This window comes from Symphalangus syndactylus, chromosome X (assembly GCF_028878055.3).
Source record: "Symphalangus syndactylus isolate Jambi chromosome X, NHGRI_mSymSyn1-v2.1_pri, whole genome shotgun sequence".
NCBI lineage: Eukaryota > Metazoa > Chordata > Mammalia > Primates > Hylobatidae > Symphalangus > Symphalangus syndactylus.
This window is the reverse complement of record NC_072447.2, coordinates 18968762-19040850: the sequence shown is the minus strand read 5'-3', so window position 1 is coordinate 19040850 and position 72089 is coordinate 18968762.

The following is a 72089-nucleotide window of genomic DNA, read 5'->3' as shown; positions in this document are numbered from 1 at the left end:
TTAGAGAGTTTCTCTTTATTTCCATTATATTGAAATTCTAAAACATTTAACAATAAGGTGTGTCATGTTAGTTACATGCACAACCATTGGCAGATGTTCTGTATGGAAGTATCCAAGGATACATTCAAAATCTCTTTAAAAAAATTTTATTTTAGGTTTGGGGGTATACGTGAAGGTTTGTTACATAGATATACACATGTCATGGGGGTTTGTTGTACAGATTATTACATCACCTGGGTATTAAGCTCAGTACCCAATAGTTATCTTTTCTGCTCCTCTCCCTCCTCCTACCTGCCCCCTTCAGGTAGATCCCAGTGTCTGTTGTTTCTTCCAGGGTTTTTATAGTTTTGGGTTTTACATATAAGTGTTTAATCCATCTTGAGTTGATTTTTGTGTATGGTGTAACGAAGGGGTCCAGCTTCAATCTTCTGCATACGGCTAGCCAGTTATGCCAGCACCACTTATTGAATAAGGAGTGTTTTCCCTATTGCTCGTTTTTGTAAGCAAAGATTTCAAAAGTAATGCAACATCTATTGCTGTGTAATAAATTTATCTCTTTCGATCACATACCATAAAAATCTAGATAGGCTTTCATTCATGTGCATGTATAGAAAAGTTAAACGTGTATACTGATTAGTCCAATTTAAATATTAAAGAATGCCACACTGGGTTGCAACTACATCTGATATTTTGGAATCCTGGAAAGGGAGTCCCTTTAAGGAAGTAAATGGCTTGGACACTTCATTAAGCCTTTTGTGTTCAACAAGCATTCCAAATTGTGCTTAGTTTTGCCATTGGTCGAATGTGAAAGAAGCTCTGTGCCTAAACACACGACATTTTATAATTGTCATGAATCCAAATTATTGAGCTTCAGTAACTCTATTTGTACCTAAAAGAGAAATTTTTTTTAAGGAACATAATATGTAGACACAGATAAATTGGCCAGTTTACGAGAAGCCTGAGTGTTATAGGCGCATAGATGAATTAGCTTTTCTCCGGCCACACCTCTAACTGGATCTGGTTGAATAATTCATTCCCATCCCATAAAGACCTGGCCTGAGTGGCCTGGCATGATGGCGCATGCCTGTAATCCCAGAACTTTGGGAGGCCAAGATGGGCAGATCAAGGAGGATAGGAGTTCAAGACAAGCCTGGCCAGCATGGTGAAACCCTGTCTCTACTAAAAATACAAAAATTAGCCAGGTGTGGCGGCACATGCCTGTAATCCCAGCTACGCGGGAGGCTGAGGCAGGAGAATCACTTGAACCTGGGAGGTGTTCCAACTTTACAGAGAGTTTTAACATTTCATCTTCAATTTTATCAGTTGCTTTATTAGTTTTTTTTTTTTTTTTTTTTTTTTTTTTGAGGCAGAATGTGGCTGTGTCACCCAGGCTGGAGTGTATTGGCACGATCATGGCTCACTGCAGCTTCGACCTTATGGACGCCAGTGATCCTCTTGCCTCTCCTCCAGAGTAGCTGAGCCAGCTACTGGGACGGACTACAGGACTACTTGGTACTACAGGTGCATGTCACCATGCCCAGCTAATTTTTGTATTTTGGGCAGAGACAGAGTTTTCCTACATTGCCCAGGCTGGTCTCGAACTCCTGGGCTTAAGTGATTGGTCTACCTCGAACCACCAAAGTGTTCAGATTACAGGTATGAGCCACTGTGCCCAGCCAGTTTCTAACATTATAATCATGTGTTGTTCTTCTCCACAATTGTGTTGATAGAATCATTTATTTAAATGAAGCACATGATTTCCAGCAATACCCTCTATCTGGACAATATTGTACTGCTTTATCAGCATATTGTTGATTGTGATTTATTAAAATATATTCAGAAATATGTATTAGTTATTTATCTGTAGTTCTTTTATTGTTATCTTGATTGGGGTTTGGTAGTAATTTATAATGATTTAATTAAATGGATCAGGGAACTCTCTTTAAATAGAATTAAAATTATCTGGTTTTGTGTACTTGTAGAGTAAAGGAATCATGCGTAATTCAGCTTTAATACTCTAGTTGTGAAACACTTTGCAATGAAAATCAATAAAAAGTATTGAAAATCGTTTGCGTTAATTGGTAGTTATAATCCTCCTTCTACATTGTGTCAAAACTCTTCTTTATTTGTGCTTCTTTTGTCTTTTTATTTCTAACACCTTACTACTTTGTCCACTTTCTCCTTATTCCTCAGTCTGTATTATGATGTGAATTCCCTGATTTTTTTCAAAGAACCAGCATTTGTACTTATACATAATTGCTACTATTTCTTATTTTCTATACAATGTTTTGTCATTCTTACCTGAAGCAATACTGCTTTCCCACAACCTTATTTTATAATTTCTAAAGTGACTATATCATTCCTCATGTTCAAAAATTGTCTTTAATAAAATATCATTCATAACATTTGCATATGCATAATCTCATTTTAGTGCAGATGTGACCGTGTATTTTAGCATTCAGTGTGAATTATGCATCTCTGTATTCTAACACTCAGAGGAGTTTATTGTAAGCACTTTGATCCAATGAATATTTAGGAAAATGTTGCTTAATTTGTAAGCAATGAAGACCTTGACTGTCTTTTACTGTTATATTCTAGTATGATAATTTAAGCTTAGTAAATATATCATATTTGCATTTAATAATTTTATAATCTTTCATACAAACTTCTTTCACAAATATTCTATAGATGTAAAATAACTAGGAACAGTTTTCCTTTTTATTTGCTCATACACATGTTTGCTGTATTACAAACCTACTTATCTTTTCCTTTTGCTTACTTCAAAATTGGCTTCTGTTCAAAACCAGGGAAAGAACCAAATATAACTCTTAATCTTAGGCAAAAAATAAACCCTCTGTTTTTTAGAGTTTGTGTTTGTTCCAGAAAAATGAGTATTTTTAGAATCAAACTTCATGCTACAGCACTAAAATAATTTCATATAAGCTATACTATAGTTACTCATTTTATATTTCTTGTAAACATTTAACCGTTTGTTTCAAAAGTTGGTATTTTGTTGATCCATATTTTTAAAACTTAGACATATTTAAATACTTACAAATGCCCAAGCCTGTGGTTTGAAATAGGAAGTACAAGAAGTGAGTAGGACATCAGCGTTTATTCAAGAACATCAAAGTTTATCCAAAGGGATAGGATAAAAAAACACTACATACCATGATTCAGACATTGATGAATATGTTGAAGGGGTTCGATTTTAAAATACTGTTTGGCCAGGTATGGTGGCTCATCCCTGTAATCCTAACACTTTAGGAGGCTGAGGCAGGCAGATTACTTGAGCCCAGCAGTTTGAGACCAGTCTGGGCAACATGGCAAAACCCCATCTCTACAAAAAATATTAAAATTAGCTGGGTGTGGTGGTACATGCCTACTTGAGAGGCTGAGGCTGGAGGATTGCTTGATCCCAGGATATCTGTCGAGGCTACACTGAGCCATGATTGCACCACTGCATATATTTCTTCTTAATAAATTCTGAATAGCAGAGACATTAGAATGAGGTAAAGCAGACATCATGAGACTTTAATGAACTGCAGAGGATGTCAAGTGAACAGCTGTAAATTCCCTGAAAATTGGATACTGCCAGGAGAGATTTGGCACCTACACCTGATAGCTGTAAAAGATACACCCCCCCTCCGCTATCAGTTAATGGTATTTTTTATGAAAACCTGAATTGAACATAATTTGCAGTTTCTAACATGTAATCTCTCATAAGGACACAGTGATTTGCAGATCTGCTAACTTTTTAAAAATTTACATATTGCCTTAGCAAGGTACTCTTAGTAAGCCACACAAGGCAGTATCACCTTCACATTGTAAAACCGAAAAGGAGTTTATTTTGCCAAAGTTAAGGACATGCCCAGGACAGAGCCTCAGGAGGTCCTGAGCACATGTGCCCAGGGTGGTTGGGTTACAGCTTGATTCCATACATTTTAAGGGGATAGAAGTTACACACAGACATCAATCCATACATGTAAGATGTATATTGGTTTCATCTCAAATTGGTGATGGGAGGTCTCCACATCATAGGGAGATTTCAAAATTTTCTGATTCTCAATTGGTTGAAAGAGATATTATCTAAAGACCTGGAATCAATAGAAAGGAGTGTCTGGGTTAAGATAAGGGGTTGTGGAGATCAAGGTTCTTATTATGCAGATGAAGCCTCCTAGTAGCAGGCTTCAGAGAGAATAGATGGTAAATATTTCTTATCAGACTTTAAAAGGTGGCATACACTTAGTTAAACTCTCCCGGATCAGGAAGACATCTGGAAAGGGAAAGGCATTCTCTACAGAATGTAAATTTTCTCCACAAGAGACAGCTTTGCAGGGCCATTTTAAAATACATGAAAAATATTTTGGGGTAAAATACTTTTATTTATTTTAGTGTCCAATATCTGTCAGGTGATGTATCTTACTATATCACCTGTAAATTAGCCAAGTGAAGAAAAAAATGATTGCTATGGTGTATTAGTCAGGGTTTTCTAAAGGGACAGGACTAATAAGATAGATGTATATACGAAAGAGAGCTTATTAAGGAGTATTGACTCACATGATCACAAGGTGAATTCCCACAATAGGTCATCTGCAAGCTGAGGAGCAAGGAAGCCAGTCCGAGTCCCAAAACCTCAAAAGTACAGAAGCCAAAAGTACGGAAGCCAACAGTACAGCCTTCAGTCTGTGGTCAATGACCCTGGTAAAGCACTGGTATAGGTCCAAGCGTCCAAAAGCTGAAGAACTTGGAGTCCAATGTTCAAGGTCAGGAAGCATCCAGCACAGGAGAAAGATGGAGGCCAAAAGACTCAGCCAGCCTAGTCCTTCCACATTCTTCTGCCTGCTTTTATTCTATCCACACTGGCACATGATTAGATGGTGCCCACCAGATTGAGGGTGGGTCTGCCTTTCCCAGGCCACTGACTCAAATGTTCATCTCCTTTGACAACACCTTCACAGACACACCCAGGAATAATACTTTGCATCCTTCAATCCAATCAAGTTGACACTCAATATTAAGCATCACACATGGTGGAGTATAGTAGAAGCTTAGAAATTGGGGATAGAGACCAGAGCCACATTACAAGTTACAAAGAGTCTGTTTTATCAGTCTTAAGGTCTCTGTTTTAATGTGAACGCTGGCCAGCTGTGCCTGAATTCCAAAAGGAGAAGTGTATAATGAGGTATGTCCGACCACCCATTTCCATCACGGTGTGAACTATATTTTTTAGGTTTACTTTGGAATGCCCTTGGCCAAGAGCAGGGACCATTCAATTAGTTGGGGAGCTTAGAACTTTATTTTTGGTGTACAACATTAAACTCACTGATTTGCTGTTCTATTTAAAGGTGCTTGTAGTGAAATGACAGAAGGTGCTCCAGTCATAAACCTATTACCATGCAAAGGGGATTTATAAAGCATTGGCATACAATGCATTTCTATGAAGCATGCTGTAAGTGCATTTATACTGAACACAATGGGTACTTAATTTGTAAATTCTCTAAATCACATATTAAAATATCACAACCAGAGATATTTATTATTGCTAGAGAAAAATCAAAATTATTAAAATTCTGTATCGACTTCACAAATATAAGTAGTATTTAGGATTTTGCTACGAGCTAGAATCATGTTAGTCTCATGTATTTCAAAAAAAGTATTATTTCTACTACTTTGAATGCACAAATTAAAATTTGAGTTAAATGTATTTCTGCTCCAAATATAAATTTCAGAGCAAGCTATAAATCATTCTGATTTTTAAATATAAATCAATTATGTCAACTGCTTCTCTTTAATTAACAGTGAAACTGTTTTGCAATCATGAATAAAGATTGTTATATCAGTGGGATATTTTGATATACTGATCAAATAATTTGAGTGATTGTGAGTAGAGTTTTGATTTATGACTAGAGTTAGTCATATGATGTTGGGAGATACTATGTTTACATTGGAGACATTATAATAGACTTATCAGAAGTGGTGTCAACTCTTACTAATTCATCATAGCTATACTTAAGACAGGTAAAATGGAATTTACTCATGCTTTACTTAGTAATCAACATCATGCTATGATAATATTTCTAACTAAAATAATTGGGAAATGTCTCCCCATCTTCATAGAATTTTGCTATATTTATCTTAAATCAAATCAAAATACAGGATAATTTTGTGCACTAAAATAGAATTGCATAATTTATATGAGCTCATTATCCATTTAAAATTCACATGGTAGCTAGTGTTCTCCTCGTATATACATGTGCAGCTAAATCTTGATTAGTGAACAACACAGACATTCCAACACAATTCACTCAAGTATATTTTAAAGACTCACGGTATGATGCCAGCCTTTATTCTACTCAAAGTATAAACAGTAGAAATATACAGCACTTTTCTCCCAATTTACTCTAATAAGAGAATTATAATGCATAAGAAAATTAACCAAATGAAGAAAAAAGAAATGATTGCCATGGTGAAGAATACTTAAAGAAGGGTAGAAGCGTAGAGATTAAGGGTAGACACCAGATACATTACAACTTATATGGATGGAGGTACTTTTGCTTCTGTGGGGAACCTTCCTCTATTAAAAATAAATACTGCAAATTATATTTTATGACTTTAGCATAAAAATGAATAGACTCCCAGAGTTGAATATTATGTGAACCTGGACATTTGTGTTATTTTGAAATCAGATTAACAACCCTTGAGATTTCAATAAGGGGAGGAGATTTCATTATCTGAGAAAAACTGTCTGTTGAATAGGGTTGAAGAAGAATTGAAACACATGATTAAGGCAATGACAAAAATTACTTTCCACTTATATCTTACAAATTCTACTTCTATGGTATGAACATGCTAGACAGAAGTAACAGGAAAACCCAATAGATTGATTTGGAATAAAAGTTTTAATAACCTGTTTTATATATATTATATATATATATTATATATATAATATGTTTATATATATATGTGTTCAAAATATAAAAAAAAACCCAACAGTTGTCAAGACAGTGAGCAAAAGGCAATGAAAGTTGGGCAAAACATGGACACAGGAAGGGGAACATCACACACCGGGGACTGTTGTGGGGTGGGGGAAGCGGGGAGGGATAGCATTAGGAGATACACCTAATGCTAAAGAACGAGTTAATGGGTGCAGCACACCAACACGGCACATGTATACACATGTAATAAACCTGCACATTGTGCACATGTACCCTAAAACTTAAAGTATAATAATAAAAAATAATAATAAAATCTAAAAAAGAAAGATGGGCAAAACAAGGAGTTGAACCCCACAGTTGCCCCAAGCTCACAATCAGGAGAGAGTTTCCAGGCTACTGCATATGGAAGTGAATTTCAGAAGAAGCCCAGTGAAACTCCATGAATCGGGGAGACGAAGCTCAGAATCAGAGAATCATAGATTCAGAATCAAAGAAAAATATGGATATCCTTTGCAGGAGAGAGCCTTGAAGAAGAGAAGGAAATCTAGAGACGTACCATGGGTCCCCCCCCATTATTCAGCAGAAGAGTGTACTGGGAAACTCCCTGAGGGCAGGAAAGAACCACCTGAATGAGTGAGAGCAGGGAGTTGTTTGTGCTTAGCCACATCTAGGAATAGTGGCAGTCCTCGCCAGCTAGACTAGTTTAACAGTTCACAAGTCAATGGGATTGGGTGAAGTACACAGAAAGGTCTAGCGTCTTTAGTAGTGGATGGTTTTGCCTAGATTAAGTGCTGCTCTGCTACCACCTAATATGCATTGCTCAAAAAGGACCAAACTGTTTTCAATGTACCTAATTGAACCCCAGAGCAAAGCTCAGGACTATTTATTGGGACACACACATGAAAATATTCGATCATCCTGTTGGATGATCTTGAGCATCCAACAAGATCAAATCTAAAATGCCAGGTGTCCAAATAAAGTTTAATTGATATGTAAAGTAATGAGAGCATACAGTTTCAGAAATAAGAGTACTATCGCTAGAACATTGTCCTGTGTAGGAATCATGCCTCCTGGGAACATTGGTAAGGATTCAACTCAGTAAAGCCATGGTCAAGATCAATGAGTAGAATGCTCTCAACAGCTGCATCCATCCATTGAAGGGAAATGTTACTTATATATATTTTCTTGTAATTTTCTTGTAGTGTGCACAGTTTAACATCTTCATTCTAATAGGTACATGCTACAGTGCATAATAAAAACATAAATGAAAAGACAATTGGATAAGTTGAAAACTAAATGAAAATGTATGTAAATGTAGGAAAGAGGCACACCAGAAATGCCGCTCCCTGAGCTCTCCAAAATCATCAGGAACAAGTCTAAATTGTCACTGTAAAGGGAAATGTAAACCACATGACAGAAACTCCACTTAGCTATTTTGATTTTTTAAAAGTAATTAGACTTTTGAGGAGAAAATTCATTGTTACAGTAATTTCAAAAATAATTATAATTCCATCTGTGCTAAAACATGCAATGACCTTTCCAATTAGGAATATAAATTTATTCCTCTGTTCTATTATTTTTTAATTAGAAAACAAATTGCAAACTTATTAATATGAAGATATAATCAGATTCAGGTTATGTCACTAAAATTTTTGAGTGATGGCCAAGTGTATTGATTTTTTCAGAATTGCCTCTTGAATTCAAAGTTTCTGCTCATTAAAGTCACATGAAAAAATACAAGTAAAAGATAACTGCAGTTAAGGAAAAGAGCCATAAGGTTATGAAATTCTCATTCAAAGCATTCTCTGATAATTATGTTATTTTAATATCCAGAGAACAAAGTGGAAACTTAGCTTGCCTGGCTATGCCTCCCAGCCTCCTGCCCCTCTTCATGCAAAAATCTGAAAAACAATAGAACACAGATAAAGAATAACTGATAAAAACAAAATAGTATCTTATGTGTTAGTTTTGCAAATAATTCTGCCGAGTTTTGGATGAATGTGTTTCTTGGAAATTGCCAAGTTTTCAGTGCAAATGTATTGCCACTATATCATCCCTGGAAGAGTAACAAAGGTTACAGGAAGAAAGTGAATATTTAGTGTGATGTTCCAGGAGTCTACTTGCACAACCAAGTATAAGAAAATGAAGACTTCCTTGAACCAAATTGGATCAGGAAATGGTGATTGTTTATTTTTGTGTAATGGCAAAGGGTCCTCCAATGACATAATTAGCATGAATTGTCATCACATATGTTTTCATCTTTTAATGTGTACATGAGATATATATCTAATAGCCAGTTCTGGTTATTCAGTTATCTGGTTTTGTCCCTGCTCAGGCCAACTTTTCTAAACTCCCTTCTGTAACACTGGGGCTAGAAGTCAGCAAACTACATTTCCCAGGTGTCTTTGCGAGCTGTCTTCCTGACAGATTCTGTCTCAATGGCAGTGGAATCAGAAAACAGGAGAAAGAGAGATTATTGTACGGGAGTGCTGTCATATCCGTGGTTGGCAGTCTTTTGTAGTAGCTGGAGTGTGAATTTGGGCAGGCAATTGTGGACTCTGTAGCAGCCCAGGGAAATGCTTGCCTGGTCATTGCAAAACCTCATTAGCAATTCCAGAAGCCACTGATCAGACATTTTCGTCATTGCAGAAGCAAGGCTAGAGCTTGGGAATTCAGCCCAGAGTTGATAGAAGCTTCCTTATTTGGAAGATTTCATCACCTTCCTCACAACGTTTCCCTTTTCTGTTTTCCCTGGTTTTTGTTTTGTTTTGTATTTGTTTTTGTTTTTTTGAGATGGAGTCTTGTTCTGTCGCCCAGGCTGGAGTGCAGTTGCATGAACTCGGCTTGCTGCAACCTCCATCCCCCGGATTCAAGCGATTCTCCTTCCTCGGTCTCCTGAGTAGCTGGGACTACAGGCGTGTGCCACCATGCCTGGCTAATTCTTGTATTTTTAGTAGAGACGGGGTTTCACCATGTTAGCCAGGCTGCTCTCGAACTCCTGACCTTGTGAACCACCCACCTGGGCCTCCAAAAGTGCTGGGATTACAGACGCAAGCCACCATGCCCGGCCTTCCCTGGCATTTCTAACATTAATTTTAATTTTTATTTTTTGAGACAGAGTCTCACTCTGCTGCCCAGACTAGAGTGCAGTGGTGTGATCATGGCTCATGGCAGACTTGACCTCCCATGTTCAAGTGATCCTCCCACCTCAGCCTCCTGAGTAGCTGGGACCACAGGCACAAATCACTATGCCCAACCAATTTTTTATTGTTTGTAGAGACAAGGTCTAGCTATGTTGCCCAGGCTGGTGTCGAACTCCTGGGCTCAAGTGATCCTCCTGCCTGAGCCTTCCAAAATGCTGGGATTACGGGCTTTATCCACTGTGCCCAACCTAACATTGATTTTTTAAACCAAGACTCTATATTAAAATCCTCAGTTTGAAATACCTTGCATGTTTTTTTTTTTAATTTCTAGTTAATACAGCACTTTTGTGAAGCTTTATGTATCTAAAATGGGTATCCAGGTAGTCAGGATGTATGGGTTTAAAGACAAAAATAAAGGGGGCATGGTGTGGGATATGAGAGCTTCCCTCAACCTTGATTATGTGTATGAGTAGGAAACTCGTTATGAAAATGTCAAATAGGGCACATACAAATTATAAAGTGAAGAGAGACAGTATCTACAGAAATTTTAGGTTCTTAATGGAGGATTTATATAACATTTAACACATGCTTACCATTCTGACAATTTCAGGAGTCATAAAATAGGTGGAAAAAAAGGGAGATGATGTATATTTTGATCAAGAGCCAAATTTATTGAAATGTTAAAAAGAAATGTAAATGTGTTATGAACACTTTATTCCTATAACTCCATGATGAAGATATAAAGCAATGCTGTGTGTGTCAGGCATGTATCTGGGATTATGTCTCATTTATATTTTATATGTGTAGCTCAACATCTTATTTAAACTACACGCATATTTTAAAAGTACGTTGATTGTGGACACGACACTTAACTGAATAGAAAGACCATGAAATTCTGACATGTGAACAATGAAATAGAGGTAGCGACATAAAGCCTGAAGAAACAGCAAGAGGTGAATGAACTAAGGGGTCGGAATCGTGGGAAATTTTGAATAATATCTTGCAAGGTCCGACATCAACAACTAATAAACAGCATACTTCTATTCTCTCCACAAAATGTTTTATAATTTAACACTCTGAACCTGGGTAATTAAAAAATAAGATGAGCTTATTTATTTGATGGACAAAACAAGGAAGAGAAAAAACATTTAACAAAATGATTCAACAAGAAAAGACGTCAATTCTGGACTTGTCCGTCCTAACTTAACAAGTTAAATTAAGCAAAAATATTGAATCGCAACCTGGCAATTTAACAATTGTGATGAAAGACTTTCTTCCGTCTCTTCAAGAAATGGGTAAAGTTGACAAAAATTGGTAAAAATCAAGAAGATATAAATTATGCTAACTATTGTCATCGATGTGCTGCTATGGTCTTGTAGAACTGTTTACAAACCTGAATTCAGCTGTAAGAATATTATTTGCTTTTCTTAAGCATTCATAGAACATTTCTCAAAATCAACTTTTTGGTTTGTTCTGAATAAGGTTGCCAGTTAAAAGACAGTACACTCAGTTTAATTTGAATTTAAACTAACAAACGAATTATAGTAAACCTATGCCAGAATATTGCATTAGGTATACTTATACTAAGAAACTATTTGCTGCTTAACTGAAATTCAAATTTACTTAGGCATCTTGTATTTTTATTTGCTAAATCTATTAACTCCGATTCTGAAGGAAATCTCAAAAACAAAAAAACAAGCAAACAAACAAAAACATAAAGAATGGTCAAATATGCCATTTCCTCTGATGGTGAAGTAATGGAGTTAGATATGAATAAAAAAGATCTACAAACCACTTATGTTTAAATATTAGGAAAATTCTACATAGCTCATTTGTTAAACAACTTACAGTAGAAATCACTTATCTATCTGTCTGTCTGTATATCTACCTACTTACCTATCCATCCGTCTAATCTATCCACCCCATCTATTCATCTGTCTGCTTGCCTGCCTGTCTGTCTGTCTGTCTGTGTCTGTCTATCTTAAAATTGGAGATCTTCCCCAGCATAAAATTTTAATGATTATTCCTATGATAAAAGCACATGCACAGAAAGTATCAATGTGTATTAGAAAACCAACATCTCTGCTTAGGTCTCTGTTTAGCTGCTTGGAACCCACTTTGTCCAAAGTTTAACTATATAATGCCTAGAAATGATTAAAAAAAAAAAAAAAAAAAAAAAAAAAGTTGACTGTTTTGGTCCTGAAACAAACATCTTTATTTTATGCTGTCTAAATTCTGTGGCTTAAGGGATATTTTCCAGGGAGCACTGTCCCACAAATCCATAGATTCAAAGTTAATTTATCTGAGTAATTCTAGTATATTCTGCTGATATATCCTGCTGAAAACATTGTGAAAATAAGGATTTTCCCACTGGCAAATATGAACGTTTTATCAGCAGGCCTGACGTTTGTTTGAATTTTATTATATGTAATTCAACTTCTTTCTTTTTTTCATCTTTCCATCTTTCTTCCTTTATTATTTCTTCCTTTCATTTTTCTTTTCTCTTTTGTCATTCTTGGTAAAGGAAAAGAGTATATTGCATGTTAACTACTAATTTTATCATGTTCCAGTAATAAACAAGAGTTGAGAGAAGAGTAGGGAGAATTTTTTTTTCTAATTCTAGTTTTTTTAAAGTTATTTTTTAACCCAAACATTTTTGTCAAAATAGGTTTTCAGTTTGTTAAAGTAATCATTTTGAAAAACAATTTTAAACTTACTGTTATTTCTTTTATACTTTGTTTAAAATATAGTCTTCTTAAAACAGTATCCATTTTTTGATATCTTTATGACAAATTCCTTGTTTTCTTCTTCTCAACATAAAGATTCATAATTGATATATAATATTAAAATTATATTAAATAATACTATATAAAAATAGGCAAACAAATATGTTATAAATTCTTCAGTGACTTTTAAGGACAAACGTATTTTTTTTGTTTTATTGTGACAGTCTTGCTATATTTCCCGCCACTAATCTCCAACTCCTGACCTCAAACGATCCTCCTGCCTCAGCCTCCCAAAGTGCTGGGGATTACAGGTGTGAGCCACTGGAGTCATTCTTTTTTTTTCTCCAGAATAAAGACAGAAAACACAAGTAAGTGAATAAGTGTTTCTGAGAATATGTTACAAGGCTCTTACCTCAAATTGATATAACATATAAAAATGTAAAGAACATTAGGATAGGGACAATCAATTTGAAAATTTTTATAAAACAAACAGTCTTGTAGAAAATATCATTTACCACAGGAGAGTTCCTGGTTCAGTTAGATTTTGGGGGGTTTTAAAGTCCCAGAACATCCAGTGGCTGACCACAGTACTGCGAGTTGTTCTCATTGTAGGTGGCCCTCCACCCTGCCTGGGCTTTCTCACCCATCTGGGAATCAGCTTTCAATCATTCAGCAACTATAGTCTTGGCTGGGAGGCTTGGGGCAACTCAGTTGTTTCTCTTATCTTTTATTTTCAATCAGTCTTGCCCAGGATTTCCAAATGGCTTAGCCAAAGGCAGACCAGCAAATTAGCCCCAAATGAGCAGAGCCGTTTCACATCTCTGTTGTATCACATCTGCTAATCTCACCATGGCCAAGTCCAGGGACTTGCAGGAGCCTTGCATCCATAAAGCCAACATCCTATCAAATCCAAAACACGAGTGCCAGTGAGGGAAAACACGCAGACTGATTCTCCTTATTGGCACAGAAACAAACATGCTGCAAAGTTGAGCAAATTAAGTCAGGTAATAATGGCAATAACACCAATGAAACAAACTTGCAAACATGATAGAACATTGCAAAAATCAGCAGAATCAATGTATCCTTTTAACAGATTAAAATACAGGGGCCTGACTTTTTTCAAGAGATATAGGAAATTAGTTGATACATTGTGACATCATGCTACACGATGAGCCTATAAAATCTGAAAGATAAAGGAACTCTCTTGATAAAACAGATGCAACACAATATTAAAGGAAATATTGGTATTAATGGTGAAATATGAGAAACATTCCCTTTAAATCCATAACAAGACAAATGTCTCCACTATGACAATTTTAATTAATACTAAATTGGAAGTTCTATCGGTACAGAATAGAAAAAGAAAGAAACAGTTATTATTGGCAGATGGTGCAGATGATATAACTTTTACACAGATACATTCATGAATAAAATAACATGATAATTTTTATAAAGTATGCTCAGTGTAAGATCAGTGCACACCTATTAGTGGCATTAATTTACACCAGCGACTATCAAATACAAATGTAACTATTATTTATTTGGAAATCACAACTGCAATTGCACTAAATCTGTAAGTTCTTCGTGAAAAATGGGATTAAAAATGAGCAAGAACTTTATATGCAAAAGAACAAAAGTTTAAAGAGCAACGTAACAGAAAATCAAAATAAACTGAGGTATGTCAGTATTTGATACAGGTTAGGATCAAAAGTGTAAACATGTAAATTTCCCCCCAAATGAGTTTAGAAGATGAAAAATTTCCACTCAATTGGTTTTAAAATTCTAACATATTTTAACTATATTTTCTTGAACTGACAAACTTCTCCCCAAAATGTGTATGGAAATATACCAAGCCAAGGGTGTCCAAGAACATTTTGATATACAATGCAGAATAGTTGTTATGGCTTTTCTCCTTAGATGCCAAGACTTATATAGTGGTCACTGTGGAATCTAGGCAGGGCGAATAAAATAAATCTCTGTAAACTACAGAGCTTAGATGCAGATAGATGGAACATCGCAATTTTCACATTACGAAGTTTCCATTATAAGCAGCTGTCACAAGAACATCTCACATACAAAATAAAGAATGATAAAATGACAAGTTTTGTAACAATTGCTCTTGGCTACTATAGTTTGACAGCTATCCATATCAATTGCTTAATCAAATGGCACTTTATTTTGTTATATAATAATAAGCGTTAAGGTATGGAAAATGAAGTGCTCAAGAAAGTCATTCTGTACCAAAAATTTTGCAGTTTTCTTCTTCATTTTTGTGAAACCCAGGATTGCAGGGTTATAGCTCCAAGAAGCTCTGTATAAATAATATACGCACTACAGCTAGGACGAAAGAGGGGAGCAGGTCACACATCTGAAAGATTCTTCTTGTAGGAATGAAGTAATTTTATTCCAGCTGACTTGAGCCTTCATTGCGTTTTTTTGGAAATGCATCTCATAGCTATAGCTAGGTGTTAAGAGAGTTTGCAGAGGAGTGTATATCATACTATAAGTGTCGATCATCCTGAACAAATCAAAGACCTATGTATATGCAAACATATATGGATGGAAAAGAATAGATATTGTGGTATCAAATAGCAATATTGTCACAGTTGTCAATACAGGAGAGAAAGACAAATAGAAATCTCCATGATGCACCAATTAATTGAACTTCAGGTGAACTTAAAACCTTGATGTGAAAAGCAAATGCTTCAAAAATTCAGAATGAAACGTTGGATAATGTCCTTATGATATTGATGTAGAAAAAAATGCTTTACACCAAATACTAGAGCATTTTCTATGAAAGAATACACGGGAAATAGGGCTATAGAAGAGACAAAGCACTGTGATTACTTGGAAAAACATACAAGCTTTGGAATTAAGCCATTGGGCTTTCCTCGGCCTTTGGCTGTTGAGCATTTTATAGAAATTTTCACTTGTCCTGGAAAAAATAGATGATCTCATAGGCTGAGTTGTCGTGAAATATGCTGTGTGAAGACAGCTTTTAATGCATTGATTTATATACTTCCCTCTTTTGTCTTTTTGTAACTGTTTACAAACCCATACCTGATTAAATTACATGTATTTGATTGATTTTTTAAAATATGGCAAGTGGTGAATCATGATTGCGAAGACGTGACCCATTGTGCTCAAATAAACCTGACTGAGGAAACATAGCATAATATTTGTCAAGAATCATTTTATTTTTCCCTTTCAGTGATTCTGTGTAAATACTTCAGGTGGGAATCAATATTTATAATTTTCAGAGCATTGCCCATAAAAGAGTGAAAAGCAATTTGTCGATGTGATTGTATATTAGGTGGTAACATTTAGACCCAGCCAAGTCTCACAATTGAATAATTTGAATGATTACCACAAAGCGAAATAAAGCACTCTAGAAAGAGATTGGCTTTCAGCTCTATATCATAAATGGGTCCATTTTGTAGAATTAGGTATTTATAGTAACATCTACTCAGAACATGGAGGAAAGGAAGTATTCTAGATCATGCTGTCACACATTTTTATGTCTATTGCACTTAGATACTAGCAGCAGAAAATGGACATTTTTCTCATTCGTCTTTGCTTCCTCAATATGTGGCCATTCCCAGTAAATCACTGTTGAATGAAATCATGCAAAATTATGTTCTATACTACTCTGGCTTAGTGAATAGAATCTAAAGCTTTAATATTTATTTCAGGTTCTGAATTGGTCAAATATTCTATGGGATGGAGTGAAATATGTCCGGGGGCAGGGGCACTTTGGATATTGACTGTCTACACTAAACCATTTTTTATTAAATGCTTGGTTTTGGAATGCTTAATTTATCACAGCATACCCATCTTAAAAGTGTTTTTAAAAAAGCCTTCATGTGTAGTATTTTTACCTGGAAGAAAATTTTCTCTAGTGCTTCTTTACTACTGATGTTTCGACATTAGGGTCAACCTAGCAAGATAGTGTTCTACTCAAATCCAAGCATTATTTAAGATGAATGATGACATTTATTTATGGTCCAGGGAATTAACAATTTTGTGGTCTGTTATGAACTACTAAAGTTTAATTTTTAAAAATCATTATTACCATAGCAGCTATTGTAACAGCTGTGGGTAATACATACTTTTTTTTTTTTTAGACAAGGTTTCACTCTGTCACCCAGGCTGGAGTGCAGTGGTGCAGTCTTGTCTCACTGCAGCCTCTGCCTCCTCAGCTCAAGCAATCCCCCCGCCTCAGCCTCCCGAGTAGCTGGGACTACAATTATGCGCCACCACACTTGGCTAATGTTTGTATTTTTTATAGAGACAGGGTTTTGCCACGTTGTCCAGGCTGGTCTCGAACTCCTGGACTCAAGCAGTCCTTCAGCCTCAGCCTCCTGAGGTGCTGGGATTACAGGTGTGAGCCACTGCATCGGGCAGCGTAAATACAATTTTTATCACACCTTGGCTACTAGTAGAACAGAATAAAACTTTTACATTGCATATTGAATAAGAATTTGTGAAAAGAAGAATATATTTTTTTAAGTGATTTTCAAGGTAGTTTCCTGAGGGACATTTTGCACATTTTCAAGATAACAAATCCGTTTGAAGACAGCATTGGCTTGGACAACACAGGTTAGGAGAATGACAAGTGCTCTTCAGAAATGTCCAACCTGTCAACATGTTAGTATGGCTTCAGGGGAAAGTATTTTCCACGAGAATCGTATTAAGTTTCAGAAAAACTTGTTGTAAACATTGGATAAAAGAACAGTGAAAACAAAATCTGTCAAACAAAAATTCTTAGAGGCATCACAAATTATTCCTGAGTTAGAGATACAGCCAACGCTTCAAAAAATGAAGAGATATTGAAGTGTTTTGCAGTGAAAAAAATCTCCTACTTCTCAAACCATATCCTGTATCCTGTGCCGTGAACCAGCACCAGGCTGCACTGTCTGCTGGTTTCTGGAGATTAACTCCTTGTTTTTTTTTTTTTTTTTTGAGAGAGTCTTGCTTTGTCACCCAGGCCGGAGTGCAGCGGTGTGATCTCTGCTCACTGCAAAATCCACTTCCTGGGTTCAAGAGATTCTCCCGCCTCAGCCTCCCAAGTAGTTGGGACTACAGGCACACACCACCACGCCCAGCTAATTTTTGTATTTTTAGTAGAGATGGGGTTTCACCATGTTGGCCAGACTGGTCTTGAACTCCTGACCTCAAGTGATCCTCCTGCATTGGCCTCCCAAAGTGCTGGGATTACAGGCGTGAGCCACCACGCCCAGCCTGGTTCCTGGACATTGACTCTTCATTCTTCTCTATCTGGAGCCTGGCCCACCTTGAAAAAGCTTCCCCAACCCTCTGATTTCTGCTTAAGTTTGGCCAATGGATATCAGAAGATTGGGCAGAGCATGCAATTGAGTCATCCATGCCCTGCAGCTGTTTTCTGGGCCTTTATGCAATGCTAAAGTTCCTCTTTTCAGGTTTTTTTTGACAGCCACAGCCTATGTTCAGAATTTGATAACTGTTCCCTTCATTGGCCCCTTCGGGGTACCAGATCTTCCTGCTATAACTAGTCCTGTTTACCCCTCCTCATTTCCTATAACCTTCCTCACATATTTGCACAATGTCCCTTTATCTAGCAATCCTCAATTGCCCCTACATGAGAGTGCCATCTGTTCCCCTTAAACCCTGACTCAGACAAGTAGAGCTACATATATTAATATCTTATGAATCCATCCAAAAAATTCTCTGTGCAATTGCAAGCAACTACAAACACCAGTGTTCATTTTCCACACTCCTTTACACAAGAGATGTCATATAGTTTTATTCTGTTCTCTGCTTACTAATCTTTAGTTGTTTTACTTAGCAGTGTATTCTGACCATCTTGTCATAATGCTACATAGTAATTCCTAAATACCGTATTTTTTTTACAGCTACATAATTTCCTTCATACATATGGAAAATGATTCATCTGTGTATCCAATTCTCTGTTTAAAAAATGCAGCTATAAATAAACTTGTGCCTATTTTTCATAAAAGTGTGTATTTATCAGTAGGATAATTTCATAGCAGTAAGATTTCTGGGTCAAGTATAGGTACACTTGTAATATTCTTAGATATTTACCAATTGACCTTGGTAGGAATTGAATTGTAGCTAATTTTGTAGCTCATTATAATCCGAGCTTATAACAGAAACTTAAGTCAAAATTTAAGCAGATTGCAAAACTGCTAGTTAAAAAAATGATTTTAGTGTACTTTTGAATAATTTCTCTTCTAATTAATGGGTTGTACATATTTTATGTGACTAATAATTCATATTTTATGTTCTGTGTACTCTGTTAATTCTATTATCTCTATTTTATATTATATAGCTGAGTTTTTATATGTATTATACAGTTCTAAGAGATTATACATATATAATAATTGCAAGAAATTTTATTTTATTTTCAGACATTAAAGTTACCCCCAAGCACCTTCTTGACATTGGCTTGTTTCTTGACCTCCATGATAATACCTTCTCATTGTACCTTGGCTTCTTATTTTTCCATATTTCCCCTCTACGGTCATTTCAAGGCTACTCTGTCCCTTTTTGTTACTTTACTAATTCATATTCTAGGCTGCTATTTCTGAAAGATTGTTCTTGGGATAGATCCATGAAAGTCTCTTGGGGAACTCGATAAAAACACATTTCTGGGCGCCATTTTGGATGTTCTGCCTTGACATAATTGGCAAAATCACCTTGGAACAAGAAGTGTTAACAAGCTCTGGGATGGTGGGAAGTGAGATAGAATGTGAAAATCTAAAGCTTTCCTCTACAAAAACATGATAAGCTGTGTATTTTAAATTTGTAGGTCCAGTTGATATCTTCTGTTCTTCATGGTGGCGGATATCAATGATTAAGATAAGTTCTTCTGCAGAATTTAAAGCAATTTTATTTGAATGGGAATTCTCTTCAATAGAAAGAACAAATAGCTCTACCCAAAGGCAAACTTGAAATCCACCTTCAGTTAAAAAATGCTGAACCTAATTTTGGAATGTTATTTTATCACAATAAAATTTCAGCCCCAAATCTATATGGTTGTAGTATAGATAGATAGATATAGATTAGATATAGATATAGATATATATAGATATATATCAATATGCATATTTGTAATATTTTGTTTAGTTATTGAAAAATATATAGAATATTTATTTAAATATTCTATACTATAATCTAGAATATTTATATAACTATTTTATTTGCTTTCAAAATATTTAGAGTACAGGGGTTTGTTTTAGATAATCATTGAGAGTATATGTTTGTATTATATAGATAAATCATTGAGAATTGTCTATTTAAGGAGATAATTTATATATACGTATTTATATATGAGAAGGCATATACGTATTCTCAATGCTTATCAGTATAAAACAAACCCATGTACTCTTAATATTTTGAACACAATTATATATATATAAGTAGTATATAGTATGCAATATTAATTATACATGCTTTCTATATTATTATAACATAATATTATAATCAATATTTAAAGAACATCATTTGTCTGCCTGTAAACAAATCCTTTAATTTAAACTGGCCTATGTGGTTTTGAAGGGCAAATATGCTTATTTAGGAATGGTTAAGAACTAAGAAAAAATAGGATCCATTGTATTCTTTTAAATGCAGTGATATTTTCATGACTACTAAATGTACTTATTTATAAACATGGCATAATTTACTTCATAGACATGTAGTTGAACATTTAATTCTGCTTAGATGCATTCTTCTCTGAATGCGATTGCAGATTTATTTTGTAGTTTAGGTCCTGAGAAAGCTCACAGGTCCAGGTAGCCTTCCTACAGCAGCTAATGGAAGAATTGTTCTTGATTGTGGTCGTCAAACTATGGTGGATGTTGATGGACAAATGACTGACATGGTTTATGTCAACTGTGTGAGCTGGGGGCAGTAAAGCTGATCAGTTTACAGCCCCTTAATAGCTTTTAGGAATAGTTCTTTACTAACTGCTTCATATCCGTATTTGGGTGCCCCAATAAAACATCTGATGAACCACTGATGCGAAACCATAAACATTGTTTTAAAACCAAATTGAGGTGTATGCATAATGCAGCCTTTTATAGAGGAACAGCTGAACGATTGTCAAGCTTCCCACCCCATCATCCCATTTTCTTGATCTAACAATGATGTGTCATCCCAGGGCATTCATGAACACTGATTCTGAACACCACAGCACACAGAAACATACTCTGGGTATTGGTTGTGGATATGCACTTTTTCTTTGTTGCTTTCTGCTTAAACCAGCAACAAATTCATCAATAAAATTAAGCCCTGAGAATCAGTTATTTTGGAAATGAATTTCACAACATTTGGGGCATAGCATGATTCATTAGCAAAACCTTAAGTTTTGTTAACCAACAAAAGAAACGCAAAGACTAACAGCATGTAGATTGGTCCACTTGCCTCACCATATGTGTCTTGCAGGATATTTTAAATAGTTTGTTTGTTTAAAGCGTTTTCTAAGAATGTAATCACTCAGAGAGCGACCCCTAAACACTGCGATTTATGACACATAGGAACGGTGCTTGTCTTCCTAATATTTGTGGTATATAAACGGAAGCTATGATTCCAACTAGGAAATAAAAACAAAGCACTATGTAATGGAACTCACACGTAGAAGAGGCAGTGTCTTAATTTAAAACCACAAAGGAGTCTTTTTCTTGTTAAGATGTTTGTAGCTGAGTTTCTCAACCAGTTGTAATTCAACCCCGTCATCCCTCAGCTCACTACAGACCTAAAATGGATGGGAAATGTCTGGGGAGGTACTCAGAGAACTGATCTTTACAAAGCTCTACCATCACATGCCCACAGTGGCTCACACCTGTAATCCTAGCACTTTAGAAGGCCAAGGAGGGAAGCTTGCTTGAGGCCAAGAGTTTGAGACCAGCCTGGACAACACAGCAAGAGCCCCATCTCTATTTTAAAAATAACAATAATTAACTATTTAAAACTTTTTTAACTCTATGATGTGTCTGATACTCAGCATTGTAATCTGGTGGATTACATACTCAGTTACATTTATAAAAGTAACTTTGAATGCACTCAATTTGCTTAGTCTGTTTAAAGGCTGGGGAATACACAGATCTCTCTGGGTATGTGCATGCGGATCTCACTTGAGTATTTTTCCTTAGCCCAACAAGTTAGAAATAAAAGGATACAAGTTGTTCAACTTACAACACAACCTATCTTAATTGTCTCCTTTTCTTTTCTGTTGGTGGTCTGCTTTGTGCTTGATTGGTGGGGAAAAAAACTCGTCTGGCATCAACTCTCCTCTGAATTACAGCTTTGTTTTAGTTCTGTAACTTTGTTGAAACAATGTTTCTATGGCATTATTAAAAGGTAAATGTGTTATCTGTTCCATGAGGAAGCTAAGGTTCATGTCTGGTTTAAAACTCTAAAGATACGAAATTATGCTTGAAAGATTTAGAAGTGTTCTGCATGTCTAAAGGTTTTAGAGCAGATAATGAAAATAATAAGGATAAAAATACAGTAGCTGTAACCTCATAATGTATTGACTGTATATAAATAGCATAAATATTTAACCTTTCAGGTATATTGAATTTGCAGAAGGAAATATTTTGTCTGTATTGTAGTATATTTTGAAAACAATAATCATTCTAAGACATTTTATTTTATTTTAAGACATTAAAGTTACCCTCAAAAAAACTTAATGATAAGAGAAATATTCTAAGCCAGGGGTTGGGAAACCACAGCCAAATTCAGCTTGTCCCTGGTTTTGGTAAATAAAATTTCATGAAAACTCAGCCATGCTGATTTATTTACTTATTGTCTATCCTTGCATTTTCAATGCAAGCCTCCTCAGTAGTTGGGACTACAGGCGTCTGCCACCACGCCTGGCTAATTTTTTGTATTTTTAGTAGAGACGGGGTTTCACTGTGTTAACCAGGATGGTCTTGATCTCCTGACCTCATGATCCGCCCGCCTTGGCCTCCCAAAGTGCTGGGATTACAGGCGTGGGCCACCGTGCCCGGCAGCAAAAAATTTCATTACTAACATGTTTGTACATGTATCTGGTATTGTTTTTACATAGTTTTTATTTTTAGTATGTATGTATTTTTTTGAGACAGTCTCACTCTGTTGCCCAGGCTGGAGTACAGTGGCGCAATCACTCCACCTGCCAGGTTCAAGCGATTTTCCAACCTCAGCCTCTGGAGCAGCTGGGATTACAGGTGTGCCACTACATACAGCTAATTTTTGTATTTTTAGTAGAGATGGGGTTTTACCGTATTGCCCAGGCTGGTCTGGAACTCCTGGCCTCAAGTGATCTGCCCACCTCAGCTTCCCATAGTGCTATGATTACCAGCATGAGCCACTCCGCCTGGCCCATAGCTTTCTTTTTAAATATATGAGTCATGTTTATATATATATATATGCACGTGTGTGTGTGTGTGTATGCCTTTTATCCATATAAGTACATACCCTACCTTTAGTCACTTTATGTTAACAACATTTTTCTATGGTACTATGCATCAGCTTAATGGTTAAATATTCTTCCATGAGGTAGTCATTGCAAAATTACATACAAAATCCCTTGTAATGCAACATCAGATTTCTTTCTTTTTTTTGATCACTAACATCTACAGCACCCACTAACAGCATTACGAATCTGTTTTTAATATTATTTTTTTCAAAATCTATACCACTTCATTGAGATATATCAAAAGAATTGAAATTATTTGGTGAGACAAATGAACATTTAACAAGTTTTTGGTACGTATTGCAATATTGCTCTTCACAGTAGTATTTGAGAATTCCCATTTCACCTTCAGCAAAATGAGAAAGACACATATATTCAGAAAAATGCTGTAGACAAGTTAATAGTTTCATTGACCTGAAAAAGAAAGATTAACATATGTAGAGGAAAATTCTGTTGATGTGTGAAATGCTTTTTTCTAATATGCTGAATTTTCCTTTGTTTACCTGGGTTCAGATAGGAAGAAATTTAACTAAAAATATATGTATATATAAGTCTTTAAAGAAACATATCTTTAAGCAATAGAAGTTTTAAAATCTGTGAATTAATCAGTTTTATAGAGTTATGATTCTTGTTTTCTAATTGTTTTATATAAATTTGTAAATGATCCATTTCAACCAGTAGACCCTCTTAAATTTAATTTTATACACAGTCTATCCTCAGTTCGAACATGTTCTGTAAATAATTAGTGGGCCAAAGAAAGCTCACATTTAAGAAAACTTGGGGTGATTTTTGCAAAGTTGAAAATCTTCTTACTTGTCCTTTCTTACTTCACCTTTTGTGCTTCTTTTAAATTGTGTGTGTGTGTGTGTGTGTGCGTATGTGTTTGTGTATTTTTTTAATAGGGTCTTTGTCTCCCAGGCTGGGGTAAAGTGGCATGATCACAGCTCACTGCAGTCTTGACTTCCCAGGCTTAAGCAATCCTCCCACTGCAGCCCCCTAAGTATCTGGGACCACAGCTGTGCACCACCACACCAGCATTTTTTTTTTTAATTTTGGAGAGGCGGGGGTCTCACGATGTTACCCAGGCTGCTCTCGAACACTTGGACTCAAGTGATCCTCCCCTCTCAGCCTTCCAAAGTGCTGGGATTACAGGTCTCAGTGACCACGTCTTGCCCATACTATACTGTAAATGGATAACTTTATATTTCAAAATGGCAAGAAAAAAATAAAAATTTAAACAGTGCTTGGTGATTCTATGGGCTTTTAGTGACTTATCAGGTACCTGACCTAGAATTAATTTGATTAATCCTATAATAAATTGATATAATTTATTCTACTACAAGCTATAAGATTGTGGATCACTTGTCCTAACAGTCATAAATATGTGAACAAAATGCCTGCCCTCGATGGGTACTATGATAGAAAGAAAGAAACAACGGGTGAAGTGTTTCTTACACTTCAATTCCTTGCATCCCAAGAAAAATTCTATAGATTTGCTCAGAGGCAAGACAATGAATCAAAACTATGAATAAACACATTCTTGGTCAAAATTCCAGCCAAAATTTCGTGGATATTGACAAGTTAGTTATTAAATATATGCGGAAAAAGAAAGGAACTAAGCCAAAATAATTTGGCAAGCAATAACAAAGTTGGAGGACTCCTTTCATCTGTTTTGAAAATTTACATAAAGCTGCAATGATAAGACAGTGTAGTGTTTGTGGAAGGGTAGACACAGATGTTGGCATAAGAAAAGATAGATTGCAGAAATAGGGACAGGATAAGTTGCCAGCAGCTGGGTTTGGGGAGAAGGATAAATTTATTAGAAAGAAACATGATAGAGTGCATTGGGTTGAGGTAATTGTTCTATATTTTATCTGTAAGGGTGATTACATAAATGCATGTATTATATTTGTCAAAATTAATAGAACTATAGAACAAGTAAATTCCACTGTGTATAGATTAGGTTATACTATATAAATTACTTTTTAAAAGACGGCAAAGCATGAACTTATTAACAAATCAGGAACCACTGAAGAGGGAATTAAGAAATTGAAGGATAAATAATTGAAAATATGCAGAATAAAATATAAAGGGGTAATAAGATTGAACATACAGAAAACCACATAAAAGGCATGAGAATAAAGTAAAAATGTCCAACACATGTATATCTGGATTCCTATAAACACACAGCAAAAAGAAAATGGGGAATCGGCAATGATCAATTAGGCCAACCTCCATTCAATTTTGACAATACATATCACAATAGGCACAAGAAATAATTAAAAAGGAAAAAATAATAATTTGTAGAACTCCACATACATAGCAAATAATAAAATACTGAGAATTAACCTACAAAAATATAACAATAAATAATAGAAATTTTTTGTTGAATTACCTTCCATGTAGTGATTATATTTAGAAGAGCAGCTATGAAACTTATACATCACCTCTCAACAGAACAAGTAGAACCAAGAAGAAATTGGAAAGAAAGAAAGAAGAAAGTAACTTCCAACCTAGAATTCTGTACCCAGTTTAAACACATTTCAGAAAAAAATAATGAGAAAAGACATTTCGGAAGACAAAACTCAAGGAACTTTACCAACAGTAGATTTTCACTCAAGGTTACAATTCAGGCAGAAAGAAAACTCTCTAAGATAAAAGTTTTGAGATTGGGAGAAATTTAAAGAATCCAAATGCTGGTGGTGGTGGTGTGTGTGTGTGTGTGTGTACAAAATTGATACATAATTGTTATCTATCACAATATGTCATTGATATATAGCAAGCTAATATGTATTATGGTATAACATTGGTATATGTATAAAACACATATACTTATATGTATGTATTTATAAATATTTATGTAATAATAATATTGGCTTTTGGGTTTTAAAATGTAGATATAATTGACAAATAGAGTAAACAACAAATTTTGTTGGTGTGGTGTCAGATCTTTGCACTTTGTGGGAAGAAGTAGTAAATTATGATACAAGTTCTTTTCTATGCAGAACACAAAATAATCATTTAAATTTTTTACAGTATAACTTGCAAGAAGATAGCTGGAAAAAATAATAAAATGCAATTTTTCAAAAGCATCAAGAAATGAAAGAATGAAGAGGTTGGAATTGATGGGGGACAAGGGAATGTAAATAATAAGATAATAGATTTAAAAACCAACTTATCAATAATTAGTTTTAATATACATGGATTTAATGCTCTAAATATGAGAAAGCAAATGTTAAACTATGTGAATAATTGTATTTTCCATAGAGGTCCGTAACAATATTTCCATTCCATAGTGTGTCCTACAATATGAATTTCTCACACCTTGATCATGAGATGGAATCAGATTCCTTCCCCATGAATCTCAGCGAGTTCTTCAGGGAGGAAGTGAGACTGTGTTACTTTTCAGGGTGAGTCATGTAGGAAGACGTCCATGTGGTCTACTGGAATTTTGCACTTGAGACTCTGAACCTACTTGTAGGAAGAATAACTATGAATGCTGTGGGGAAAATATGCCACATGGAAAGGGCACAAATAGGAGCTGTGGTTGGACATTCTCATCTTTAACTCATCTCGTGACCAAGCCTTCAGCCCAACTATCCAGTGACCTCTGACACCACGCTTCCCAGCTGAGGCTGCTATATCACAGTGCATACTGCTGTGTCTGAAGTCCTTATCCACAAAGCCCACGAGCATTTGGAGTTATCTGTTATATAGCCATAATATCTCTAACTGACTGTTGATTAAGAACAAAAACTAACAGATGCTGCTTACCAGAGGCATTCCTGAAACACAAACTAATTCAGAGTAAAAGAATGAAAAATGGAACGTATTTTCAGCACTAAATAATGTAGCTGACCTGGTCATATGAATAGCTGTCAAAGCAGACTTTAAGAAAAATATGGGCTGGGCATGGTGGCTGACGCCTGTAATCCCAGCACTTTGGGAGGCTGAGGCAGGCAGATCACCTGAGGTCAGGAGTTTGAGACCAGCCTGGCCAACATGGTGAAACCCCATCTCTACTAAAAATACAAAAATTAGCCTGGCGTGGAGGTGTGCACCTGTAATTCCAGCTACTTGGGAGGCTGAGGCAGGAGAATCGCTTGAACCCCGGAGGCAGAGGTGGCAGTGAGCCAAGATTGCACCACTGCACTCCAGCCTGGGCAACAGAGCAAGACTCCATCCTAAAAAAAAAAAAAAAAAAAAAAAAAAAAAAAAAAAAAAAAGCCTAGTGTGAGCTTCTCATGCTAAACTTTAGTTGCGGAAAGATACTCCAACTGTCTTCAATTATTTAAGAAATGAAATCAATGTGTTTAATTTTTGCAAGAAGACCGTATACCCAGGAGCCCATTTCATTTTATTCTGTTTCTCTTGTTAAATAGAACAAGCAACACCCGTCGTCATTCAATAATATTTTATAGGAAATGAATTTCAATAAAATGAGATTGTTTTTCCTTATGAGGAACTTTTAATTGAACTCAAATTGGGAAGTATGTTAATGCAGAAATTAAACCTGCTACAATTGCAATAGTCTCTATGGAAAGAAAGAGACAGGACCAGCTTCAGGTCAGTGGTATCAGTTCCTCTGGGAACAAAATGACTCAGCTCATTGTTTTCCAAGACTGTCATCAAGAAATGTCCCATGATTAAAAACATTGACGATAGCCCACATTTATCTGATTCTTGTGAAGGAAATTGAATTTTTGTGTTTTTGTGTTAAATTAAGCAACGATGAAGGTCTCATGATGATCTATATAATTAATTGCCTTCTCCATAATTAATGCATCAATATGCTCAGAAATGTCTTGAGTTTGAGAGTCTATTAAAGCCTGAGATAAACCTGACATGGAAGAGCTGTTTCTAGCGTTTTTCAACTTAAATCATGTTGGTACTAAAGACGTTAAAAGGAATAGATGATCCCTTCCTAGGGGTGTACTAGCAGTACAATCACACCCTAAAAAGGTTGCACTTTTGTACCAAAATAGATAGACATATTTTTCCTTTAATAGCAGTAATAAATTACTCCTAATTGAAACTCATGGGATATAAAGCAGTATGCATTCTAAGAAACCGACACCAAATGCTATAGTTTTTTTTATATAATGTGTGTACGTGTGTGTGTGCGTGTATGTGTCTCTGTGAGTGTGAATGTGCGTGTGTCTGTGTGTGCATCTGTGTGTGTCTGTGTGTCTGTCTTTGTGAGTGTGTGTGTCTGTGTGAGTGTGTGTGCCTGTGTGTGCCTGTTTGTGTTTGTCTATGTGTGTGTCTGTGTGAGTGTGCATGTGTGTGTCTGTGTGTGAGTGTGCATGTGTGTGTGTGTGTGTGTGAATGAGGGACTCCTTTACTAACTGTAGCTTGTGCATTTTAGTCCAACATAGACTGTTGCTCAAACATAGAAAGTTTTCATAGGAGCAGCATTAAAATACAATTACTACAGAGGCAATACCAAGAGACAATAGAATACATTGTTCTCTTTACACCGAGTGAAAGAAGACCTATGTTAAAGCAGGGGTGATTTTTTATTATGGGTTAGGAATAAGTTGCATTCACCTGCAGTCACCCTGAAAGGGGTGGGAAAGAAGTGAAGAGAACACAAGCAGATTTAAAGGAAACTGTGAGAGAAGAGATTCTATCAGGGGTCAGTAATGTAGGGGCAGAATGTAGAAGGCAGTCACGTCAGGCTTTCCAGCTCTCTGTTACAGCTACCTAACGCTATAGTTGTAGCACAAAAGCAGCCAGAAACAATATGTAAACCAATGGGTGTGATTGTGCGTTTATGAAATTCCATCTGCAAAAACAAGCGTTGAGACAGACATAACCCACCAGCTATGGTTTGCAGACCCCCGGTCTATAGTTAAGGTGCAAATAAGTTTCTCTTGTTTTCTTAGACATTCAAATCCTCAACCTTATGGCTGATTATATTTTTGTTTGTTTGCTTTGTTTTGTTTTTGAGACAGCATCTCACTCCATTGGCCAGCCTGGAGTGCAGTGGTGCGATCACAGCTCACTGCAGCTTCAACCTCCAGGCTCAAGAGATTCTCCTGCCTCAGCCTCCTGAGTACCTGGGAACAGAGGCATGCCACTACCACACCCAGCTAATGTGCTTTTGTATTTTTTGTAGAAGCGAGATCTTGCTATTTTGGCCAAGTTGGTCTCAAACTCCTGGGCTCAAGCGATCCACCCACCTCAGCTTCCTAAGTGCTGGTATTACGGGCATGAGCCACTGTGCCTGGCCTGATTATCCATTTATTGTAGACTTTAGTTTTCCACTACTTAAGACCATGCCTATCCCTAGGTAGAGAAAAGTTTAATAGTCATGTGTTTGGAGGTTTGCCCCTAGGCCACGAGTCTTGAAGCTGGTTACACTAAAAGGTTGGTTGTCTCCACAGACTTCCCATGATTTTGCTCTTTCTACAATTCTCTGAGACCCTCCACCTGAGAAACTCAGTCATCATGTCCCATCCAAGGCAGATATCAGCCTTTACCTTTGATGCTCGGTGTCCAGTCTCCCAACACCAAGATCCTGCTTCTCTGTCTCTTAGCTTATTGTTATTTCATTTAGATGCTAAATGACACCTTCCATGGGCAGGCTTGGCCAGGTGCCTTTCATAGTGATGTCAATTTGGTTTTTAGCCAACAGTACTAAATATAATCTCACCATTCGCTCTTCACTTCATTGCAAAGCTATCGGTAGGCTCAGTTTCTGTAAGGCTAGGAACCTTCAAAGCCACCTGCCCTTCCTTGCTCATCCTTACACCTTGGCTTGGTCCTTACTTGTCCTTAGACCCAAGACCCGAAGCCACAGCCATTGCTCCAGTGAGAGAATTATTTTTTTAATTTTTATTTTTGACGGAGCCTCGCTCTGTCGCTAGGCTGGAGTGCAGTGGTGCAATCTCGGCTCATTGTAACCTCTGCCTCCCAGCCTCAAGTGATTCTCCTGCTTCAGCCTCCTGAGTAGCTGTGACTACAGGCATGTGCCACCACGCCCAGCTAATTTTTGTATTTTTAGTAGAGATGGGGTTTCGCCACGTTAGCCAGGCTGGTCTTGAACTCCTGACCTCAAGTGATCGGCCGGCCTTGACCTCCCAAAGTGCTGGGATTATAGGGCTGAGCCACCACATGCACCCACCAAGAGGTACTTTTTCAACCCTCACTAACCTTCCATCATCCCCTCTTTTGGAGACTCCAGTGTTTATTATTCCTCACTGTCGGTCCATGTGTACCCATTTTTTAGCTCCCACTTATCAGTGAGAACATGCAATATTTCACCTTCTGTTTCTGAAATGTTACTTAGGATAATGGCCTCCAGTTCCAGCCATGATGCAGCAAAATATATTATTTAATTCTTTTTATAGTTGGGTAGTATTCCACAGTGTCTATATGCCACATTTTCTTTATCCAATCATCTGTTGATAGAAACCTAGATTGAATCCATATCTTTGCTATTGTGAATAGTGCTGTGACAAACATGAGTTCAGGTATCATTTTGATAAAACAATTCTTTTGAGACAGAGTCTTGATCTTTTCCCCATGCTGGTGTGCAGTGGTATAATCTCAGCGCACCGGCTCACTTCAACCTCCACCTCCTAGGTTCAAGCTATTCTTGTGCCTCAGCCTCCTGAGTAGCAGGGATTACAGGCATGTGCCACCACACCTGGCTAATTTTTTTGTATTTTTGTAGAGAAGGGGTTTCACCACGTTGGCCAGGCTGGTCTTGAACTCCTGACCTCAAGTGATCGGCCTGCCTTGGCCTCTCCAAGTGCTGGGATTACAGGTGTGAGCCACCACGCCCGGCCTCAATTTCTTTTTCTTTGGTTAGATAGCCAGTGGTGGCATTGCTAGGTTGACTTGACAGTTCTGTTTTTAGCTCTTTGAGAAATCTCTGTACTGTTTTCTGTAGGGGTTGAACTAATTAACATTTCCACCAGCAGTGTGTGTTTCCTTTTCTCTACAACCTGCATCCTTGCTAATCCAACCCAAATTTTTATGTGAAATTTTGATGAGTATCCTTATCTACTGATGAATCCAGCCGAGCCAAAGATTTCATCAGCACATGAAACAATATATTTTAAAATATCAAGAACAGTTACTTTTCTACTTCTTCTTGCCCAAGTCCAGTTGAATCTCCCATTTCAATCCTTTTCACTTCAACGCTGTCTTCTTTTTTCTCATGAGTAGCAGATAATTGCAGACTTCTTTTTTTGTTGTTTCTTAAGAGATGGGATCTTGCTCTGCCACCCAGACTAGAGTGCAGAGGTACAATTCTCAGCCTCCTGGGGCTCACGTCATCCTTCCAGCTCAGCCTCCCAAATAGCTGGGTCTACAGGCATGCACCACCACGCCTGGCTAATTGTTGTATTTTTTATAGAGATGGGGTTTTGTTATTTTGCCCAGGTTGGTATCAAACTCCTAGCCTCAAGCTATCCTCCTGCCTCAGCCTCCCCAAATACTGGAATTACAATTTTCAGACTTCTTGAGTATGTTCTTAAAATGAGCTTTAATTATATTTTGAATAATAATAATAATTACCTGTAATAGAAATTAATTATGTGAATCTCTTCTTTTGAATTCAAAATAAGCATATCTTCTTACCTGGAACTCGAAAGCCACTTTCCAACTGGTCTTTCTACTTCTCAACACTTTAGTCCTAACATAGCACCCAGAAGATTCCTAATAAAATATGTGACTTCATGTGACTCCTCTGCTGAAATTATCCAGTGTTTCTACCTTCTACTCAGAATAAAGGTCAAAATGTTGAAAATGATGTAGCCCACCATGATCTGGTATCCCCCTTGCTTATCCAATAGCTAACCCTACCAATTGCCCACTCATTTAATTCAGCTGCTGTTATACTGATCTTATTGCTCTTCCAAAAAATTACCAAGCATGGTTTCTCTTTTGCAATTTCATTTTCGTGGTACTCTGTCTTCCCAGGGGGTTTGGTTATTCTAATTTTTATGCAATTATCACCTCGACAGTAATCTGTCGCCCACAATTTTTAAAAAGTGAATCACACACACACACTGTGTGCAGCTCCATCTCCTACCACGCACTTCCGCATTGCATTTTCCCACATCTAAAGAACTACACACATTACTCATTTATTTAATGTCCTGTCGGTTTCCACAATAGAATAAAATCTCTGTCAAGGCAGGAATGCTGGCCTCTTTTAGTCACTACTATATCTCAAGTACTCTAAAAACAATCTAGCTCATTGTTAACAATAAAAGAAAATTGCTGAATAAATAAAAGAGTATTTTAAAATTATATTTTACAATTTTTTTCCCTGTGTTCATCTCCCCAGAACAAACAATGCATTCTTTAATTTTAACCAATGTGTTATACGTATGTTCTTGTTTAGCATAAAATATATTTTGGGTGATGTGGTAGGTAGAATAAAACCACTCTACAAAAAAAAAAAAAAAAGAAAGAAAGAAAGAAAGAAAAAAACGTGCACATCCCAATCCCTGGAACCTATGGATATGTAAATTTACATGGCAGAAGGGATTTTGCAAATGGAATTAGATTAAGGATTTTAAGGTGGACTAGTTTTCGTGGAATTATTGGGGTGAGCCCACTTTGCTTTTTATTTATTTATTTATTTAGACAGAGTCTTGCTCTGTCGCTCAGGCTGGAGTGCAGTGGCATGATCTCAGCTTACTGCAACCTCTGCCTCCCAGGCTCAAGCGATTCTCCTGCTTCAGCCTCCCAAATTGCTGAGATTACAGGTGCCCGCCACCACACCTGGCTAATTTTTGTATTTTTAGTAGAGATGGGGTTTCACCATGTTAGCTAGGCTGGTCACGAACTCCTGACCTCAAGTGATCTGCCAGCCTTGGCTTCCCAAAGTGTTGGGATTACAGGTGTGAGCCACTGCACCCAGAGGAATCCAGCTTAATCACATGAGTTCTTAAAAGTAGAAAAGGGAGGCATAAAAGAGTGTGTGAGATGGCATTTGAAGAAGAACTCCATGTCCCTGTATTAGTCTGTTCTCATGCTGCGAATAAAGACATACCTGAGACTGGGTAATTTATAAAGGAAAGAGGTTTAATTGACTCACAGTTCCCAATGGCTGGGGAGGCCTCAGGAAACTTACAGTCATGGTGGAAGGGGAAGCAAATAAGTCCTTTTTCATATGCAGGCAGCAAGGAGAAGCACTGAGCAAAAGGGGAAAAGGCCGCCTGTAAAGCCATCAGATCTCATGAGAATTCACTCACTTTCATGAGAACAGCAGCAGGCGGGTAATTGCCCCTATGATTCAATTACCTCCCACCAGGTTCCTCCCATGACATGGGGATTATGGGAATGACAATTCAAGACGAGATTTGGGTGGCGACACAGTGAAGCCATATCAGTCCCTGCACTGGTTCTGAGAATAGGAGGCTACGTCCAAGGACCAGAGAGAAACTGGCCTCTGTGGAAAAGGTCAGAGAATCGATTGACTTCTACAGACTATAGAAGAAAACACAGCCCTGTGGCATCTAGATTTTAGCCTAGAGAGACCCATGTTGGACCTGGACTTCCAGAACTGGAAGATAATAGATTTATGTCATTTTAGCCTACCTTATTTGTGGTAGTTTGTTACAGCAGTCATAGGAAACTAATAGAGTTTGTTGTTTTTTTTTTTTTTTTTTTTGAGACAGGGTCTTGTTCTGTTGCCCAGACTGGAGTGTAGTGGTGCAGTCTCAGCTCACTGCAGCCTCAAACTCCTGAGCTCAAGTGATCCTCTCACTTCAGCCTCCCAAGTAGCTGGGACTACAGACACATGCCACCATGCCTGGCTAATTTATTTTTATTTCTGTAGAGATAGAGTCTCACTATGTTGCCCAGGCTAGTTTCAGACTCCTGGGCCCAAGCAATCCTCCCACCTCAGCCTCTTGAAGTGCTGGGAATAGAGGAGTGTGCCACTGTGTACAGCTTTATAAATGGTAATTGTATTGTTGCTAATGGTAGGTTTTTTTAGTTTTATCTTTTATAAAGAGATGTGTAAACAGACTCAAATAAAAATATTACAAACACGCCTTTTTTGACATACGAAAACTGGCTAAAACCTCGAATCTCTCACTGTGGACAAAAATGTCAGAAATTGTTTTCCAATTAACTTCTGAGGGACATATAAAAAATAAAAACCACTGATTGTCAATGAACACATCCTCTTGAAAACCCTGTGCAGCCTCTCACGAGTGAGTTGGTCCCAAGAAGAATGAGAAAATGTTGGACACTTCAAGGAAAGCCTAGACCAGCAGTTCTAGATTTGATTTGGGTTGTTCTTTGGTTTCATGGTTTTTAACAAAATTCATCACTTCAGATGGAGGTGAATGAAGAGAGTCCAGTCAATTTTTCCTGGGGACTGGAACAAAGTTGGAAATACGGATAAGCTGTAGAGGGAGGTCCCTCTCATTACAAACCATATTAAAGCACATCCCTTCCACACAGTTTTACAAAATGGGAAAAAGAACAAGACCCAGAGTGAAGATGAGTAGATTTTTTTTAGTTTTATTTTTTTGAGATGGAGTCTCACTCTGTCACCCAGGCTGGAGTGCAGAGGCGCAATCTTGGCTCACTGCAACCTCTGCATCCCGAGTTCAAGCGATTCTCCGGCCTCAGCATCCCGAGTAGCTGGGACTACAGGTGTGTGCCACCACACGCAGCTAATTTTTGTATTTTTAGTAGAGACGAGGTTTCACCATTGTTGGCCAGTGTGGTCTCGAACTCCTGACCTCAAATGATCTGCCCGCCTTAGCTTCCCAAAGTGTTGAGATTGCATGTGTGAGCCACCATGCCTGGCCAAGACAAATAGAACTTAAACTAATTTTGCTCATCCAGCTTTCTCAGTTAGACAATCTCATTATGTCCCTGTGTTATATTCCATGATGTCTCCAGAGAAACAGAAGTAACAGGATATGTAGAGACATATAAGAGGAGATCTACTATGGGAATTGGCTCACACTATTATGATGACCAAGACGTCCCACAATCTTCCATCTGTGAGCTGAAAGGAAGCCGTCGATGTCATTTAGCCTGAGTCTGGAGGCCCGCAAACCAAGAGCTCACATGTCCATGGTCAGGAAAGGATGAATGTCCTAGCTCAAGAAAAGACAGCAAATTCACTGTTTCTCCAGCTTTTTCTTCTATTCTGGACCTCAATGAATTAAATCATACCCACCCACATTGGTGACATTGGATCTTCTCTACTCAGTCTACAGATTCCAATGCTAATCGCTTCCTGAAACTCACTCACAGAAACACTCAGAAATAATGTCTCACCATCTACCTGGGTCTCCCCTTGCCTAGTCATGTTGACACATAAAATTAACGATCACAACTTCCCTTAGGCACCTTCAGACTTTCCTTGGAAGTGTCAATGTCTTCTTTGTAGAAGGAGAGGCCCTAGAAAATGAACATTTAATGAAATAAAATGAACATGCTTAAAAGCCTATAAATGTCAAGTAATCGATGGATAATGAAAAAGTATTATGAAGTCATGTTAAACTGTTCACATTAAGTGATACAGATTGGTATAACTCGTTCTAATACTTTATTTGGATGAAGGTTTGCCAACCTTAGCACTGTTGACATTTGGGATTTGATACATCTTTGTGGTGGGGGCTGTCTTGTGTATTGCAGGATGTTTTGTGGCATCCCTGGACTCGACCTACCAGATGCCAGTAGCACCTAACTTCCCCAATTGTGACACCCAAAAATGCCTGAAGACATTGCCAAATATCCCCTGTGGGACAGATTTTACACCAGTCGAGATGTGCTGTTACATTAAAACCAGGACAACATTTGTGGTCATTTGTTCAAATAACTAGAGATCTTTAGTGTGATTTTAACACTCTCTATTTTATAATACATTAACTACAGCATTTACAATACCAAGTTTCAGCAATGTTTATGTATCAAATGAAGTGCGATGTGCCATTACCTATTTTAGGAAGATTGTAACTTCTCCTTTTATGTGCCAGTATCTTGCAGCCATTTCAACATGGGAGAGCCACTTCAGGGTTGTCAATCAGAGAAGATTTTGAAGGGGGAAGTGTTCACAAATATATTTGACCAAAAATTACAGAAGGGAAGGAATAGTTAAAAGAGAGAAGCAGAAACATAGGGGAAGAAAGAGAAATAAGGAGAGAGAAGCAGAACAAAAAGAGAAGTAGAGAGAAAGCCTTGCTAAATAAATTGAGCTTTTACTTTCTGTTCAATTGGAAGTAGTTTCTTGTTATTGTTCTGGCCCTGGTGGTGGTGGTTAGAACCAATTCGAATATAACCTTGATTAAGCTGAGGGGAAACAACTGCTGGTAAAACAAATAAACAAACAACAAAAACAAAACAAAACAAAAAAACAGAAGGAAGTCTTAATATTTTTTTGGCTAACTTTTCCTTTAACTTCCACAAACATTTCTGAATACTTAGATCGGTCTGTTCTATTGCTGTGTTATTTATAATATTTTTAATGGTATAAATGCTAAACTTAAATTGAGGAATCATGTAGTATAGATGAGTAGAAAAATATTTATAAGTAGGAGAAACTGGTCTTAAAATATCAGCTAGGTAAAACTGGAAAAAACTCAAAACCACAATGAGATACCATCTCACACCAGTTAGAATGGTGATCATTAAAAAGTCAGGAAACAACAGGTGCTGGAGAAGATGTGGAGAAATAGGAACACTTTTACACTGTTGGTGGGACTGTAAACTAGTTCAACCATTGTGGAAGTCAGTGTGGTGATTCCTCAGAGATCTAGAACTAGAAATACCATTTGACCCAGCCATCCCATTACTGGGTATATACCCAAAGGACTATAAATCATGCTGCTATAAAGACACATGCACACGTATGTTTATTGTGGCACTATTCACAATAGCAAAGACTTGGAACCAACCCAAATGTCCAACAACAATAGACTGGAATACTATGCAGCCATAAAAAATGATGAGTTCATGTCCTTTGTAGGGACATGGATGAAACTGGAAACCATCATTCTCAGTAAACTATGGCAAGGACAAAAAACCAAACACCGCATGTTCTCACTCATAGGTGGGAATTGAACAATGAGAACACATGGACACAGGAAGGGGAACATCACACTCCGGGGACTGTCGTGGGTTGGGGGGAGGGGGGAGGGGGGAGGGACAGCATTAGGAGATATACCTAATGCTAAATGACGAGTTAATGGGTGCAGTAAACCAACATGGCACATGGATACATACGTAACAAACCTGCACATTGTGCACATGTACCCTAAAACATAAAGTATAATAATAAAATAAAATTTAAAAAACTGGAAAAATCATGTAATGTTCATAGAAATATGTATTGCTAACTTAAAGCAGGCTGAGAATCAATGAATTAATTTTTTTACAATTTGAAATAATAGTTTTACTTTTTAAAAAAGTAAAATGCACAAATTTCAATCAAAATATTTTTGGAATTGTGATTTGTTTAGTTATTCTGGACTGTAAAAATGTCACGTTAGTTTTCTCATCTAATTGTTAAATAAATAATTCATAGCTTTGTTTTTAACTTGCTGGATAACAACATGTAGATGAATAAAAGCAGTTTTAGAATTTTATTTACTGATGCTGAAATGACTGAAATAACATGATTAATGTTTAGTAGGGTTTGTGAGGTAACAGTATTGATTGGGCATTGTGTATTTCATTATTTTATATGGGCATTTTGTACTTTCACATAACTACTTTTTTTTTTTTTTTTTTTTTGAGATAGAGTCTGGCTCTGTCACCCAGGCTGGAGTGCAGTGGTGCCATCTCAGCTTACTGCAACCTCCGCCTCCCAGGTTCAAGCTATTCTCCTGCCTCAGCCTCTAGAGTAACAGGGATTACAGGCATGCACCGTCATGCCCAGCTAATTTTTTGTATTTTTAGTAGAGATGGGTTTTCACCAGGTTGGCCAGGCTGGACATGAACTCCTGACCTCAAGTGATCCACCTGCCTCGGCCTCCCAAAGTGCTGGGATTACAGACATGAGCCACCACACCCAGCCACATAACTGAACTTTTGTTTGGCAATGTTTTACTGTACTGCCTCCAGTATCAGAGTGATGTTCTAACTTAGACAAAGCTACTTGCACACATTTCATGAAATACAAGTGAAGCATTTATTTTTTCCATTTATTTGGACTTGTAATAATACAAAAATTTAATGGATAGTATTTTCATCCCACAGCTATTTCTCAGCAAGGTATAAATTATTTTTTGAGTGCAATGGAATGTGCTTCTAAATCCACTAAAATGAGTCCTTCCCCTACAATTTTCAAGCTGGGTCTTATGAAAAAATGATTCAGTTTGATGGAAGGAAATGAGGACTTATTTTTTTTTTAAAGAAAAAGGCGAAAATGTGAAAATGATTGACTATTTTCTAGAACAAATAAAAACACACACAATATATCTTTTAGTGTTGTAGAATGTCTATATCTGCAAGAATTTGAGAACGTCATTATTTTTTTCTCTTTAAGAAATTAAAGATTAAAATAAATGTTTTGCTATTATTGATGATTATGTTTTATCAATAAACATCAACTAGCAGTTGGACAATCTGCTAAAGATTTTTTTTCTTTTTTGAGCGAAGCTTTTGCTTATCTTACTTATTCAGAATTAGCATAGTGAAAGATTTGGCAAAATGAAGTTTTTTAAATGAGTAATTTTCTTTTTATACTAGGTGATTCTTATGTGAACAAAGTAAAATATCATACAGCCATACCTAGCTGTAACAATGTAATTTCTGTTTGAAAATGTGTATCTATAATGCTGATTGTATAAAACAGAGTAAGTAGAAGCATGTTTGAAAATAAAAACAAGTATGTAGAACTTAAAACATTTCTCCACCATGGGCAGTGAAACAGTCATATTAAACTGGAAGTCTCCATGATTTCAAGTTGCTCATGTTATTGTCCAAACGTAATAAAGGGAGAAAGGTTACTGGGTTGGGTCATTGGATGGTTAGTTTTGTGCATCCAGTTGCCCAGGCTTTATACACACACTATCCCATCAAATACTGATATAAGTTTTGCACTGAAGTTATTTTGTGTGTGGTTTGCACCCACAATCAGCTGACTTTAAGTCAAGGTCAAGCAAATTATCCTAGGTAATGTGAGTGGGCCTCATCTAGTCACTTAAAACAGCTTAGGAGGACACACTAATGTTTCCCTGAGAATGGAGAAATTCTGGTTCAAGACTGTAATAGCAGCTCCAGCCCAAGAGCTGGCAGCTTGCCCTGCATATTTGAGACTTGCCAGCCACAGAAGTTGTATCATGTACTCCATGAAATTTTATAGAGATAGATAAATAACAGAAAGATCAATGGATGGATGGATGGATGAATAGATGGACAGATACATAGGATAAGTAGACAGATGATAGAGAGATAGACGATAGATGGATACATAGAGTCATAGATACCTAGATAAACGTATAGAGAGATAGATAAATGGATAGATTGATGGATGGATAGATAAGATAGATAGATAATAGATTGATTAGATAGATATACATAGATAGAGATGGAGAGATAGATACAGATAGATGACATATCCATAGATACATCCTACAGATTCTTTTTCTCTGGAGAACCCTGACTGGTAGAGTGATACAGGCAGGAGCACCCTGCACTAATTATTCCAAAGAAGCACAGCTGCTACTACAGAAACCCCTGACGCTGCCACACCTAGTTAAAAAGCAAATGAAAGCATAGAACGACACAATGCAAGCAGATCCTCCAGAGCTTGTGATTGCTCAGGCATTCCACCTCAGGTCAGACCACCAGTGGAAGACCCTGAGGGCAAGGAGCCATGGCAGCAGTGGTGGCATGCTGTAGGGAAGCGACTGCACATGTTAGCACTAGAGTCATTGCGCGTGTGTTCTTTCTCATTTGGTGTTTTATGTGTGTGCCTGTGTGTGTCCCTTGCCTTATTTATTTTATAGAGCGCATGTTGTACTCAGTTCCAACTTATACTTGAGTTACAATCCATCATAATGGGGTTCAGAAGAGAGATGGAAGATTCAACCTATGATGGGTGCAAACCACTCCCTTTATAAGGCAAAGCACTCCCTTTATAAGGAAAAGGTGAATACTCTTTTTGTGCCTCTTACAGTTCATGGACTGGTTGTTCTTCTCTCCATTTGGGCTGCTTTTCTGTACTGCAAAGCCTGAAGAGCTAGTCATTACCTCCACCTGCATTCTTTCCAGATATGGTGCTGAGTGAAAAATAGATCCACCCAGTTTCTTTCACTCCTTCAAGACTTGGAGTGTGAAATATGAACGAGACCTTCTCCAGACATTTTCTGTGGTTTATGGCCCGTCTACTACTTCCAAGCAGTTGTGTCTGCCAGACTAAGAGTGTCGGGGTCCAGTCCCCAGCTCAGCAGTGGTGGCTGAAGGTCGGCAGCTAAGGTAAGGTGACTGCATTGGCTGGTCATCTATCCCCAATCCAAAATCCCAGAGGTTTTAGTGGTGACTTCCTGATGCCTCCTTCCTCTAATCCCTCCAGCTAAGCACTAAGTTTCTTGCATTGCATTTTGTGGTACTTAAAACCTCTGAAAGTGGTTTCTATTTCCTCCCCTAAATTTTAGATGATGCAACTTGTGTTTTGCTTGGTAATATTTCATCTCCAGTGTTTTCTTTAAACAGTTATATAATAACATTTAATTTACATTGTCAAACTTTTATGATTTACATTTTAGTTGATACGTTAGTCATTCTATCAAATCATAAACACACGTATTATAAATATATACATATTATGACGTATATATAATATATATACATATTATGATGTATATATAATATATACATATTACGACGTATATATAATATATATACATATTACGACGTATATATAATATATACATATTACGACGTATATATAATATATATACATATTACGACGTATATATAATATATATACATATTACGACGTATATATAATATATATACATATATACATATTATGTATATATGCAATAAATATGCCCACATATATCATTGTGTATATATTACGTACTACCTTTTTATAAATGTATATATGTAATATATATACATATATTATATGTAATATATATACGTATATTATATATGTGTATATATACACATATATATGTGTATATATTGTGTATACATAATTTTATATATGAACACAATTATACACACACACAATTATGATTAGATATTTAATGGTGGGAAATAGTAAATAACAAAAATTTATTTTAAAAAATTACAACGTATCTTTGTTACCAGATTTTCTTTGAGTAATACATTACAATTGAGACCTTACCAAAACTATATGTCATTTTCTCAGAAGAGATGGGTTTATAAACTCTGTTATAGGAGGAATTGAGTGAAAGAAATAACATATTTTTGAGAGAGCCTAAGTCATATCTTAATGTTAAAGTAGAAAAGAAAATTTGGTGGGCCAGAGTTGGGCAATAGTGATAAATAATTTTCATAACTAAGAGGAATGTCACTTTCTGCTTGGCTACACAGTGCAGATTCAGGGACAATGGAGGAAAGTTTCGCCTTCACAAAATTATTTTGACAGAGTCCTACTGCAAGAGTGAGCTCTGCATTCTCAGGTAGAAAAGAACCAGGTTTCCGGACTCTGATGAAAACAATATCTGCCTGCCTTAGGAAAGTGCTGTTCTAATATGAAGAGTGTATTTTATGGTATTTGTATGTTATTTTAAAACTATTTTTGATGCTGGGCACAGTGGTTCACACCTGTAATCTGAGCACTTTGGGAAGCTGAGGCAGGAGGATCACTTGAGGTCAAGAGTTTGAGACCAGCCTGGCCAACATGGTGAAATGCCGCCTCTACTAAAAATGTAAAAATTAGCTGGCCGTGGTGGTGCATGCATGTAGTCCCAGCTACTTGGGACGCTGAGGAAGGAGAATCGCTGGAACCTGGGAGGCAGAGGTTGCAGTGAGCCAAGATCGCACCTCTGCAGTCCAGTCTGGGTGACACAGCGAGTGAGACTTGGTCAAAAAACAAAAAACAAACTGTTTTGAGAAGAATAAAATTAAGATTTTCATAAAATGCTGTAACTTCCCATGGTCTATTTCTGGCTGAATTTTCATGTCTTCTTGGTGGTTCCTACCAATTGCTGCATTTTGGAGGTAAGATGTCACTTTCTTTGAACACTATTGTTTTATTGATGAATATCATTCTCATTATTTGGACTTCTCTAGCAATTGATCTGGGGGTCTCTGAATTTCAAAACAATGTGGTTTGCAGGCATCTTTTCAATTACAGCACCCAGTTCTCCAGCTGCTGGGAGTGTTGGTTCTCAGGGCTCACAACAACATTCTTCTCCAGGAGGCGCCTTGAACAAGTTTATGCCTCCCTGGACTCCCAAAGAGTGCTCAGTTGCTCAATGCTGTGGTTCAAAGATCTGGCCCCTCGGCTCATCTTGTCACACCTTGAAGTGAAAGCCTTTCTTGTGGGCACACTTCAGTGCATATCAGTTGAATCCTCTGATGCAACTACATCACATTTATTGCCCTGCCCAATCCTGACTCTTGCATTTGGTTATAAGCATCCTTCCTGCAAGCCCTCCTTCATAAAGCTCATGTATGCCCACTGCTATTCCAGCATCTGTTTCCAAGGAACCTGTTTTAGGATGCTGGTGAGATTTGCCCTTCTAATATCAAAATAAGGAGGAAAGGTGGTGAGCTGCACTGAATAGTTCCTCCCAAAAATATTTTATCTTATTTTATTTATTTTTTGAGATAGAGTCTTGCTCTGTTATTCAGGCTGGAGTGCAGTGGTGTGATCATAGCTCACTGCAGACTCCAACTACTGGGCTCAAGTTGATACAGGAGCTAAAAAGAAATTATTTAGGTAGTTAATGAGGGTAAGAGAGTCCTTGGAAAGGCTTCCCTTTTAACAAAAAGCAACCCCCAAATAATTTCTTTTCTAACAAAGAGCAGCCTGTAAAATCGAGCTGCAGAAATAGATAAGCAAGCTGGAAGCTTGCATAGGTGAATGCAGAAGCTGTGCCAATAGGAAAAAGCTACCTGAGGGCCAGGCATGTTCAGTATGGAGGCTCTATCTTCCCTTTTCTTTGTCAACCACATGTACAGTAAAGGAATAGCCAACATGGCACCAGCCAGGTAGATAACTCATCTGCATAATAAAAGGTTAGGGTGGGGTGGCCAGCTTCTTTGTGTGCTATGGAAATGGCACACCTTGTCCAACCAATGTTTTGGGCTTTATTAAATGAGACACTGCCTCCCCAGGCTCATCTATAAAACCCCATGAATTTCAGCACAGATCTGAGTCCCTGGTGAATTCTCCGTGACCAATTCAAAATTGTAATTATAAGACATTATTCACACTTAGGACAATGTCTTCCTAATTGTCTCTATGAATTTGACTACTCTAAGTACCTCATATAAGTGCAATGATACAGTATTAGTTCTTTTGTGATTGGCTTATTTCACTTAGCACTTAGCACAATGTCTTCAAGCTTCATCCATGTTGCAGTGTGTGTCAGAATTTCCTTCCTTTTTAAGGCCGAATAATATTACATTGTATGTATGTGTCACATTTTCTTTATCCATTCATCTGTAAATGAATATTTGCATAGTTTCCATATCTTAGCCATTGTGAATTCGACCCCTAACTTACAGCATACATAAAAAGTAACTAAAAATAGACTAAAGACTTAAACGTTAAAACCTGAAACTATAAAACTCCTATAAAAAATCATGGGGAAAAAAGCTCCTTGGTCTTGGCAATGATTTCTTTGATACGACACCAAAAACACAGGCAACAAAAGCAAAAATAGACAAGTGGGGCTTCATTATATATGCATTTTTAGGAGGACTCAGGATGTTTCAAAGCAAAAAGATAACTAAAATTAATATATGTATCTTTTGTTCTAAGCAAATCCCTCTCTGCTAATCAGTGATTTATGCTGATATTGACCAAAGCACATCCCCAAATATGGGAACTATATGGGGTCGTTCACCTTTTGTTTCAGGGACCTAGGGAAGGAGACATGGAAAAGGGTTTATTTAGGGCCATAATGGTGTTAGCTGGGACAGCGAATGTTTAGATGCATGAATTTCCTTTAGTGAATGTGTATGAGTGTGTGTGTGTGCACACCTTATGTGGGACTTTTTCAAATCAAAGAGCTTTCCTGGCTGCTTTTGGGGCAAAGCTGCTCTGTTTTTAACTGACTGTCAGGGTTGTTTCTTCAAGAGAAAACAGAGCCCCATGTAAGGATTGCAACACAGAACAGGCATCTGTACATCCTAACACTGTTAATGCCATGTAACGTTGAACACACCTAGGGAGCCAGCTCCATGCAATAGTTCACCCATATTTCACCTATGCAAGGAGAAAAGTTAGTGTATACATCCACCTGTCATAGACATCTGCTTGAACATGAGGAACAGAAAATTGCCTTGTTACTGCATTTAGTTCATATGAAGAGATCCTCATTTGTTGACAATTTATCTCCCTTGTTCTTTTTGTTAGCTTAAAAAAATTCTTTTTTTTTGAGACAGTCTCTCTGTGTTGCCCAGGCTAGAGTGCAGTGGCACAATCTCGGCTCACTGCAACATCTGCCTCCTGGGTTCAAGTGATTCTTGTGCCTCAGCCTCTTGAGTAGCTGGGATTACAGGCATGTGCCACCACACCCAGCTAATTTTTGTATTTTTAGTAGAGATGGGGTTTCACCATGTTGGCCAGGTTGGTCTCAAACTCCTTACCTCAAGTGATCCACCCACCTTGGTCTCCCAAAGGACTGGGATTACAGACGTGAACCACTGCACCTGGCCTAAAAAATTATATCTTATGTATTTTCTCCTCATTCCACATATTATTTGGCTTGTAGGGTCAAAGAGAAAATACTTCCCCTTTGCCCTATAAAGATTTGCTGAAAATGAACTGAGAATAGGCAGTTTCACAGGAAAAAAGATCTACAACATTTATTGAGCATGCATAAGCACAGAGGTATCATAGGAGTCCCGTGTGCTTATATACCCCTTTACATATGGGAAGGGGAGATGGGGGCTGTAGGAGTAAATGATTTTCAGGGGAAAAGGATAAGCCCAAAGAACAAAGGTCTGGGAGGAAGCTCCTCTGATCTTTGGGAGGAGGAGTGAAGGTGAGGGGCAGAACTTCCCTGCGAACAAAGGTTGTCTTATCATGCAGATAAAGTCTCTCAGGCAATATACTGGGGTTGTGCTCAGAAGAATAGATGAAAGGTTTTCTCTTCTCCAGTGATTAAATATTTCCTGGGTATTTGATGATATTCCTAGGGGGGAAAGTCTTAAGATGATTGCATTTCTTGCGGATAAATGTTTGCTAGAGATTTCCACCTGGTGCTTTGGGAAGAAAGAGTATCAGAGAGATGGGGGGTGGGTGGCAGAAAGTTAGAGAAAGACTTTGGTCTGGAGGCTTATTTCTGAGACCTTTCAAATTCCTTTAATCCAAAGCACTCAGCATGCCAAAGTGCCTTTTTTCTTTTCTTTTTGAGAAAGGGTCTCTCTCTGTTATCCAGGCTGGAGTGCAGTGGCATGATCTCGGCTCACTGCAACATCTGCCTCACAAGTTCAAGTGATTCTCCTGCTTCAGCCTCTTGAGTACCTGGGATTACTGGCATGTGACACCATGCCCAGCTAATTTTTTTGTATCTTTTGTAGAGACAGGGTTTCACCATGTTGGCCAGGCTGGTCTCGAACTCCTCACCTCAGATGACCTGCCTGCCTCAGCCTCCCAAAGTGCTGGGATTACAGGCATGAGCCACCATGCCTGGCCCAAAGTGCCATATTTGGCATATCATTTTCTGCACACCAACAGACCACTGTTTAAAATTATAGAAAGTCAGCTGGGGTTTATTCATGTATTCTTCTATGACATAAATTCCACACCACATTTTAACACATGAAAGGGCTGACTCATAGAATCACATGGCAATTAGCATTTTTACATTTTAGTGTTTTGACATTTCTTAAGGTGAATGTGAGATTCACTTAGTCTTATGTGAATTCAATTAAGATTCAAATGGAAGACTGAAGCAGGGCTTTTGGGATATGAAGGCTGAAATCAACAATCAAGAAGAGATAGCATCTAACAGAAAAAAGAAGAGAAATCTGGGATGTGAGAAGAGTGAAAAAGAAAGAGAAAACACGAACATTTAATCTATAAGGAGTTACTATAGATAATGCAAGATTTTCAAAATGTATTAATGAGATTTTTTCCCTTAAGAATTCTCAGCATAAAACCCAAGGGAGAACTATATCAGTGAAATTTAATGCATTCTTACAGCCGTGGGGTATATATAGATTTTCCTTTTCATATTTTTCTTATTTGTTTCTCTTAAATGAAAAATATTCTTTATAGCACATAGTACGGACTCTATAAATTCATATTTTAAAAACTATTTAACTTTTCTTTAATGCATCAAAATTAATTCCCTCTTTTTCCCCATGCCTATACAATCATCTACGATCCTTAAAGTACATCCATCAATAGCTGATTTCATTCTGCAGCATCCTAGACTTTCCTTTATTCTACCCCTAAATAAACCTTCCTTTCTTTTCTAGTGAGGTATATCTATCAACTCTCTATACCCTGTCATATGACATCTTCTTCCTCTGTGGTCTAACATCAGCATTATTAACACATTTGGCACAAAACATATAACATCTTCTTATCTTTTCTTACATATTTGCCTTGTCATGCCATAAAAACATCACTCTTCATTAGTAAAATCTCACCATAACATTTACATACTTTCTATGTGTAGAAAGACACTCCATATTTTCTGCTGCTGGGACAGATTTGTAGGAAATATTCTGTTTTCTGGGTGATGTTGCTAATAAAGTTTAAATATAAAAATAAATATACTTTAAACTCCATAAAAAATACATTCATCCACAAATAGAGTTCTACTAAAGATTTATATGAAGGAAATGCATCCAGATACTATTAATATATGAACAATTAATATCTTCATTGAAGTGCATACATTGATGGTTCTTTCCAAATGAACCAATGCAAAGCAATACCACTAACACCACACAATTTGCTGTTTCTAAGTAATTACGTTATTCCATCATTCATTGATATGGCTTGGCTCTGTGTCCCCACCCAAATCTCACCTCGAATTGTAATCCCCACATGTTGAGGGAGGGAGGCGATTGGATCATGGGGCCAGTTTCCTCCATGCTGTAGTGTGACAGTGAGTGAATTTTCATGAGATCTGACGGTTTTATAAGGCAGGTTTCCCTACTGTTGCTCCTCTCTCCTGCCACCATGGAAGATGTACTTGCTTCCCCTTCCACCATGATTGTAAGTTTCCTGCAGCCTCTCCAGCCATGCAGAGCTGTGATTCAATTAAGCCTCTTTCCTTTATAAATTACCCAGTCCCAGATGTATCTTTATAGCAGTTTGAAAACCGACTAATACAGCCATCAATTTAAACAAAAGATGGGGGTGTAAGTTAAGATCTTAATAAGCCTTTGAAAATAACTCAATAAAATATTACAGAATATTAGGAAAATGGTATCCTCAATTAAAAATTCAATAATAAAGGATACATGCTTGAGGGGATGGATACTCCATTTTCCATGATGTGTTTATAATGCATTGCATGCCTGTATCGACATATCTCATGCAATCCATAAATATATAAACCTACTCTGTACCTACAAAAAGAAAATTTCAATAATCTATTTTTGTCCTTTCTAAACCTCAGCTAATACACCAGTATTGATGTCTGCAGTGTGAAATAATACTTTGGGAAAAAGAATCCTGAATCACATGGAGTATTTCCTGAGCTCATCTGTAAAAATGTGCCATTTCCCCAAAGTTAATATATTCTAGGCATGAAACAAACAGAGAAGCACTCTAATTTCTCCCCCACATTTGCTTCAATGTATTGCTAATCAAGATCCATTATTCAGCTCTCAATTTAAATGATTATGCACACACCCTGACTGTTCCTAGTTAAGAATAATCATGGCTGATTTATATGTAAGGAGAAATAGATTGTTATCCTGGAATTGTCAGTGCCTGAATTTTAACTCGAAAGAATAAAGAACAGGATGCGGATAACTGCCACCCCCAGACCTTTGATGAACACTTTCCATTTCCCAGCTCTGATATCTTGGCCTCACTGAATTTCACCATCTTCAAAGGTACATTGACACATCTCCATAAGAGAATTTGCAGAACTTTTAAGATCATTAACATTTTACATTAACAATACCAACTATTAATAATCTTGTCCTCATTATTTGGATTACTTAGTCACTACTTTTTAAACACTATTACTGGGAGAAAATTGACAATCAAGAAACATTGGATTATTATTTTGGTTTTCTCAAGCATAGCCCTAGGTCTTAGAATGGAGGGCAGAGTATCTGATCTCTCTAGGATACTAACAAGTGAACCAGTCAAGACTGCAAGCTCCAGGATCACTCACATTTAAAATTTTCCATGCAAAAAAGCAAAGGGCAGAACATGCTAACCAAGCATTGTGATGATTCCCTCTAGAGCTACTCTGCTGAAAAGGGACTCTCTTTGGGGTAAGCACATTTGTAGGAGAGACCCTTCTAACTTAATGGTAGTGAGAATCAGTCTCATTCAGAAACTTACAGGGCACACCCTGAGAAAGAAGGCTGAGGCAGTAGAAAGATAGAGTAGGAAAGGGAGAACTATGGTAGTATTGAAACCTTCCAACCAGAGAAGCCGTATGGCCAATAGAAAGCATGTGACACTGCATTTTAAATGTTACATGTATTTTATACTGTATTTTTACAACAAAGTAAGCTAGAGGAAAATGTTATTAAGAAAGTCATAAGGAAAATAAAGTATTTACTATTAAAAAAAAAAAAAAAGAAAGAGTGTGACACTGGAACCCATGCCCAAATTTGACCCCTGATTCCACCATTTAATGGTCCCATGAACATGAGATAATTGCATCACCACTGAATAATAATTAATGCACATTTCTGAATTTATATGCACCAGTCACTGTTTATTAATCCATTGTAGAGCAAAAATAAAATTCTGAGCCCCTCGGTCATCTGAACAGACCCCTCCTCTCAGCAAGGGCATTCCAAAGTTAACCTGAAAAACTAGTTCAGGTCATTATGGGAAGTGGGATCAGACATGCCTCATTATATCCTCCTTCCTTCTGGAATTCTGGAAACACCAACCAGCATTCACTTAAACACAGATAAGTCTGATAAGAAACATTTACAATCGATTCTCTCTGAAGCCTGCTACCTGGAGGCTTCATCTGCATGGTAAAACCTTGCTCCACAACCCCTTATCATAACCCAGATATTCCTTTCTATTGATTTAGATAATAACTGTTGCAACCAATTGACAATCAGAAAATCTTTAAATCTACCTTTGACCTGAAAGCCTCTGCTTCAAGCAGTCCCACCTTTCCAGATCGAACCAACATACACCTTACACGTATTGGTAGATACATGTATTGGTAGATATATTATATCTCCATAAAATATATAAATAGAAGGTGTACTCTGATCACCTTGGGCACACGTCATCCAGACCTCCTGAAGCTATGTCACAGGCATGTGCTTAACCTTGGCAAAATAAACTTTCTAAATTGATTGAGTCCTGTCTCAGATACTTTTGGGTTCAAACTTTTAACTCTCAGAATAATCACCAGTGAAATGTGCAGAAAGGAGCAGAGTAGATTTTTCATAAACAGAAGTGGCTTTGATGCATTTCTGGTTTACATTGAAAAATATATCATGGGGAAAGGAAAAGAGGTTCTTCCCCCTGTGGAGGGAAAGAAGTAGTTCAGTTGCTGTCATGTAAATTAATATAAGTTTCCTGTTGCTGAAGTAACAAATAATCATAAATTTGGTAGCTCAAAAGAACATTGTTTTATCTTATAGTGCTTGAGGCTAGAAGTCTAAAGCCAGTCTTTTTGGGCTATACTCAAAGATTTGGTAGGACTTGTTCCTTCTGGAGGCTCTAGGAAGGAATCCATTTTCTTATCTTTTTCAACTTCTAGAGGCTGCTTGCATTTAAAGCCAGCAGCATAGCCAATTCAGATTTCTCTCTGACTCCTGTAAGGGCTTTCATGATTACATTGAGTTTACCTGGATAATTCAAGATAGTCTCTCCACCTCAACATATTCAGCTAAACACATCTGCAAAGTCCCCTTTTGACATATATGTAAATCATTCTATTATAAAGATACATGCACACATATGTTCATTGACACACAGTTCATATAGCAAAGACATGGAATCAATCTAAATGCCCATCAATGATAGACTGGATAAAGAAAATGTGGTACATATACACCATGGAATACTATGCAGCCATAAAAAGGAATGAGATCATGTCCTTTGCAGAAACATGGATGGAGTTGGAAGCTGTTATCCTTAGCAAACTAACACAGAAACAGAAACCAACGGGCATTAGAACATTGTGGCTGGGTCTTCCTGAGGGTGGGTCTTCCTCTTCAGTCCTAACCCCCACTACAATGTATAAATTTGAGGGAGACACAATTCAACTCATAACTATACCTGGTGTATCAGTAAATGTTCTCTAGAGAGAAGAAACTAATGGGATATATGCATATATGAAAGGGAGTTTACTAGGGAGAATTGACTCACATGATCACAAGGCCAAGTCCCACAACAGGTCATCTGCAAGCTGAGGAGCAAGTGAGAGGTGACAGCTTGCTGGCAGTCCTCACAGCCCTTGCTCGCTCTCGGAGCCTCCTCTGCCTGGGCTCCCACTTTGGCGGCACTTGAGGAGCCCTTCAGCCCACTGCTGCACTGTGGGAGCCCCTTTCTGGGCTGGCCAAGACCGGAGCCAGCTCCCTCAGCTTGCAGGGAGGTGTGGAGGGAGAGGCGCGAGCGGGAAATGGGGCTGCATGTGGCGCTTGCGGGCCAGCACGAGTTCCGGGTGGGCGTGGGCTTGGCGGGCCTCGCACTCAGAGCAGCTCGCCGGCCCTGGCAATGAGGGGCTTAGCACCTGGGCCAGCGGCTGCAGAGGGTGTACTGGGTCCCCCAGCAGTGCCAGACCACTGGCACTGCACTCAATTTCTCGCCGGGCCTTAGCTGCCTTCCCGCGGGGCAGGGCTCGGGACCGGCAGCCCGCCATGCCTGAGCCTCCCACCCCCTCAGTGGACTCCTGTGCAGCCCGAGCCTCCCCGACGACTGCCACCCCCTGCTCCACAGTGCCTAGTCCCATCAACCACCCAAGGGCTGAGTGCGGGTGCACGGCGCGGGCCGCGGCGGGCAGCCTCACCTGCAGCCCTGGTGCAGGATCCACTGGGTGAAGCCAGCTGGGCTCTTGAGTCTGGTGGGGATGTGGAGAACCTTTATGTCTAGCTCAGAGTTTGTGAATACACCAATCGACACTCTGTATCTAGCTAATCTAGTGGGGCCGTGGAGAACCTTTATGTCTAGCTCAGGGATTGTAAATACACCAATCAGCACCCTGTGCCTAGCTCAGGGTCTGTGAATGCACCAATGGACACTCTGTATCTAGCTATTCTGGTGGGGCCTTGGAGAACCTTTATGTCTAGCTAAGGGATTGTAAATACACCAATCAGCACTCTGTATCTAGCTCAAGGTTTGTAAACACACCAATCAGCACCCTGTGTCTAGCTCAGGGTTTGTGAGTGCACCAGTCGACACTGTATCTAGCTACTCTGGTGGGGACGTGGAGAACCTTTGTGTCTAGCTCAGGGATTGTGGATGCACCAATCAGTGCCCTGTCAAAACAGACCACTGGGCTCTACCAATCAGCAGGATGTGGGTGGGGCCAGATAAGAGAATAATAGCAGGCTGCCCCAGCCAGCAGTGGCAACCCGCTCGGGTCCCCTTCCACACTGTGGAAGCTTTGTTCTTTCGCTCTTTGCAATAAATCTTGCTACCGCTCACTCTTTGGGTCCACACTGCCTTTATGAGCTGTAACACAAACGGCGAAGGTCTGCAGCTTCATTCCTGAAGCCAGCGAGACCACGAGCCCACCGGGAGGAACGAACAACTCCAGACGTGCCGCCTTAAGAGCTGTAACACTCACCGCGAAGGTCTGCAGCTTCATTCCTGAAGCCAGTGAGACAACGAACCCACTAGAAGGAAGAAACTCCGAACACATCCGAACATCAAAAGGAACAACCTCCAGATGCGCCACCTTAAGAGCTATAACACTCACCGCGAAGGTCTGCAGCTTCACTCCTGAAGCCAGCGAGACCACGAACCCACCAGAAGGAAGAAACTCCGAACACATCTGAACATCAGAAGGAACAAACTCCGGACACGCCGCCTTTAAGAACTGTAACACTCACCGCGAAGGTCTGCAGCTTCACTCCTGAGCCAGCAAGACCACGAGCCCACCGAGAGGAAGGAACAACTCCAGATGCGCCGCCTTAAGAGCTGTAACACTCACCGCGAAGGTCTGCAGCTTCACTCCTGAGCCAACGGGACCACGAACCCACAGTAGGAAGAAACTCCGAACACATCTGAACATCAGAAGGAACAAACTCCGGACACGCCGCCTTTAAGAGCTGTAACACTCACCGCGAGGGTCCGCGGCTTCATTCTTGAAGTCAGTGAGACCAAGAACCCACCAATTCCGGACACACAAGGAAGCCAGTAGTGGCTCCCTCCGAGTCGCAAAACCTCCAAAGTAGAGAAGCCGATAGACAGTGCAGCCTTCAGTCTGTGGCCAAAGGCCCCAGAGGCCCTGGCAAACCACTGGTGTAAGTCCAACAGTCCAAAAGCCGAACTTGGAGTGTGATATTCAAGGGCAGGAAGCATCCAGGATGGGAGAAAGATGAAGGCCGGAAGATTCAGCAAGTCCGCTTCTTCCGCCTTCTGCCTGTGTTTTCTAGCCCACATTGTGGGTGGGTCTTCCTGAGGGTGGGTTTTCCTCTCCTGGTCAGCTGACTCAAATCTCTTCTGGCAACACCCAGAAACACCCAGATACGCCCAGAAACAACACTTTGCATCCTTTAATCCAATCAAGTTGACACTTCATATTAACCATCACACCTGGCAATGTCTCAGCCGGAAATGAGGCCGCAAGAAATGGCAGCCCTATAGGAGACAGCTTGAGCCCAGGATATCTGGGCCCTGGAAGCAACTGAATCTGGAAGTCAGCTGCATTTGGAAGTTGTATTTTTCTTATTTTATACCCCAAATTTCAGTTAAGCCATATTAGAGGCTGAAGCTTGTTCTCAAGGCCAGTGATGTCCATTAGCCAGTGAGCGTAGGTCAGTGCTCTGAAGTAAAGCCGTTGCTGGTGCCCAGAATTTTTCAAAAATTGCTTCTTTAAATAAAATTACACAGTCTAAAATATGCAGTGGGAGGCAGGTTCCCAGTTACTTATACAGTGGGATTGGTATTCTATACATGTGAATGATGTGGCACAGAAGTCAATTCATTAACTAATAAGCATGGAAACAAACTCAAAAGCAAACTAATCAACAAAAGGAAGCAAAAGTAGCAACTAACTAGGTGGCTGTGAATTTCTTCAGTTTTACAGTCTTGCAGAATTTATGCAGTAAGATCTGGGATGCTATTGCTGCTGATAAATGTAATAGGGCTTCAGCAGCTCAAAGAGGAAGAAAACAAAATCATTCTTAGGCTGGGTATGTAGCCCTACTTATTGGTGATTAAAAGAAAAGGACAACCCATGTTATTTCTTAACTTCCTGCTTTTAATTGCTTGAGATTCCACTTGCTATGAAATGCATCTTGTGGGTTTTGAAGTTAAGGACAAAGTTGTCATTTCCAATCCTATCTTTATTTGTTGAGTTAACCTCTAGCAAATAGTCAAACTCTCTGCACCTTATCTTTCTCATCAGAAGAAAAGGTCATAATAATCCTAATTCACATAAATAGATGGAAATCAAATAGGTTACCAAATTTGAGACTATTTGTAAAGCGTAAAAATAAAGCATACAATATTATTTCTGCTATCATTATAACTATTTCTAAGTGTTTTTGTGGCCTTCGTTAATACTAAAATCTGTAGGAGTTGCATGTTTACACTCACCCTGGAGAGGTATAATGCAAGAGATTGTATTTGCATCAATTCTTTTTTAGTATTTCCAGCTGATCTACATGCAAACATATAGAGCCTACTTTAGGGCCTATTCAACAAGATGATTGGAAATACATGGTGTCTGTATGCCATTGGCAACGTGAAAGAGATAGTCAAAGTTTCTCAGGCTTTGCTGAATAATGCATTCCAATGATATAAAATCAAGGAAAGTGGGAGTTTAAATAAAGCAGATATTGCTATCATGAATATAAAGCCATGCTAGAAAATTAACAAAAGGGAAAATGATCTTTTGAGAGAAAGAAATGGGTTATACTATTTGGATAGAAGACAAAGTGATGGAGCTTACATTAGTAAGGAAAATAGTGAAGGAGTTTTAGAAAATTTTTGTTGTTATTGAAACAATGCATGAATGATTAATTGGTTTATTTTTAATATATTTTCTGATGATGCCCCGGAGTCCCAATGTACCTTTATATTTGTCCGCATAGCTTTGTGATGAGGAAGTAAGAAGAGCTGGGTATCGTTTGTGAAATAATGACAACAAGAATACTAATTATGGCCAGGGCCGGTGGCTCACACCTGTAATCCCAGCACTTTGGGAGGCTGAGGCAGACAGATCACTTGAGGTCAAGAGTTCGAGAGCAGCCTGGCCAGCATGGCAAAAATCCCATCTCTACTAAAAACACATAAATTAGCCAGGCGTGGTGGCATGTGCCTGTAATCCCAGCTACTTGGAAGGCTGAGGCAGGAGAATCACTTGACCCAGGAGGTGGAGGTTGCAGTGAGCCAAGATTGTGCCACTGCAGCCTAGCCTGGGCTACAGAGTGAGACTTTGTCTCAAAAAAATAAATTAAAAATAAAAATAAAATAAAATAACTAATTATTATTAGTGATCAGTGCTACCTTGTACCAGGAACTTAGCACTTATTATCTTGTAGAATCTTGTAGATTCTTTAGATTCTAATCTTTAGATATCTTGTAGAGGCTTTACAGAATTAAGTCATTTGTCCAAAGTCACATAGCTAGTAAGTGGCTGAGCCTGGTTTCAAGCCCAGATCTGTCCTTCTCCAAAGCCCCCAGAGTGGATTACTGAGAATAAAGGCATGTATTTGAGCCAGAGATAAAAATCACAAATTATAACATCTCTTCTACTATGTAAAATCCAGCTAAGACGATCCTGTGAAAGGATAATTTTCACAGAGATATTTGTATTTTTTTATAGTCTCTAAAATCTGTTCCATGAGCCCACTATCAGTCATCTCTTTCAGCTGAAAGGTTAATAGGTGAGCACCTGTTTCTTATTTATTAAAGCTTGGTGCAGGCGTGTGACCCAAAGACATGACCCAGAATTAAGTTAACACATCTGCTTCATGTTTCTTCTCAAACAACCAAAATCACAGTGCAGCATTCCAGCTAAGGAACTACTGCCAACATTTATTCTAAGTGAGATTACATATTAATTACTTAAAATATAAATTAATAATATTAATTTTTTATAATTTAAAATATAAAAACATTTGTAAATGTATTCTCAAGTTGAAAAAAGCATGCATTTCATTTCTCAATTTTATCTGTGATTTTTTTTTATTTTTTACTTTTGCTTTTGTATTGTATACAATAGTTGTACATATTTTGGGGGTACATATGATGTTGTTTTGATACCTATATGCAAGGTGTAATGATCAAATCAGGGAAATTGGGATATCCATTACCTTAAGCATTGCTTTTTTCTTTGTATTGGAAGCATTATAATTTTCCACCATAGTTATTTTGAAACTTACAATAAATTATTGTTAACTATAATTTCCCTAGTATACTGTCGATTATAAGAAGTTATTCCTTCTAACTGTATTTTCGTATCCCTTACGCAACTTCTCTTCACAGCTTCTGGTAACCACCATACTACTACCTACCTTCATCATCTTCATGAGATCCACTTTTTTAACTCTCTTATATAAATGAAAACATATGGTGTTTGTCGTTCTGTGCCTGGCTGATTTATAAGAGATCACGTTATTAGACTAAAATTACATCAATAGAAAGTTTATTTTAAGAAAGACATCAAAAAGAAAACAAAGATTCAGTTATATTAAGGTCAAATTTTTAAAATGAGTATATTTTTATACAAATTTAAGTTAATGATATGTGAGATATTTAAATATTTAAATTACACAATTTTATACAAGGCCTCTAGTATAATACATTTAAATATAAATTTGATTTAAATAAATGTACTAGTCTGTAATACATACTTCATAATTATTGTACTCTTATGGTTGATGTCAGAAAATCTTCACACTTGATGTCGAATATATCTATGTTTTCCATAAAATATTTATATATTAAACAAATTTATCTAAGGTTTAATGCTAAACAAATTTATATGTGATGTTTAGCTTTGTAATTAATGTGGAAACAACTAGTAACTAATAAGGGAAATGTAATTACTCAATGGGAATACTCTCTAGACTGAGCTATGTTTCCTAATATAGTAGAAATTTGCTGTATAGGGCTGTTTAACCTTGGGTATAAATTAATTAAAATTAAATTATCAAACTCAACAATCACAAAAGCTACATGTCAAGTACTTAATAGCTACCTTTTGCAAATGGCCGCCATATTGAATAATGCCGATACAGAACACTTTTATCCTCACAGAATGTTCAAATGAATAGAAAAGATCTAGTTAATAGAGGTTGTTTGCGGCTACTTATTGATCTTTCACCAACAACATACAGACAGAAACACACACACACACACACACACACCACATCCCTGGCTTGACCAATGTTGTTATGGGAATGTAGAGTTCTGAGCAAGAGAGGATCTTCAATCACACATGCTCCTCAACTTAAAATGGGGTTATGTCCCAATAAACCCATTGTAGTTTGAAAATACCATAATTCAAAAATGCATTTAATACAACCAATCTATCATAGCTTAGCTTAGCCTACCTTAAATGTGCTCAGAACACTTACTTTGGGCTACAGTTGTGTGAAATCATCTAATGCAAAGAATTTTTTGCAAGAAGATGTTGACTGTCTTATATAATTTATTGGATATGGAACACTGCAGAGACAGTGTTGGTTGTTCACCCTCCGATCGCGTGGCTGACTGAGAGCTGCAGATCACTACTGCTGCACAGTGTCACAAGAGAGCATTGCACCGCATATCATTAGCACAGAAAAAAGCAAAATTCGAAATTGGAAGTAGATTTTCTACTAAATGCATATCACTTTTGCACCATCGTAAAGTCATCATAAGTCAAACCATCATTAAGTCAGGGACCATTTATAATATAAAGGAATTCTGCAAACACAATATGAATGAATTGTTTTTATTACAGAAGCAAAGATACTTTGAACCTAGTGAATTCCATTTGTGGTTAGTCTAAGCAATATTTATTCAAATTTTTGATTATGCAGAAAAGTATAATTATTAAAAATCAGAAATAAGACAAAGAGATAGACTTCTGTTTTCCTTATTCAGTATATAAAAAATGCCCATATGGTCTTCTTTGTTAGAATTTCATAATGCAAATATTTTTACTAAAATTCAAGAGAGAGAATAGCCTTGTTAACAAAACACAATATTAGAATAAAGACAACTCCTGTTTTCTTGAATTTGCATTTAGCTCACTGTAAGCTAAGAGTTCTTAATGGAAAACTCATTTTTATCATTTCCATATAGATGTGTAAGTTTCTCATTTAGTCTCCTTTGAGAACATTGATTTTTATGTTCTCACTGTGTTTTTCAGACATTACAGAGCTGGTCTGGTCATTCTTGAGAATTTGCTTGAAAGAAATGATGATCACTTGTCTCTTCTGCCACCACCTTTTAAAGGTGCTGGAGAATTTGAGACGAATTTTAGAATAATAATTATTAATAACCTAGCACTTGTATCATTATCAAAATTTGACTGACTTACATGAAATCTGGTAGTCTGTAATACAGGAACCTTAAGACAAAAAATGCCCAATGTTTTGCATCTTTGGGTCACACATCTCATAAAGTCTCTGAAATTAGTATTAGAAAGCCATGGTTTCTTATTACAAGAAATTTAAATTTCTTGTAATTTAATTTAATTTCTGCTAGACAAAAGTCTAGCAGAAATCATATTTTACATGGAAAAAATTTGCAGACCAAATAAAATGGAAAGTTTCTTTAGACTGTGAATTACATCATTTCACTTTTATAACAATCATTATTTCATGCCGATCAGAAACTGATGAGCAATTTTCTTTTATAGATGTAAAATATGAAAATGTTGTTTCAATATAAAATATTTGTAAAAATCTTTTAAAACATGAAGTTTATAGAGGGAAATATTAATTATGAGGCTCTGTTCCATTTTATTGTGGAAATATGATCTAATCCATTTGTCTTTATTAAAAAAATAAGTTACCAATTATTCATTTTATCATTATGTAATGTCCACTTTGATCCATGGTAATTTTATTCTGAAACTATTTTGTCTAATATTAATTCACCCACCACATAGATGTAAAACATCCTGTGGAAGGAGGATAGGAGAGATCAATAGGCTGTTCCCTGCAGGGTACCCACTTTCTGGAATTCCAACTCAATAAAGAGGTTTATAGAGAGGTTTTTCCTTGGTTCTTTGTCTGTCCATGTCTGCAGCACAGTTTTAAAGGTCAAGTTTGCCACAGGTCTGAGTCAGGAGAGACGGGAGGGAAAAAATGAGAGGGACTATCACGAGCAATGCAAGGTCAGAGATAACCCGGTCCATGCATGTTTGTGGCTTTCTACAAGGTCACATTTATTGATGCTATTTCAATGCAAAAGCCACAAGCCACGTGGAGTTTCCAAGGAGGGAATTCTCCTTGGTATTTCTTGTTCACTCAGTGGTCAGAGCTGCCGGCACAGAGGCTCAAGTCACTCCACAAGTCAGTCAACACTGCAAAACCATACATAGTATCATACTTAACCAATACATAAAATATTCTAGATTAAGCACTCCACAACAAACAATGTAACATTCAACATCAAGAGTAAAGAGATAGGAAAAATAGTTAAGCAAACTAGTCCAGGGAGAATAATATAGACAAAAAGAAGATACCAGTATGGCCTGCTCAGTCCATCTGTCTTGCAAGGAAGAAATTCTAATATGGGCAGAGCCTTTGCTAGCAGACGTCAGGTGCTTATTACAAGTGACAACAAGATGGTGCCTGTTAAGAGAACCATTTCAAGTACTTCAGTGCTGAAGTACTGCTGTTTTTATGGCCACAGAGTCCTCTGGTGAAGACTGATAATGGAAGAGTGTGCTTGGTTATGTCCTTATCTGGCTGGGTGCAGTTTTTATTGATTAGGCAAGACATCTGGTCCCTGTTGGCAAGGCACCTTTTGAAATGTAAGATTGATCCTTTCTCTAAGATGGAGTCACTTATGTCAAGGGCACTCTATGCAGAGCCCACTGCTCTTTGGTCGTTCTTTGAGTTCTGATTTTCCTCTCTAATCTGCTGGTTACTCTACTTCCTGGAATCTACATGTAATTGTCTTGTATGTTCTGTTCAAGCTTTGAGTTGTAATCAGAGGCAGACTTAGTGTGGAACATGCTTTCTTCATCCGAACCAGGCCTGCTTTGTCAATTTATTCTGCTCTACATGCACTTTTTTCCTGACTCAAAGAGCTTTGAAGGAATTTATCCATCAAATATTTATCTCCTGAAATGGAAAATGGGTTTGGACCCCTGCATTAGCCTGGAATTCAATTTTGAGAAGGTTGTCTGAACTCTCAATGACCCGCAGCTGAACTTCAAATGGAAATTCCCCAAAACGACATCAAAGTCATCTCATATTTGTATTGTTCACATTTAAGGCTGGATGTAAAAACATCATTCATGAATAAATCATCTCCAACCAAAGCCAAAGGCCAATTTATTTATTTATTTTTAACTATTTAAGGTCACCAACAAATCTCTTTCTTGGACTCCATTTCTTTTGCCATTGAGTGTCTATTTTGAGCTTCAGATGCTAGTTAAGTCTGTAAAACATCCTAGATTAAATGATAAAGATTACATTATCCAAGCTCTGTTCAAAGGTGCCCCTTGCCTTTTAATATCTCTAAATAATAATGAGAAATTTTAGAAGTGAAATGTGCCCTTCATCTCTGAAAGCAAGAAGGAAGACTGGGTTTGATCACCAGATCTGCAAAGGAATTGGGTGTTGTCAGCATGAGAGCAGGTCAGCCTCAAACAGAGAGGGTGAAGACCATCATGTGAGGCAGTGCTAATGGTTTTAATCAAGAAAAAGTTAAATGACGAGTTAATGGGTGCAGCACACCAACATGGCACATGTATACATATGTAACTAACCTGCACGTTGTGCACATGTACCCTAAAACTTAAAGTATAATAAAAAAAAGAGCTGCCTCCAACTCTTGTCTCCACCTTGAAGATGAGCGTCAAAGAGGCAACATATCACAAGTCTGCCTTTCAGCATATTCCATATGCATTTATATTTAAATATCTTAATCTGACCCTTTTTCTTTAAACACACACCATAGATTTCTAACAAAGATGACTTTTTGGAAGATTTCTTTATAGCTATTATTAGAAAGACCCAATGAAGACTTGTGATTGACAAGTCCTCCTAGACCTTTCAGAGGTGAGACATCTGTGCCACTTGCCCGAAAATGTTGGCTGATTTTTCATCACAACATGTGCAGCTACAGTAGGTATTGGAAACCCTGCCAGGCAACACCTGCAGACCACAACAGACTCACCCTCATGTACTTTAACAAGATGTCTTTTGTTATGAAACCGGAATTCCATTTTGCAAGCCCGGCCTCTTCCGAAGTAGAAAATTGGTCTCAGAAGTGCCTCTCTCTTTTCTCCCACCTGGAGTTGTTTTCAGGGGTTGTTAATATTTAAGAGCCTATTACCATTTTCAGTGATTCCTGCACAAACTTGTTCTGGACTCAGTGTTGCCTAATTACCCCTCTAAGGTACATGCTGCAAATGCGTCCACAGTTCTCTTTGGAGATATTGGTCAAGGACATTATCTGTTCTCCCAGAAGTCCTCCATCCTGACTCAGGTTATGGTAGACAACTAAAACACACTAAAAGAGTCAAGATCAAACTATGCTGGTCTTATCCAAAGCCTTGGATGGTCCCAGAACTCTGAAAGGATGCCAGTGGTTCAGCAGCTCCTGGTTTCTTCATATGTCATTTATCTTTCAATTTGTTCGGTACACAGACTAGCAGCAGCAACAGTGTGAATGCTGGAGGAGCCACAGTTGGCTCAGACAACAGTTGGGTCAGACAGCAGGAGAGAAGGGAGCCTGGAGAATGCCAGCTGGACTCAATCCTTTACCAACCCAAATATTTATCTTTGCAGAAGTAGCAGATTCCTTCTTGGTGTCCAGTTCCTAGGCATCCATACATCTTTGTGCACAGTTCTGCTCTTTTCTTAGGTAACACCATGGGTTATTTAAAGCAGTTGACAACCTGTCTCTGCAACATTTGAATCCGTCTGGTTTATAAATGCTTAGACTCTACTGCTTACTAAATTGTTAGTAAGGGCTGAATGTGGTGGTGCACGCCTGTAATCCCAGCACTTTGGGAGGCCAAGGCAGGAGGATCACTTGAGGTCAGGAGTTTGAGACCAGCCTGGGCAACATGGTGAAACGTCGACTCTACTAAAAAAATACAAAAATTAGCCAGGCATGGTGGCGTGGGCCTGTAGTCCCAGCTACTTGGGGGCTGAGGTGGGAGGATGGCTTGAGCCTGGAAGGTAGAGGTTGCAGTGAGCAGAGATCGCGCCACTGCACTCCAGCCTAGGCAACAGAGTGAGACTCTGTCTCGAAAAAAAAAATAATAAAATCGTGGTGAGTTTTTAAAGACATGTATACAATGCAACTAAGAAATAAGTTAATTAGGACTGAGTTTAATAAAGTGTTGACAGTTGACCATATATGCATTACAATATAAAAAATACTTTTCTGGAATATCTGGAGTTTTCTTCTAGAGGTATATTTATTTAGCTAATTGCAGCTGCTACTAAATTTTAAAAAGAGGAGTATAGTTAGATTTTTTAAACCAGCCATTTAAAAAAATGTCTGCTATGCATTAGAGATAAAGTAAACATTCGACATTATCCTGCTTCATAAAACCTGAAATAAGATCTAAAGCAAAAGTTATTACTCAAATCCCCCATTTTATAAACAATGCATACATACTTAGGAAGTCTAGCCATGCTCATTTTTCTTTTCACATCCTGAACAGTGGATCTGAAATTTACACTGAAGACTTACTGATGCTAGACCCACTTTGTTCATTATACTTCTAGAGTATTTTCTTAATTAGAGGTGCAAAAAGTGAGGGCTGTTAAGGCTTCCCTTTGCTTAGTTAATATAAAACCAAATAGAAATGAAAACTGAAAAAGCTAAGTCAGAGTGGCTCCCAGATTCCCCCAACTTTCAGTAGAGTTCTTTTCTACTTGCTATTTTATGGGGAGTACATTTTTTATCAAGTTTGGAACAAGGACAGAATCTACTTTTTTCTACACTTGTTTTCCAACACTACAATAATGCTTGACTTGTTATATTAGCCCATTACTTTCAACACTTTTGGAATAAAAAAGGACACACATAAATAAATAAACAAAACTGTATGCCAGGTATTGGTTGTTGAATTTTGAACCCTTAGGTAGCCAGGAACAAGAATGGGGTGCACACTATTTATTGCCTTGCGTATATGTATTTGCTATCAATTCCATGCAGAATATCAATTTCTTAAAGCATTTATTTCTTTCCAGATCTAAGATTTGAGAAAAAAATGATAAAACCTACAAAATCTAATTGGATTAAATGAAATTACTTACTTTCCCTGGCTGAGGAAGAAAATCTCCCTCAATCACCCTTCCTAAGCATATAAACTCATGTTGGATGTGACCAGCATTATAATCTTGATAAAAAAAGAATTGACTTAATTCTGCATTTTCTGCATGAACTCAGAATACTAAAAGTAATTTCAACAGACTTTGGTCAATTTTAGATGATACATGTGAAGTATTTTCACAAAGAGCATGCTAATTTAATGGAAATCTGATTTGGAAATGCATGCTCTAAAGCCCTAAAATATTATATTGGAACTCACTTTGTGAGTTATTAAAATATATCTCACTTTGTGAGATATATCAAAATCATTTTTAGGTGATTTTTCCCCTTAAATATTCTGTTTTTTAGATTAATCATAAGATTTATGTCGGAATTTAATTATGGCTGCTAAGAACTTAACCATTAATAGTGTCGAAGGAACTTCTAGGCACTTTTTCCTCTTAATAAACACTGGCAACCCTATGGAACGTAATGATGTTAGAAAAGTATTTCCTGCCACATTAATAACTCCACCAACCACTGTGCCATCTGCACTCTAGAAACCTTTTCTCACAATTTTTTTTTAATGGCCTAAACCTGGAAAATGTCACAAATTTTTGCCTTCTATGGCTGAACATATGTCATATTTCTTTCCTCCTGGGTCTCTTCACAGTTCAATAATTCTAAAGTTTCAGAGTTTACAACAGCATCGATGGGTGAATTTTATTTGCTAGTGTTGAGGGCATTTTTTTTCTTGTTTTCTTCATCACCATTTTAGTGTTTGATCTGAGTCAGAAAATTTGACTTGTACATAATAGGGATTCAAATACTTTTTCTATACAGCAGATTTATGCCAGCGAACTCCAGAGTTAAGTTTGGTTTTAATTTTCATATATGCAAACCTCTAATTAGTGAATCTCAACCCTGCCTGTACATAAGAATCCCTCGAGGGAATTTTACAAAATACAGACATCTCAGGTCCATTCTTAGAGATTCTGAGTTAATCAGTCTGGCCTGGGGATTTCTTGAGAGAGGCTTTACAGGCAAGTATTTTAAACTCCTCCTTTCTACTTAATAATAAGCAAAGTTGTCAAAGAGCCAATGTTCTACTTTACCTGCTGAATCAGCAAAAATTATTCAAACATTCCCCACTTAACACATCCAGTTGGAGCAGATGGGAGGAGATGAAATGTGGTACTTTAAAATGCAGTCATTGAAATATATCTCTAAGGGTTTAGGACATTTTTCCTTCTGTAATGCAAATATCATCCTGAATCTTCATCCTTCGTATAAAAATATCTTGCTTTGCATATGTTATCACTTTAAAGTTTACAGTGACTTGATGTTGTTGACAAAGTTGTGATTGCCATTCTGCATGTTGGGAAACTGAGGCTGAAAGACATAAAATAACTTCTCAAAGGTTACAGTATAAATGTTTGTATTTGTCAGTGTTCTCTAGAGAAACAGAACCAATAAGATACAGATATATACCTATACGTATAGATATAACTAAAAAAACTCTATATTTATCTATCTATTAAGATATGTATTATAAGGGGCCAAGAGCAGTGACTCACGCCTGTAATCCCAGCACTTTGGGAGGCTGAGGCGGGCAGATAACCTGAGGTCAGGAGTTCGAGACCAGTCTGGCCAACATGGTGAAACTCTGTCTCTACTAAAAATACAAAACTTAGCCGGGTGTGGTGGTGCATGCCTGTGGTCCCAGCTACTTGGGGGGCTAAGATGGAGGATCCCCTGAGCCCAGGAGGCAGAGGTTACAGTGAGCCAAGATCATACCACTGCACTTCAGCCTGGCTGACAAAGCAAGGCTCTCTCTCTCAAAAATATTTATGATAAAGAATTGGCTCATTTGATTATGGAGGCTGAGAAGTGCCATAACCACCTGTCTCCAGGATGAAGACCCAGGAAAGTCAGTGGTGTAGTCTAAAGACTCAAGAAACAGAGGATGATGGTGCAGATTCCAGTCTTCTCTGAAGATCTGAGAACCAGGACCACAGAGGACAGAAGATAAATGTCCCAGCTCAAATACTCAGGCAGAGTTAATTCAAACTTCTTCCACTTTTTGTTCTATTCAGTCCTTTAAGGAATTTAATGAGGCACACTGACACTGGGGAGGGAAAAATATTTTTTGAGTTGACTAATTTAAATGTGGATTCCTTGCGGAAACACCCTCACCCTCACAGGCACACCCAGAGATAATATTTAACCAACTATCTGGGCACCCATAGTCCAGTCAAGTTGATACATAAAATTAACCATTGCAATGCTGAACTCTCTATAGAATATCATTAAAACTAACATCTCAAAATGAAATGGTTAAGTACCAGGAGACATCAACACTACAAAAAGTCAAATAAGTTTGCTTAGAAGGGTGTTCAGATGGCACCAATTACTTTATGCATAACATATGTTTCTGATTGAAATTTTTTAGGCCAGAGGTAACTGTATCACATATACTGTAACACATATACTATATCCTTATTATAAGTTGAGAATGGCTGGTAATTCTTCTGAAAGTGCCAGAAAGTCAGAAACAGATAATACAACAGAAAAACAATGCCAGAAAGCAAAATTGAAAAAACTGAAGAGTTCCCCCTTTATAGATTATGTGTGAATGGTATTCTAATAGTATTTATGATAACATCAATGACTAGTCTTACCACTATTAAAACAGCAGTGATGTTATTAATTGAGGATCTAGAATATGCCAGATCATCTCAGATGTATAAATTACTAGAGATCGCCCATCTCATCCAGCCTGGAATACTATTGCCTTTGAGATGTAAAATTACACTAATTAAATTTGTCTCAAATACCCACTACGTCCTACAATGTCTCAGGGATTCTCTAGTCAGAAAAAGTGACATGTATTTGGGATTTTGGTTTGTTTTCTACCTCTTTTACTACCTCATTTATTAATATTATCTAATTCTTTGTGTCCCTTCTTGATTAAACCATTTTATCACTTGCCAAAATCGTTTCTTTTCAACAACTCATGTGTCTTTCCTTGCCATAAATATGGTTGACCCAAGACTTTTTGGTGGATATTGGGAAGGGCTTGGCTTTATATAACATCTCCACACAACAAGGGTATTAATATTGATTACTTTACATCTACGAGTGGAAAGTTATACTCTGCATTTTAGCTATTTTCCTTTTCCATTGCATTCCAGACCAAGTCCATGATAATATCTAAAAACATCATCAAATTATTATTTTTTTCTTTGAAAGAAGCTGTCCTCTCCTCCCTGTTGTAGCATCAGTTGAAGCATTAGGCAGTATTTGTCCTCTCCTTTCTGCTCATGTAAGTAGTCTAATTTATTTTTCATAAATCCCATTTGAAAATCTTATTCTTCCCTTTTTACAGATAGGAAATGGGAATCTGTTAAATAGTAGAATGACATGCCCAAGGTCATGCAAGCAATTGTACCAGTGGGAAACAAATCCACAACCCCCTGACTCCACCCTCTTCCTCTTTCCACTGAATTTGTTCAATGATTGAGAAAAGGAAGAGGACAATTTGTACTGTTCCTGGTTGTTTAACATCCTGTGTAGTCTTGGGTTTTGATCAGAGATTTTGATCCAAATGTGTTTGTCTCTAAAGGCTCTGTTGTTCCTACTAAGTTACACCCTCCTTCTGTTAAAATAACAAATAGAATGTGTCAATATGGCATACACACACATATATATACACACACATATAGATTTGTGTATGTACATAAATATATATATTATATATATATGAGACAGAAAAAAGAGGAGAAAGAGGAGAGAGAGAGAGAGGGTAGAGAGAGGAGAGAGTAGGAGACAGAGGAGGGGGAGAGAGAGGAGAGAGAGGATACAGGTGGGAAAGACAGGGAGGGAAAGAAGAGGTTGATCAAGAGAAGAGAGGAGACAGCGGAGAGATAGAAAAGAAATAGTGATGGCAGTGTTAACATAAGATGAATGTATTAGTCAGGGTTTTCCAGAGGGCCAGAACTAATCAGACAGATGTATATATGAAGGGGAGTTTATTAAGAAGTATTGATTCACATGATCACAAGCTGAAGTCTCATAATAGGCTGTCTGCAAGCTGAGAAGCAAGGAAGCCAGTCTGAGTCCCAAAACCTCAAAAGTAGAGAATTTGACAGTGCAGCCTTCTGTCTATGGCCGAAGGTCCAAGAGCCCCTGGCAAACCACTGGTGTAAGTCCGAGAGTCTGAAAGCTGAAGAACTTGAAGTCCGATGTTCACGGGCAGGAAGCATCCAGCACGGGAGAAAGATGGAGGCTGGAAGACTCAGTCAGTCTAATCCTTCCATGTTCTTCTGTCTGTTTTTATCCTAGCCAGGCTAGCAGCTGATTAGATGGTGCCCACCCAGCTTGAGGGTGGGTCTGCCTTTCCCAGTCCACTGACTCAAATGTTAATCTCCTTTGGCAACACCCTCACAGACACACCCAGGAACAATACTTTGCCTCCTTCAATCCTATCAAGTTGACAGTCAATATTCACCATCACAGTGAGCATGCCAGAAGGAGGGGACTCACATCCACATTTCTGTTTTGATCAGGAAGTTCGGAGTGTGTCTTGTCTTAGTCTTCTTGCCAACGAGTTTTTTTCCACTATCATGATGCCATTTCTCATCTCCGCGTTGATGGTGGCTCCTCAGTTGATATCACTGGCAGATCTTTCTCCCAAGCCCATGATTATAAAATTCAGTTCCTGTCCTAACCCATCAGGACAATCTTGTGGTATATCACAAGAGATGTTAACCTCATATGTCTAAAGCTGAGTTTATCATCCACACGGTCCATCATTTGTTCTACAGCCAGCCAGTGTTCCCTATTTTAATTAATACCCTCACCTCTTAAGATCTACTCTCTTAGTAAAATCGAGTACATAATGCAGTATTATTATTATTATTATTTTTTTTTTTGAGATGGAGTCTCGCTCTTTCACCCAGGCTGGAGTGCAGTGGCGCGATCTCTGCTCACTGCAAGCTCCGCCTCCCAGGTTCACGCCATTCTCCTGCCTCAGCCTCCCGCGTAGCTGGGACTACAGGTACCCGCCACCTCGCCCGGCTAATTTTTTGTATTTTTAGTAGAGACGGGGTTTCACCGTGTTAGCCAGGATGGTCTTGATCTCCTGACCTCGTGATCCGCCCGCCTCAGTCTCCCAAAGTGCTGGGATTACAGGCGTGAGCCACCGTGCCCGGCCCATAATGCAGTATTATTAACTGTAGTCATCATGCTGTACATTAGATCTGAATGTAATCATCTTGTGTAACTAAAAGTTTGTACCCTTGACAAACATCACCCATTTCCTCTTCCCCCAGCCCACGGTAATGACCATTCTATTCTTCTAAAGCAATAGCTTTCACTTATTAAAATTCCACATACAAGTGAAATCATGTGGTATTTCTCTTTCTGGATGTTGCTTATTTTGCTTAGCATAACGCCCTCCACCTCCATTCATACAGTCACAAATGGCAGAATTTCCTTCTTTTTAAAAATAATATTCTGTTACACACACACACACACACACACACACACACACACATATACAGTTGCCCACTGGTAACCACAGGTGATTGGTTGCAGGACTTCCTCCCACCACAACCCACCACGGATACTAAAGTCTGCAGAAGCTCAGGTCCCTGATATAAAATGCTGTAGTATTTGTATGTAACCTATGCACATCCTCGTGTATATTTTAAACCATCTCTGGATTATTTATACTACTTAATATAATGTAAATACGATGGAAATATTTGTTCTACTATATTTTTTAATTTGTATTATTTTAATTGTTGTATTTTTATTTTTAAGTTTTTAAAAAATATTTTCCATCTGCAGTTGGTTATGATGCAAAACCCCGAGATGTGTGATGCCAATGTGTTTTTACAGATCATGTTTTCTTTATCCATTCATCCATTTAGAGGCATTTAGTTTGTTTCCATATTTTGGCTAGTGTGAATAATGCTATAATACATATGAGAGTGCAGGTATCTCTTTGACATACCAATTTCATATTCTTCGGATATAGAGCCAGAAGTAAGATTGCTGGATCATAAGGTAGTGTAGATCTTAAGTGTTCACACACATACACACACAAACACACACACAGACATACAGTGGTAACTATTTGGGATGATGGATATGTTAATTAGTGTGATTGTGGAAACCATTATACAAGGTATCCTTATATCAAAACATCATGTTTTCCATCTTAAATACATGCACGTTCAATTTGTCAATTCTCTCTCAAGAAAGCTGAATAAATAAGTAAGCAAATAAACAATTTTATCACCAACCACCGCTGCAGCCACACAACTGGTTGCAGTCACAGACTATCTTCTTCTCTCCCTAATCTCTTCTCAGTGCCTCTTAGTGATACCTCCTCCAGTACATTATAGTCTATCCATATTTTTTCCTTCATCATTTTCATAACTCTTTTTTCTTCAGAGTTTTCCTAAGTAGACATCTCACTGATTTCTTTGTCTCTTTGCTCATCTTCAAATTATTTGACACTCTGCAGCCAGAATGTTCTGAGGCCAAAACCCCCTCATGTCATTCTCTGATTGAAACTCTTCCATGTTACCTCCAAATCTTTGAGATAAAATTCAAAGATTTTAGCTCAGTGTCCAAGAGAGCTGATAGCTTACCTAATATTTGTGATGGCAGAGGGGGATTGCATAGAAATAGAGATAATATGCAGGGTAGCAAAGGGCTTCTGGGGCAGGAGGCTGCGGTCCAGGCAGTGCCATGAAAGTAGAAAAGCTTCATGCCTGTAATACCAGCACTTTGGAGGCCAAGGCGGGTGGATCACCTGAGGTCAGGAGTTTGAGACCAGCCTGGCCAACATGGAGAAACCCCGTCTCTGCTAAAAAATACAAAATTAGCTGGGCATGGTGGCGCATGCCTGTAATCCCAGCTCGGGAGTCTGAGGCAAGAGAATCGCTTGAACCCAGGAGGCGGAGGTTGCAGTGAGCCTAGATCACGCCATTGCACTCCAGCCTGGGCAACAGGAGCGAAACCCTGTACCGAAAAAATAAAAAATAAAAAAGTAGAAAAGCTGGTGATGACCACAGATGAGATTTTCTTTCCTATTCTCCCCAAAAAGCTATAGCAGTGTGGCTTTTGACCTGAATAGGTGGATGGGTTTAGGTAAACCAATTCACAGCTAAGTACTAACCATACACGACTAAAATATCCAGAAGGAAATTCGAACCACTGGGGACATTCAACAGCAGTGAACTATTTGAATGGGACACAGCGGGGCTGAACCATCACTCCATCCACCTATGGCAACCCTGACTGTGGTGAAGAATATCTAAAAGATGTAGAATCGAAAATTAGGGGAGAGAGGATGTCAGCTTCACTCATCAATGCCCAACTCAACACTGCTATATAAAATTGTTCAGTTCATTACACTCCATTCAAGGGAGATTTTGAGGCATGTAAAAAGTGCCCGGCCTAGATTAGAGTATTAGATATTCCCAGATAGGCAGCATTGAAAAAAATATGACTTTCAGATACTCTTAAGTTAAAGAGCATGGGAGAATTCTGACAAGGATATTCACGAGAGAGGTTTCATATGTAGCTGAAGCTCGTGGCAGAACAAAGAGACATACTTATCAACATAAAAATATGACAAAAATTAAATTTTAAATATAGAGCAAAATCCTTGTCCTGATTGTTTTAATGGAGATAAATATTTTATGCAGGGCTAAAAATACACATACCAAAAACGATGTTTATCTTTACATCTAGTGATAAATGCACTATTAATAATTAGATAGAAGTCTTTATCATAACGTTATTGTTTTTTAAAGACAACACAATGGGCTGAGCACGGTGGCTCATGCCAGTAATCCCAGCACTTTAGGAGGCCAAAGCAGGTGGATCACTTGAGATCAGGAGTTCAAGACCAGCCTGGCCAACATGGTGAAACTCGTCTCTACTAAAAATGCAAACATTAGCCAGGAATGGTGGCACACAACTCTAATCCCAGCTACTTGGGAGGATGAGGTGGGAGGATCACTTGAACCTGGGAGGTGGAGGTTGCAGTGAGCCAATATCACATCACTGCACTCCAGCCTGGGCAACAGAGAGACTCCTTCTAAAAAAAAAAAAAAAAGGCGGCTGGACATGGTGGCTCACACCTGTAATCCCAGTAGTTTGGGGGGCTGAGGCAGGCAGATCACCTGAGGTCAGGAGTTCAAGACCAGCCTGGTCAACGTGGCAAAACCCTGTCTCTACTAAAAATGCAAAAATTAGCCAGGCGTGGCGGCAGACACCTGTAATCCCAGCTACTCAGGAGACTGAGGCAGGAGAATCACTTGAAGCAGGGAGGCGGAGGTTGCAGTGAGCCGAGATTGCACCATTGCACTCCAGCCTGGGCAACAGAGTGAGACTCTTTCTCAAAAACAACAACAACAACAACAACAAAACAAAACAAAAAAAATGATTAAAAGGCAGGTCAACAAGACATTCTTATTCTTATTCAATACTGTTGGCAATATTATTACCATTTTTTTTCTTTTTGGAAAAAAATTAACAGCTTGAACCAGCGATCTCACAATCCTACATTTTCTCACAGTAATTTCATTTACTGGAATCTATTGTAAAGAACTATCAAAATTATCTAGAAAGATGTGTATGCAAAGATTATCACATGAAAAGGTCAAATAGGAAAAAGAGGAAATAGGGCTTTTCCAATATGAGATATATCATTAAAGATACAATATTCTCAGTAAGGAATCTATGCAGGTATACAATAACCCTTTAAAAATGATTAATATTCTATTCTGTTATATTGGCCTATTAATTCAAAAAAACAATAAAAATTATCAATGAAATGAAAAATAATTTCAATATTATCTTGAATGAAATAAACTATATGAATGCATATGCTTGTGTATCTTATTCTTAATTTTATAAAACACACAA